We start from the raw sequence: 72089 nt of genomic DNA, 5'->3' as shown, positions 1-72089 counted from the left end.
AAGGACTTCTTATAAAGAAGTGAACTTTTTCCACCGGGGGTGGACCCTCCGGTTTCCAGAGGCAACCATCATTCTGGTTGAAGAGTCCCTGGCCTTTAAGGATCCAGCTGACCGGAAGGCGTAGGCTGTGGCCCGCAATATGTATATGTAGGAAGGTTTCCAGGCCTATGGCCTGATGTGGGTCTGCCATTAGTACCGGAATCCTCTCCAGCCCATGTGAGCTGTGATCCTGGGTGTGACAACTGAAGCAGCGACAACTCCGGCATCTTTGTTTGTGGTTTTATTGGAATAAAGGGGATGGGAGAAGGGAATGAGTGGCATACTTCTTGAGGCTTAAACTAGTTACAATTGGGACTTTTCTCCTAAAATGCCCGTTGGCGCTTACTTGATGCCAGCCGGCGCCGGCCAACACTCACTGACTCTGAGAACACTCTGTTTAACAGAAGTGTTGAATCCCCGACATATAGTCCAATAGATCCAAGACCTGAGAACTGTAGAGCTCCTGACACAGTTGTACTGTGAGTCACTGAATACTTTCCCCCGCCTGGCACAGCTTCAGGTAGTATTTTGTAGAACTCTATAACTGTCACTGTATACTGGCATGCTCTGTACAATTCAGGGCCCGAACTGCAGGTGTCCCCTTTGACCTTGAACTCTTCAGGGTCCACTGACTATGACCTTTGCAACTTCAGGGTCCTCAACCTAGGTACCCCCTTTTACAGCTAGCTGATACTGAATGCCAGAACCTCTCCCAGGAGTGGTCCCCTCTTACTCTAGGCAGCCCCCCAGGGGCAATCCGCAGTACTCATGACCTGTGTAGGCTTTCCTGGGACTTGACCCCTCTTTCTCTCCGGAGGCTCTTGGCACACCGGATCCCCTCAGCTCAACTCAGCACTTTCTGGACTCGGACGACACCCTCAGACATCCGCCTTCCTCAGACAGGAGGAGAGACAGCCGCACTCTCCTTTCTGGGACTCTGCTCCCGCCAAAGACACCGTGCCACGCACCCCCCCAAACTTATACCCACTCCTAGAATCCTTTGCAGCCTAATATGCCTTCTAGGGTAGTTACAAGCTGGGATGTGTCCCCTGATTGGGCTTCCCACACTGCCCTTATGAGAAGCCTCTCACAGGAGCCAGTGGGGATACTTCTCCCTTCAGCAGGCACATCTGGAAGCCCTGACACCCTATCTAAACAAATTGCAGCCCTGCTGTTAGGCGGACAAGGCCCACTATACATTTACCTAGCACCTACCTGTAGGGTGCTACACCCACCCCACACCAAAATTAGTCAAATCCCTCTGACTCTTGAGGCAGCCGTCTCCTATCAAAAATTCAGGAGTATCCCACAAACCTGGAAAGGGGGAACAGGAAAAAACGAATTTACAGAATGAATTGTCGTGAAAAAATATCTTTACAATCTGCTGTACTTGTATATACACATTTTAAGGTGCATGGAAACTGATGCACCCCCCCACCAAATAAACTTACCTGGTGGAGAACAACAAGGAAAAATACAATACAAACATCCTGACTGTCTAACTCGAAGGTGGTCCCACCTGTATAGAGAAAGGAAGCAAGTTAGTCAATCGAATTACATAGCAATCACAACACTAACTTACTGAACAGTTGAGTGGAAAGACCCTCCTCCAAAATTTCAAGGGTGACCTTTCCACTCTCTCCCCGACTACCTCTGCCAACCAGTGTCTTGACACGCTGGGGTCCTCCTTTAACTTGAAGGAGCTTGTCCCCTAACACTAGCTGTCAAGACAGTCCTCTTTGTTTAAGGTGAAACACAGCGCCCTCTGCTGTCCCTTTGAGCACTTCAGTGAGGAAACAGGGCAGGTCAGTCTATCATGACCCACACTCCTGCTGAGTCGGAAACATCACAGGGGTCCAGCAGGGCACCCTCACACCAAAGTTATTTACCGCACACCAACTTTGCAGCAATTTCTTCTTCTGTACAGATTGGATGAAGTCCCACACAGCCATTTGTAATCCACAGCAGATCCCGGCCCAAAGGATCTAGCACACAAGAATTAACTCTCCAAAGACATGGACCCGATGGCCCAAAAAGGTCTAGCAATGCAACATTTGACTTTCTTTTCCGAAGACCCTGGCCCGATGACCCAAAAGGGTCGATTTCACTTCAACAGATGCAATTCAAAGTCGGCATTATATTTTTCAACCAAAATCTCCTTGGTCAGTTGTGGTAGCCGGCCGGCCACACAAATTTTCTTTGTTTTAGTTTGTTCCTGAACTCTTCCTGCTTTCGGTGAGACACTAAAGAGTCTTATTCTCAAATGTAGTACTCTGGATGAGGTACTTGAACATATTCTCCATTTTCATTTTTGACCCGGATGGACCAAGCATGTCTTGAGCCATCCGGATGGCGGACCTCCACCCTATCAATATAGATGGGACTGCCCGTAAAACCACTGAGCTTTTTCTTTACTAAACTTTTTTTCTTCAATCCCTCCGCTGGGGAGTCCTGATATGGCTTGGGATCCAAACGAACCTGGTTTGGCAAGCCTAGAGTGGGCTTTTCCAGACCTGCGGACAAGGCTCCTTTCAGCATGAATGTGCCCCCTCACCCGTATTGGGTGCCGCTACAAGATCGAGTTTCGCTCTGGTCCCCCGACATGGTTTTTCCTTTCCAACTTGCGCCTATCCACAGACCGTTTACAGGGTCTGTTTGGAGCCTATTCAAGGGGTGATTGTCCAGATTCTAACTTCAGAATGTTTTCAGGTTTTTTACCCAAACCTCTTTACAGTCCCCAGGAAGGAAGGCATGGCGTGTCAAATCCTGGACCTCAAGGCGCTGAACTGCTTTGTGCGGGTTCAGAATGGAGTCCATTCGCATGGTGGTGGTATCCCTGCATCTGGGATTTTCTTCTATCGACATAAAGGATTCTCGCCTTCATATTGCATTATGTATCAATCACCAGCGCTTACTCCGCTTTGCCGTGGGAGAGGAGCATTATCAGTTTGTGGCGTTACCCTTTGGTCTCGCCTCTGCTCATCGGGTCTTCACAAAAGTGTTGGCCCCAGTGCTAGCTTTGTTACGCCAATGGGGGATCGCGGTACTGGCCTACTTGGACGACCTCCTTCTGTGAGCGGAGTCTGCTCTGGTGGAAAACCTGGAAATCACCATATGAACTCTGAGGGAGTTTGGATGGATTTAGAATTTTCAAAAGTCTGCTCTGGTTCTTTCCACAAAGCTGGACTATCTGGGTCTGACTCTGGACTCTGCCTTAGCCAGAGTGCTCCTTCCTCTGGAAAAACTTCAGAATTTGCAGGCTGCAATTTGTCTCCTGCTGTCCAGCAGATGGTCACCCCTCTGGACTTGCATGTGGGTGCTTGGCCTGATGGGGTCTACCTTCGAGGCGGTTCAGTGTTAACAGACCCATACAAGGTTCCCGCAAGGGAGATTCTGGCCAAATGGGACAAGAATTCGCCGTGTCTGGACAGTCCGATCCGGCTGGGGAATGAAAGTCCCTGATATGGTGGCTTTGTTCTCCGGCAAATCCTTTCTCCTTTTGTATTGGGACAGTGGTCACCACGGATGCCAGCCTGTCTGACTTGGGAGGCGTCCTCGGCAAAAGTTCTGCTCAGGGGATCTGGATACTGGAAGAGTCTAGACTACTAAATATTGTTTTGGAACTCAGCACGATCAGACTGTGCCTGGAACATTGGACAGATCATCAGGGTTGTCCAGTGCACATTAAATCTGAAAATGCCACGGTCATGGCTTATTTTAATCACCAGGGCGGCACGAGAAGTGTCGTGGCTCTGGAGGTAGCCGGCATGCTAAGGTGGGCAGAACGTTTCATTCCAGCTGTCTCCGCCGTACACATTCCAGAGGTGGAAAACTGGCAGGCGGATTCTCAGTTGGCAGGCTTTGGACCGGGGGGGGGGGGGAGTGGTCCCTTCACCTGGAGGTGTTTAATCGGTCATCTCTGCTGGGGTATCACCGATGTGGATCTGTTGGGAGTCTCGGCTCAACTGAAAGGTGCAGAGGTTTGTGACTTGGTCACGGGATCTTCTGGCGATCTTCCATCCTCTTTAGTCGCTGGCTTTGACGGCTTGGCTGTTGAATGCCAGGTGCTGATGAATAGAGGTTTTGTCTGAGTCGGTGATTCCAATGCTGATAAAAGCTAGGAAATCTACTTCTAGGAAATTCTACCATTGTACATGGAAGACTTTGTATTGCGTGGTGTGAGTCTCTTGGGGTTCATCCTTGCTCTTTTTCAGTGGCTCGGATCTTGACCTTCCTTCAATAGGGGGTTGAGCAGAAACTGGCCTGGAGGTGCTATCAAGGGTCAGGTGTCGGCCCATGGTCGTCTTTCAATGACCCTTAGCCACATACTCCCTGGTACATACTTTTGTTCAGGAAGTTAGGCACTTGACCCCTCCAGTGCGGTCTGTTACCGCCTTGGGACCTCAATCTGGTGCCATCAGTCTTCCAGAAGCCTCCTTTTGAGAATCTTTGGGAGATTCCCCTGCTTACGCTGTCGCTGTCCCAGAAGATGGCCTTTTTGGTGGCAATCAACTCTGCGCACTGGGTGTCGGAACTGGTGGCATTATACTGTCATTCACCTTATCTGATTCACAGGAATAAGGTGATTCTTCACCCTCGTCTATCGTTCCTTCTTAAGGTTGTCTCTGATTTTCTTTTGAATGAAGACATTGTGTTGCCTTCCCTGTGTCCCAGGCCTAAACAATAAAAATTGCCTTGGATGTGGTTCGGGCAATTGGGGTGTACCTGGCAGCTATGTAATCTTTTAGGAAGTCACTCACTATTTGTGCTCATGGATGGGCCTCGGAAAGGTTGTCCACTTCCTCTGTGACCATTTCAAGATGATTTGGACAGTTCAGGTCTATTCCATCAAGAGTCAGGTTCCTCCTTTTCTTGTCAAGGCACATTCTACTTGGGCATTCAGTGCCTCCTGGGCCCTCCATCAGGCGTCAGTGATGCAGGTTTGCAAGATGGCCACCTGGTCGGTGCACACTTTCACAACGTTCTATAAAGTGGATGTGTTGGCATCTGCAGATGCTTCCTTTGGCTGCAAGGTTTTGCAGGCTGATGTTTAGAGGACCTAGTCCTCTTTAAGGGTGTATTGTTTGTGGGGGTTTTTTCTCTTCAGATGAGCTCCTGTTTACTCCTTCCTAAAGTCTTCTCTGGTTTCTATTTAAATGAAGACATTGTGTTGCCTTCCTTGTGGCCTAAGCATCCTTAACCACTTGCCGACCGCCGCACGACTATCTACGTCGGCGGTCAGCCCCTCACAGGCAAACTAACGTAGGGCTACGTTGCTTGCTTGTGAGGGTCTAGGGAGCGAGCGCCCCCCGGGGCGCGCTCCCGCGTGGTCACGGACCCCCCCCCGCGCGTGTGACCAGCGGACCCGATGTCCGCCGGTCACTCGGCGATCGGCGGGGGAGAGGGAGAATGTCAGGCAGCTTGTGTAAACAAACTGCCTGTCATTCTCCTCGCTGCAAAGACACTGATAAAACGGATCTGGTATGTAGATCCGTTGATCAGTGTCCTTACAGCTAGAGCCACAGCCAATCACAGTAGAAACCACGCCCCTAGGGACACACACAGCCCCTCCCTTCCAAATAAAGTTAACCCCTTCACTACCAGTGTATTTTTACAGTAACAGTGCATATGTATAGCACTGATTACTGTAGAAATGTCACTGGTAACCCCAAAAGTGTCAAAAATGTCAGTCAAGGGTCCGATCTGTCCGCCGCAATGTCGCAGTACCGCAAAAAAAATCGCAGATCGCCGCCATTACGCGTTAAAAAAAAAAACAACAAAAATGACAAAAATCTTTCCCTTTGTTAGTAAACGCGATAACTTTTGCGCAAACCAATCAAAATACGCTTTTTGCGGTTTTTTTTTTACCAAACATAGGTAGCATAAAATAAATTGGCCGAAAATTTTTAAAAATTTTGATTTTTACATTTTTTTTGGGGGAATTTCATATAAAAAAATGTGAAAAATATTGCTATTTTTGCAAAATTGACGCTCTTTTTTTGTTTATAGCGCGTGATCAAAAAATCGCACAGGTGATCAAATACCACCAAAAGAAAGCTCTGTTTGTGGGAAAAAAAGGACGTCAAATTCGTTTAGGTACAGCGTCGCACGGCCGCGCAATTGTGCGTTAAATTCACGCAGTGCCGAATCGCAAAATACCCCCTGGTCGGAATGGGGGTAAAATCTTCCGGGGCTTAAGTGGTTAAGAGATTGCCCGAACCACATCCAAAGAATGTAAGGCAATCAGGGTGTACCTGGCGGCGACTGAGTCGTTCAGAAAAAATCTGATTCTTTTTGTCCTTACGGATGCACCCCGTAAGGGGCTAGCCATGTCTGCTGCAACCATTTCTAGATTGATCAGAGGGACTGTGGTGCAGGCCTATTCTATTAGGGATCAGGATCCTCCTTTCCCTGTTAAGGAGTATTCTATGAGGGTGCTTAGTGCTTCTTGGGCCTTCCATCAGGCGTCGGTAGTGCAGGTTTGCAAGGCGGCAACCTGATCGTTCGTGCACACTAAATTTTATAAGATGAATGTGATGGCACCTGCGGATGCTTCTTTTATCCGCAAGGTTTTGCAGGCTGCTGTTGGAGAGGACTAATCCTCTTTGAGGGTGTGTGTGTGGTTCTTTTTTGGGTCAGGTGAGCTCCAGTTTCTGGTTGAGCTCTTGTTTTACCTGTTTGGCTAGGTTTAGCCTTTGGGAAGTGTGTTCTTCCCACCCCTCATGTTGACCCTGCTTTGGGACGTCCCAAGGGTCAAGATCTGGAGCTGTCCGTCAAACGAAAAAACTGGATTTTTGTCTTGCTGTAAAATCCTTTTCTCTGATCATTGACCGACATCGCACCTGCCCCTCGAGTTGGGGTTTATGTTCTTCTGACACTGCTTGTTACAAAACTGAAGACCTATAGCAGGAAGTGGAGTTATACCCCTGGGACTGCCCTATAGGTGTAGTAAAACTTTTTTTCTGCCTAGTGTCTTACTCCTGTAGAGGGCAGCATAAACCCAAGGGTCAAGAAGATCTGGAGCTGTGTCCGTCAATGAACATCAGAGAAAATGATTTTACAGTAATGCCCCGTACACGCGTGCAGATTATCTGAAGACTTTTGTCTGCAGACTTACCAAAACCATATAATATGAGGTCAAACCTAAACACTTTCAATTTGTATGCAATCCGGCAGGCCCTTGCACTACATAGAAAAGGTAAGTCTGCAGACAAGTCCTCAGATAATCTGCACGTGTGTATGGGGCATAAGACAAAAATCCAGTTTTTCTTCTATGGACACACATCCTAGAGCCACACTTGCCCTGTGTAGATGAGAAACTTAACCTAGGTGATACAACTACTCTTCCACTCAACCCTGCTGGCCACTCTCACCTAGTTGGGGTTTCCTCGCATGGCAAGCTGCATTTGAACTGCTTTTTCTCACTGACACAGTGCTATACTGTTTCAATACATTTTAAAGGAAGGATTTACTAATTTGAACCCTGTTCTTCCTTAGACTGTTAATATTTGATGAAATGGCTATGTCTGAAAATGTGGCCAGATTTTGAGGAAGCTTGGCGTAGCATTTTTTTCAGAGGCTTTTATTTTATTCCTCTGTCTTTATCCACCCACCTCCTTCTTTTTTTTTTTTTTTTTTTATAAACCGTTCCTGACCGACCGCCGCCTATTTACTGTGGCAATGTGTCTCTGCTGTGCAAATCGACGTAGGTCTAAGTCGGTCGTGAGCAGGGGGCGAGCGTGTGCAGCCCCCACTCGGCAGCAACAAAGCCAATGCACGGAAATTGCCGCCTGACACCCGCGATCGTTCCCATCTGAGAAAGAACGGTTAGCTGTTGTAAACACAGCTAACCGTTCTCCCTGGAATGTTTAGAGCCCCTGTCCTCCTCCTATATAGGAACACGGGTCTCATTTCAGAAGTCACTCCCCTAGGCTCACATTTAACCCCTTGATCACCCACAATGTTAACCCCTTCCCTGCCAGTTTCATTAGTGCCAGTGTCATTATTACAGTAACAGTGCATATTTTTAGCACTGATTACTGTAGTAATGTCACTGGTCCCCCCCCCCCCCCAAAAATGTCAGGGGTCTGATCTGTCTGCCGCAATGTCGCAGTCCGCTAAAAATTGCAGATCTCCATCATTACGAGTAAAAAAAACAATAAAAATTACATCTTTCCCATAGTAGACGTGATAACTTTTGCGCAAACCAATCAAAATATGCTTATTGTGATTTTTGTTTAACAAATATGTAGCGGAATACAATTTGGCCTAAAATGTTAAATTTTGATTTAAATTTTTTTTTTTTTTTTTTGGGAATGTAAAAGCAGAATGTGAAAAATATTCGTTTTTTTTTTTTTCTGAAATTTTCGCTTTTTTTTTTTTTTTTTTTTTTTTTTTTTTTTTTTTTTTTTTTTTTTTTATAGCCCAAAAAATAAAATCGCACAGGTTATCAAATACCACCAAAAGAAAGATCTATTTGTTGGAAAAATAGGACATCAATTTTATTTACAGCGTGGCACGACCGCGCAATTGTGCGTTAAAGTAACGCGGTGCAGAATCGCAAAATATGGCCTGGTCGTTAAGGGGGAAAATGTTCCGGTCCAGAAGTGGTTCCTTACATATATTCAGTGAAATGAATGGTTTTATCTCAGTGTACCACCTGAGGTCAATCATCCTACAAAGGTTGTACCTGTTTATCTCCAGTCTTGTCTTCTCTGCAGCTATTCAAAGTCCAGAAATTCTTAAAAAAAAAAAGGGCGGAGAGCTGAACTTGCACTCTGCAGAGCTCAATGAGAGCTGATTGGAGGTTAGGGACACACCCTTTACAAAGGAACAGAGCTGAGTCTGTCAGCAGGAGCTTCCTCCCTTCACCATTTTTCTCTTCCTGTCAAAACTTGTCAGAAGTGGCTTAGTCTGATAGAAGAATGAAGTAGCAGACCGCAATTACACCTAATGCAATACTCTGGATTGAGACAAGTACACACTGTAGAAGGATATGCTTGGTTCATACTTCATGTCTGAGGATTTCAACCACTTTAATACAGTGCTGTACTGTGCTGGGAGGCTTGACAACCTTTGCTTGCTGATGCTTCCACATAGTCTCCTAAGGAGTCATGTGGAATACCTAGTACTACTTGGCTGTGGGGGGAGTATGCGCCGCTCAAGCTGTGGCAAGTAGGAATATGTAAGCTAACCTGTTAGAATTTCCCCCTTTTTTTTTTTTCAATAGGCCCGTAATAAGTTCTATTGTGCGCTTTTAGTTCTGTTCTTCGTAATTGCTTTGCTGCTGAATTCAATAAAAAGATCATTCTGGATTGTTTTGAAAAGTGTTGTAGGTAAAAGCATTGTGTAAAAACGGTCTGCATTTGTAGTTGCACTAATGCTGGTCATTGTTTTTTAGTTTGTAAAGCAAAGCAATCACTTCATTTAACCTCGTTTTCCCCCTCTTTTGAGGGTGGTTATGGTTAATTTAATTTTTGTAAATGTTTTCACTTTTATAAAAAAAAGTACTTTTTCACGTGGCTCTGTATCGTCGTCCTAAAGTATATTTATATGGCCAAAAGTTTTTTTCTAATCCTATTTTAATGATGCAACACTTGCAGCTATCAGACCATGTATGATCACTTTTAAAACAGTAGGTATGATTGTAGTTGAAAGGGGTATTAAACCCAAAAGCAAATATTTTGATATTGCAGATTACCAGTTCTTGGATGGGGTGGCTGCAGTTTTTTTTTATTTTTTTCCTTTAAATATATTTGGTGATTTAGCAAGTAATGATGGCCATACACTTTTTTATATAGATTTTTATTTGAAAATTTATCATTTAAAGAACATTCGTCTGATTTTCGATTGGGGTCAAATAGACGTATGTTTCTGACCACAGTGACGGGAAAATTCAAATAAGTGGAATGGAAAACTTTTTTTTTTTTTTTTTTTTCTTGATTCAATGGATTTTGACAGTGTATGTAGAAAGTACATTAATTTAAAATTGAATGTTAAAAGCAAGTGACATTTTTGAATGACATTCGTCCAAATGTACAAAGCATTTTAATACGAATAGTCTTGTCCAATCTATATGGACAGTATTCTGTTTTTCAACAGAACACGCTGTTTTGTAGATGTACCAATTAGGCTTCATGTACACTACTTGGCTGTAATGTGGTGCGATTTTATTTTCTTTTTTTTTTTTTTTTTTTTTTTTTTTTTTTCCCCCGCCCCTTGTTTTGGGTCGTCTTGTGGCCAGTGGTCAAAACATTCCTGTCCTGGACGCGATTCTTCCATGTTTAGGAGAGGGAGGTTGAACCTCAACCACAGCAGCTCCTAAACTCTGCTAAAAACCTATGTGTACATTGACACAGAAGCTTTTACAGTAAGTTTAGGTTTGGCAAAAGCTCCTAAACGCAAGTTTAGGAGCAGCTTAATGTATGTGTATGTAGCCTTTGTGCACATATGTCAAATACAAGGACTGCGTGCCTAATCCGGCCCTCCGGGCCATTTCATGTGGCCCTTACACCTCTCCTGCAGCTGCTGCACCTCCCTCCTCTCTGCCCCCACCTTGTCCCAGCAGACGGCAGCAGAGAGGATAGAACTCCTCTGCCAGATCCTGTGCTTCCCCCATGCAGCCGCAGAGGCTACTCTCTAACTAGAGGAACAGCAGACAGCAACATTGTCGGGGGGGGGGGGGTGTTGTACTTGCACTACCCAACTCTATAATCAGTTACAGCGTACACGTTTTTCCATTTGGGATAAGGTAAATAAAAATCTTTTTAACCACTTCGGACTGCCTGCTGCATATATACTGCGGCAGGGCAGCCCCGCTGTGCAAAATCCTATAAATGTATGTGATTTTTGTGTACCAAATTTTGGGGCTACGTGCGCCGCTCCCGCTGTGAATGTGACCGCCGGGACCTGCCGATCATTTGGCGGGATGATAGAACGAAGGTCTGCCTATGTAAACAAAGCAGTCCCCTGTTCTTTCAGGGAGGAAATTATATCTTTCAGGTTTCTTCCTTTAATGCATCCACTGCCCCCACAGTTAAAAAGCACTCCCTAGGAACACACCACACGGAACTGCTTACAAAACCATGCCTTGTTCGCCTTTATGCTCCATTCACACTTGTGTGACTTTGGACATCAGTCACATGACACAGGTCTCATTCTAATTTTTGCAATGTCACCCCTTCAAATCAGTGCAACTTAATACCGCAGCGACTTTAAAAAGGTGCCTGCACCACTTTAGTGCATTTGTTGATGCAAATTTGGTCCACAAAGTCGTATCAGTCACTGGAAATTGTATGCCTTTGGAGACGCGCTAATGTGAAGGGAGCCTTAGTGGCTTTGCTCAGACAGCACTGTGCACAGGACATATGTGACAAAGTAAAGTTTACAGTGTGTGCTCCCTAACCAAAGATACACAGCAAGGTGCTTTTGTAACCTCAAATTGTGAGTAAAATAAGGATGGATCTATCTAAGTTTAAGTTTTTAAGTTCTCGGACTTCCTGTTTCCTTCCTTTGCCAGTCCTCACTACATGTCCCATGATCCTATAAAGCAGGGGGGTCCAAACTACGGCCCTCCCAACTGTTCATGAACTACAATTCCCATGAGGCATTGTAAATCTGACATTCAGACATAACTAGGCATGATGGGAAATGTAGTTCTGAACAGCTGGAGTGCCTTAGTTTGGATACTACTGCTATAAAGCCTCTAGTTTCAGGGTGGGCAATGGGAGTCACTTGTACCAGCTGTGGGAGTTGATGTGGGTGGGTGCTAGGGTTACTGTGGGTGTTTCTGGGCCTTCATGTTGGGTGGTGAAAGGTGTAAATGTCATACCACCTCCTGTATCATTCCTGTCTTGCAGCATGCCCAAGAATAATTTGCTTAGTGCAAGACTTCAGAGGAAGGACTATGGAAGGTTATTATGAAGGTATTTCTTATGTGAATGAATCGGAGAGCAGGGCTCTGAGGGTTTGGGACTTGCCCTATTTAAACTAGTCAGGATTGATTTCTAATTATCTATTCAATCCGGCCCAGCAGCAGCACAGCTAGCTTTCACAGCAAACGGTGCATGGAGGTGGTTCTTTCTTGAAAAAATGCTGTGATCAGTGAGGTGGGACTTTAGAAGTTTGGATTCTTTCTGTAGGTGTGACTTAGTGGGGTTTAATGCTAATTTGGATTTATTCAGTACCACCCACCATCAGAGCTGTGCAGGAAATTGCATAATTTACAGAGTCTGAATTACCACAGAGAGGTCTACTTTAGGCTCTAGCTCCTGCAGGAAGTGGCTGTGGAAATCGGCAGGACACACAGCAGGGTTTCTCAATGTTCCCTTGAATCCTAGGGTTCCTCCTGAGGTTGCTAGGGGTTCCTTGAGCAATGGGCAATTTCTGCCTCATACAAGTCTCCCATGACACTGTTGTTCGTTTTAGCTATATGTAAAGGGGGTAATTCTTCCCAATGATGACAAGAGTAAGGAGCATTCTTCCCACTGACTGTCACACTGTCATGAGTTGTAGATTTTTAATTTTTAGCAGGGGTTCCCTGAGACCAGAAATGTATGTCAAGGGTTCCTCTGTGTTGAAAAGATTGAGAAAGGCTGATATACAGTGTCAACATTATACAAAGCCACAACTAAACCCAGAATATCAGGGGATCTGCAGACAATGGAGCAACATAGTACTGAAGTATGATTTATGCTGGGATTGATCATTCCATTCAGTTCTAGTAAAAAGGTTTGAATTCAGCGTTCACGATCAAGCTTAAGCTTGGTAACATGCCCTTTACAGGAAACCTTCTTTTTGGTCTAGAGCTGGAGAACACTCTTGAGTGCATTGAAGTAAAGGTGGCCTTTCCCGAAAAGGAGAAACATTTTAAACAAGTTTGTGTTTTTTTTTTTTTTTTTTTTTGTTTTTGTTTTTTTCCAGTCTCGGAGCAACAAGGGTGTCAAACCCAAGGAAAAGCTCACAGGTTCCTAAGTAGAGCCATAACGGTAGGGGCAGAGGTGCTGCACTTCCAATTCACATCACCCTTTGACCTGTCCTCAGACCTATGGATATTCTCCAAGGTATTGGGAGAAACTCTGATCACCCTTTTTGTCTTTCATCAGTCATAGCCTGGACCATTTGCTTCTAGTCGCTCTTTCTCAGCAACGGATGGGGGAACAGCTCCCCATCCGTCTGGTTTTTATTGGATCGGAGGTTGGTGGGTTCAAATGGACACTGCTTCATAAAGAATGGAGGATCTGATAGGGTCCTCCTGAGAAACTAGGAAACTACAACAAAAAAGAAAAGGGGCGTATTGCCACTAAAAATTTATTAAAAATAAGTATAAGGGAGCTCCCATTTAATCCCTGACCTTTCCAGAGTGTGGTTCAGCAGCAACTCTTTTTGGCTCTGAGGAAGGGAGTTTGCCCCTGAATCGCGTCAGCCTAGACACAGCAGCCTCATGCGGCACACTGCATACCATTCAGCACAGTGCAGTTCCTTGGCTACCTTGGAGACTTTGTGTATTATGTTGTGTGTTTATTCACACCTGCTTTGTGAGTATAATGTATACTTTTTAATTTTTAGTGGTAATGCACTAGGTCGGTGCACCCCTTTTTTTCTTTTTTGTTGTTTCCTAGTTGGTTTCAGATACCCTTGATCCTGAAGGGACAGCAAGACCACAAGCTTTGTCCACTCAAGTCTCAAGTATTCCTCTTCCTTCCAGCCTATGTTTTACTCGAGCGCAGGAGAATTGTTCTACCTCCTGAGAAACTGACAGGTGGACCTGGTCAGTCTGCTCGTGTGAAAGGGGCGTTCAACATTAATTGGCACTTGTTCACACTAGTGTGACTTGCATGACAATGGGAAAACGCACTATATTCAATGGTGTTAATTCTCATCAACTTAACTCAGCACAGTGGAAATTTGAGAAAGGTTCCTTTGCTACTTTACTGCGACATACAATGTGATTTAGTCGACAGAATCTGCAATCTCTCACTACACGCACTGAAAATTACATTAAAATCGTATTGCAACAGTGTAAACTGAGCCTGAGTCGATCATTAGAACACCTTTATATCAGTGTGTATTTCAGTTCCTTACTGTACGCCGCTGTTATATGCAGTTGCATAGAACATACTTGTGTGGCTAAAATAAGATCATTTTAGCCTGAGAGCATAGGTCACTGCTACTAAAATATCCGGGCCTTATGTGCCAAAATTCCTATGGACACTTAGTACACACTGAGGAAGTAAGACTAAGCCTTTCACACTGCTCAGTTACTGTATTGTAGACTTTGAGAAGTAAAAATTCCATCTGGTTAGGCAGTCTCAAACAGGATCATAATGTTACTTTTGTATATTTGAACGTGTAAGGATTAAAGAATAGCAAATTAGTTTATTCTATGGTTACATCCTACTTTGTTTTAAACCACTTAAAAATAATTTTTTTTTTTTTTTTTTACATGGTTGAAGTTTTGTATTCAGCCAAATTTACAGTTTGGGAAAATACATGTAGTTTCTATTTGTAAAATTGTATTTCTTTTGTTCATTGACGGACACAGCTCCTGATCTTCATAACCATTGGGTTATGCTGCCCCCTACAGGAATAGCACACTAGGCAAAAAATAATCTGCTATAGATGTTTTTTTTTTTCTGCCTAGTCAGGAGTAATGAGCTAGTACCTTGCTGGGATCTCTGGTCCTGGCAATTTTTTTTAAATAGAAATTTCTCTTACGTCCTCCGACAGTCGCCGCCTCCTCTAAGTCATCACTGTTGGGTATTGACTTCCCATCCGCAGGAGTAGCTAGGCATATAGACTTAGTCCAAAGACAAAAGGCATTAGCATATACACACCCATGGGGGCTGTCCCATCTGGTCAATACCCCCCCTGCATCACCACTCCCAACTCAGTTTTAATCTGCCTAGCGTCAGGAGTAGTCAGGCTTCCCTGTGCTGGGGCTTCAGTCTCAGCCTTCCTAATCTTTGATTTTCTTTGAAAATGTCAGTTTTTTTTTCTTACTTTACTAGCTGTTTATTTTGCCAGCGTCTAGTGTTAGGCTTCTCTTCGGATGAAGATGGATCATGCGGTGCTGGGATTCGGACTGGCCGCCCTGGTTCTCCAGGGCAAAAGGGTCAGATGGACCCCCAGCCCGCCATCGAGCGTTCAGCTATGGTTCGCCCTGGCATTACGAACGACCCATCCCTGTTCGCTGCAGGGATGCAGCCGTAAGGTGGCTACCTCACAGGACACATCTGCAGTGCTGCAGTGTCATGTCCCTGGCTCACGGCACTCCCTGTCAGATGAGGACAGTGGTTTTCCGTGCATAGAGGCTTCCCACGCCATCTGGTACAGGTAAGTACTTCTGTGTGGGGCCTCTGTCTGGGGTGGCAGTCTGTGTTGCTGTGTGTTCCCCATGTCTGTGCCTGTGTGACTCCCTGTGCGATCCCTGCGGGGATTGCTTGTGCAGATACTGTGTTGTCTGGGGGTCCCTTTCCCTGTGTCACTTCGGTGCATTGTTGGGGGTGTAGACGTTTGGTTGTGTGGCGACCGCAGCGGTGTATATTCGCGCGGTCTGCCATCTTGGCTATGGGCAGGCATGTGTAGCTTCTCTGGGGCGATGCATGCTATTTTGGCGCCATCCGCCGCCATTTTGTGTGAGGTGGAACGATCGGTCCGACCGCATGTTCGGCGGCCATTTTGGCGTAGCCTCCAATGCATTCCTATGGGGCAGCCATTTTCCCCGAGTCTGGCAGTCTATAGTCCAGCCTACTTCAGCAGCACTTCCTTTCCATCGGTAGCAACACTCTGTGGGCTCTGCAGGTTATAGCTCTCAATTTTCTTCTGTATTATTGCTTCCAGCTCAGTTTCTCTTCTCTTTTTGGGGTCTTTTGTCACTGTAGCGGTGTGCTGCGCATACCGCAGCGATTTTAAAAGGGACAGTACATTTTGTATTGCACTGTTTGTTTCTGATAACTTGAGCAATGGATTCTCAGGAAAGCAAGTTTCCCCCAGCTTTAGTGGGGGTCCCCAGTTCTCCTGTGGCCCCACTGCGACCCGATTTGGCTGCTGTGGTGGCGACCTTGGTGTCTAATATGGAAATGCTGATGTCTGAACGTGCTGCAAAAAAGAGGGCCCAGATTGTCTCTCTTCTGATTCAGATGGGGATATGGCTGCTGCGAGCGTGCCCTTTTCAGGGTCCCGCTCATCCTTGGACCCCCCGGGGTCTGAGGGGGAGGCTGAGATAGAGGGGGTTAATACCTCCTCCCCAGGGTCACCTGAAGAACGGGCGACCATGGATGAGTTAATTAAGGAAACCTTACATTTAGAGGATGAGCCCTGTCCTCCGGGCGTTGTCCTCATTTGGGACGCACAGGACCCGCAAGTCTGCGCAGGTTTTCCCCTGCCCAGCTGAGTTTCATTACACTGTTAATGAAATGTGGCGCACGTTAAAATGTCCATTCCTGGTACCTAGTCGGTTCAAATTGCTTTATCCTTTTGTGCCGGCTACGGAATCATGATGGAGTGTGCCTCCACAGGTAGATCACACTGTGGCTGTGTTAAACAAGGCTACCTTGGTTCCTACTGAGGATACCCCGGTTTTCCGGGATCCCACGCACCGGCGGTTGGAGTCTCTATAGAAAAAATTGGTGCAAACCAAAAAGGAACTGCGCAAAAGAGTGATATTTGACAAAATGGCACTATTGAGTGCCAAACCAACAAAATTTGTGAATGTACAATTGTGGGAATCTCTTCCACACTGCGAGCAGCAATAAAAATGTGTATACGTGATATCTATGAACAAAAGGGTGGATATTGCGCTCAACAATAAACTCCCAATAAGGTGCTAATGTGCATAATATAAAGCCGATAATGCAACCATAAATGGCAACAACTGCAATATTAGGTAAACACAAATCGGCTTGTATATAAGTGATTAAATAAATAAAATACATATGTATACATGAATAAAAATATATATTGTCCTTCTTGGGGTGAATATCGTGAATAAATGAAGTCCTTAAAGTGCTCAATTCAAAGTGATGTATCAGCAATGTGAATTAGCTTGGACTTGATTGAAAAGCTTTCACCACTATACCTCCACCCAGTGCTCTGATTAGATACTTCTTACCAGAGAGATATGACCCCTTAATTACAGGGGGTCATAATCAGCATTGATCTCCAAAGAGGCTCCAAGCCATCCTTAACGCTGTCTCCTCATCAGCAAGATATCAAGACCAACTGCTATAGGAAACTGATCTCTGATCCCCAGAGGAGAGGCGGCCTGTGTCCGGCGAGGTGTACGATCTGTGTGCCGGTGTCCGGGTCCGTTCTGATCACCAGAACCGGTACACAGATCGTACACCTCGCCGGACACAGGCCGCCTCCTCCGGGGATCAGAGATCAGTTTCCTATAGCAGTTGGTCTTGATATCTTGCTGATGAGGAGACAGCGTTAAGGATGGCTTGGAGCCTCTTTGGAGATCAATGCTGATTATGACCCCCTGTAATTAAGGGGTCATATCTCTCTGGTAAGAAGTTTCTAATCAGAGCACTGGGTGGAGGTATAGTGGTGAAGGCTTTTCCATCAAGTCCAAGCTAATTCACATTGCTGATACATCACTTTGAATTGAGCACTTTAAGGACTTCATTTATTTATTCACGATATTCACCCCAAGAAGGACAATATATATTTTTATTCATGTATACATATGTATTTATTTAATCACTTGTATATAAGCTGATTTGTGTGTTTTACCTAATATTGCAGTTGTTGCTATTTATGGTTGCATTATTGGCTTTATATTATGCACATAAGCACCTTATTGTGAGTTTATTGTTGAGCGCAATATCCACCCTTTTGTTTATAGGTTAGAGTCTCTAGCTCGCCATTCCTATACGGTGGCGGGTTCGTTGCTCAAACCCGTTTTCGCGTCCGTTCTGGTGGCTCATGCGGTGGCTGATTGGACTAAGATGCTTAGGAGCAATCTCGTGTCTGATGGTGTTCCGCCTGCCCGGCTGGAAATGGTGGATCAGATCCACCAAGGAGTCATGTATTTGTGTGATGCAGCCTTGAATGAGGCCCCCTTAGTGGCTCGCCTCTCTAGTGTCGCGATGCTTAACCGGCGACTGATATGGCTGAAGAGCTGGTCGGCTGACCAGTCCTCACGGAAAACAGTTGCTTATTTTCCCTATGCTGGCTCTCGCCTTTTTGGCGAGGCGTTGGACACCCTGGTGAAAGGCGTCACGGGGGGCAAGAGCACTATGCTGCCCCAGAACCCGAAGAACAAGTCTTTTCGAGGCAAGCGGGGTTCTGCGCCTAGATCCAATCGGGGGTCCTTTCGTGCCTTTCGGAACTAATCCAAGGGCAAGCCCTTCAAGGCCCAGGGCAGTCAGAAGAAGCCCTGGACGGGTAAGCAGAAGTCCGGCAATGCCGGCTCGGCGGGTCAGTCCGCCTCTGCCTGAAGGGGCGCCCTCACCCACTTTAGGGGTGGGGGGACGTTTGCGCAGTTTGCTCCAACCTTGGTTGCTCCGGATATCGGACAGGTGGGTTCTGGAAATAGTTCGATCGGGTTACAAGATCGAATTCCTTTCCCGGCCGGCGGACAGATTCTTTCCCTCCAATCTTCATCTGCTTCCGGGGCGTCTGCAGGACCTGCTTGCTCAGGGAGTGATTGTCCCGGTGCCTCATCGGGACAGGTTTCGGGGGTTTTATTCGAATCTGTTTACTGTGCCCAGAAAGGAGGGCAAAGTGCGTCCTATTCTGGACCTAAAAGCGCTGAACCGCTTTGTGCGTGTTCGGAAGTTCCGTATGGAGTCTCTCCGTTCGGTGGTGGCCTCCTTGAGTCCGGGGGAATTCCTGGCCTCGCTATATCTGAAGGATGCGTACCTGCACATCCCCATTTTCGATGGTCATCGGCGGTACCTTCGGTTTGCTATCGCAGAGGACCAGTACCAGTTTGTGGCGTTACCTTTCGGTCTCGCTTCGGCACCAAGGGTGTTTACCAAGGTATTGGCGCCGGTTCTGGGCCTGCTGAGGGCTCGGGGCATTGCGGTCTTGGGTTACCTGGACGATCTACTTCTGAGAACACGTGCCAGCCAGGACCTAGTGCGCGATCTGTCCACCACGGTGCAGACGCTCCAGGAGTTCGGATGGACCATCAACGTTCAAAAATCGATGTCTCCATCGCTTCGTCTTCCCTACCTGGGAATGATTCTGGACTCTGCTCAGGCAAAGGTGTTCTTGCCAGAGGACAAGTTCTGGACTTTGCAGGAAGAGCTCAGGTCCCTCAGGGACAACCCGTCCTCGTCACTCAGGACCTGTATGCGGGCCCTGGGGTTGATGGTATCAGCCTTCAAGGCGATACCCTTTGCTCAGTTCCACACGCGGGCTCTCCAAGCGGAGATCCTGGCCAGGTGGGACAGACTGCCTCAGTCCCTGGATCTGTGTGTCTCCTTGAGGAGTCAGACCAGATTGGCTCTTCTGTGGTGGCTCCAGTCCCCGTCAGTGGTGGAAGGCAAGTCCTTCCATCCGTTGGTGTGGATGGTGATTACCACGGATGCCAGCCTGCCGGGCTGGGGTGGGGTCCTGGGCAACCTGTCTGCCCAGGGCACTTGGTCGGAGAAAGAGTCCTCCCTCCCGATGTACTGGAATTGCGAGCGATTAAAACTGTCTCTTCCAGTGGTCGGGCCGTCTTCAGGGCCGTCCTGTCCGGGTACAGACGGACAATGCTACCGCGGTGGCTTACATCAACCACCAAGGGGGCACCAGGAGTGCTCGGGCAGCCCGGGAGGTGACTGACATTGTCTTGGGCCGAGGCTCATGTCCCGGCAATCTTGGCAGTTCACATTCCGGGTGTGGAGAATTGGCAGGCCGACTATCTGAGCCGCCAGACCCTGGACCAGGGGGAATGGTCCCTACACCCGGAGGTCTTTCAAATGCTGTGCGCGAGGTGGGGATCCCCGGACGTGGATTTGTTCGCATCCCGGCTAAATCAAAAGGTGGAAAGGTTCGTGGCAAGAACGCGCGATCCGTTGGCGGATGCCTCGGATGCGTTAGTAGCCCCTTGGCATCAGTATCATCTGATGTATGCCTTTCCTCCGATTCAGTTACTATCCCGGTTCCTCCGCAGATTGGTCTCGGAACCGCACCTGGTGGTTCTGGACTGGCCACGCCGGTCCTGGTACGCCGACGTTGTTCACCTGGCAGTGGCGCCTCCGTGGCGTCTGCCTCTGCGGGAAGATCTCCTGTCTCAGGGTCCGATCATCCATCCTGCTTTACGGTCGCTGGCTTTAACGGCCTGGCTGTTGAGACCCAGGTCCTGAGGGACGGGGTCTCTCCTCTGAGGTCATTCCCACCCTTGTCAAGGCTAGGAAAACCTCTTCTGGTAAAATCTATTACCGTACCTGGAAGGCTTATTTCGCCTGGTGTGAGTCCAGGGGGTTCTCCCCTCGCTCGTACTCGGTGTCGAGAGTGTTGGCCTTCCTCCAGTCTGGGGTGGACCAGCGCCTGGCGCTGGCCACGATCAAGGGCCAGGTGTCTGCACTGGCTATTCTTTTCCAACGCCCTGTGGCGTCTCACTCTCTGGTTCGCACCTTCATTCAAGGTGTGCGACATTTGGCTCCTCCCAGGAAGGAGCCCTTACCTCCATGGGACTTGAACTTGGTTCTGTCCGTCTTACAGCGTGCTCCCTTTGAAAACATTCAGGAAATATCGTTTCCTCTGCTGTCTAAGAAGGTTGCCTTTTTGGTGGCGATCACTTCGGCTCGCAGGTTGTCGGAATTGGCAGAGTTATCTTGCCGTTCTCCGTACTTGTTGATTCACCGGGATAAGGTGGTTTTGCGTCCGCATCCCTCCTTTCTTCCTAAGGTGGTCTCTGAGCTCCACATTAATGAGGACATTGTCCTGCCTTCGCTTTGTACGAAACCTAAGCGTCCAAAGGAGGTTGCTCTGCACTCTTTGGATGTTGTCAGGGCGATCAGGGTTTACCTGTTGTCTACAGAATCCTTTCGGAAGACGGATTCCCTCTTTGTCCTTCCTGAGGGACCTCGGAAGGGCATGGCTGCGTCTGCAGCGACTATTGCCAAATGGATCAGACAGACCATTGAACAGGCTTATGCTTTGAAGGAACGGGTTCCACCCTTCCCTGTTAAGGCGCACTCTACCAGATCTGTGAGTGCGTCCTGGGCCTATTGGCATCGGGCCTCGGTTGCCCAGGTGTGCAAGGCTGCGACTTGGTCATCGGTGCACACTTTTTCAAATTTCTACAAAGTAGATGTTCTGGCATCAGCTGATGCTTCCTTTGGCCGCAAGGTTCTCAGTGCGGCAGTGCCATGATGGACCCTTGTGTTTTTTCTGGGTCCCTGGCTGTTGGCATTTGCTTTCCTGGGCGGTTGCTCCTTTTGAGCATTGTTTTTTTCTGTTGCCCAGTTGGTTCTTACAGTGCACGTAAGATGCCTTTCTCTGATGTGGGTACTGCGTTGCCTTTTTCTGCAGTTGCGTCTCCCACCCCTCATGTCTATACTGCTTTCGGACATCCCAACAGTGATGACTTAGAGGAGGCGGCGACTGTCGGACGTAAGAAAACTGAATTTTTGTAAAATCTTACCTGTAAAATTCCTTTCTCTGAGTCCTCCGACAGTCGCCGCCCCCACCCCTCTTTTGAGGTTCTTATTACCTACTGCTATGCTACCAAACTGAGTTGGGAGTGGTGATGCGGGGGGGGGGGGGGTATTGAACAGATGGGACAGCCCCCATGGGTGTGTATATGCTAATGCCTTTGGTCTTTGGACTAAGTCTATATGCCTAGCTACTCCTGTGGATGGGAAGTCAATACCCAACAGTGATGACTTAGAGGAGGTGGCGACTGTCGGAGGACTCAGTTTTTTCTCCTGTTTTTTTCCTGTAAGATCTGCAATCAACTGCCGGACTGGGTGTCTGACTGGATAATTTAGATCCAGTGGTCACCCCAGTCTGGCCAGCGAGCATGCGCAGACCTCAGATCCTTCCTGGGTCCCTGGGAGCTTTGTGGTACTGCCATTTTGCTGTAGTCTGTTTCTATGCACAGTGTCCATGTTTGTCTAGTCTGGCAGCTATTTTGCGATGGTTTGCCATTGAAAATAGCGGCGGCCATGAAAGTGGTGCCCTGTGGGCGGCGATTTCGGCGGTGGAAGCCACTCATTCCCTGGTCCTGATTCCTGGATCTTTTCACTTCCAGATCGCTGTACGTGGAGTGCAGGTGCCTGTTTTGCTGGTTGGTGAGTCTGGTGGGGTTCTCTCCCTCTCTGCTGAGGATCGCTTGGTGCTTTGTGCCTGGTGACCGGGTGGTACTGCCAACGTGGTGGGGGTTGTCCCTTTGCAGTGTTACACTTTTTGTGGGGCCCCCCTGGTGACTCATGGAGTCTTTGGAGCACATCTTCCCTACTTAATCCCCTCTGAGGCTGCGGGGCCCTCCGGGTCCCAACATAGTTACATAGTGAGGCTGAAAAAAGACACAAGTCCATCCAGTTCAACCTATGTGTGTGTGTTTGCTTTTAACTATCTATCAATGCACTGAAGGTGGTCCTAAAGTCTTTTGTGTCCCAGGCGGAGGTGGCTTTCGGGCGACAGGCTAGCAAGAAATGCCCCCCACCTCATCTGTCATCAGATCCTGAATCTGATTTGGCAGCCGCTGGACGTAGGTCACCCTGCTGGGTCTGCATTCCTCCACATCTGCAACAGCACACAAAAAGGCGCTGGTGGAAGCACTGATTGTATCTGTGCGTGAGACCTTGAAGATGGAGGACGCAGCTGCGGCGGAGGTGCAGGTTCCCTTTTGGCACTCACAAGCCATCTAGAGCGGCAAAGGTGTTTCCTTTCCCTGCTTATTTCGACAGATTTGCCGCTAAAGAGTGGGGATGACCAAAGCGCCTCTTGGGGGGGGTCCTTAACCACTTAAGCCCCGGAAGATTTTACCCCCTTCCTGACCAGGGCCTTTTTTGCGATTCGGCACTGCGTGACTTTAACGGACAATTGCGGTACTGCGACATTGCGGCGGACAGATCGGAACCTTGACTGACACGGTCCTTCGGCGTGTTTTGGCTCATGCTGGTCTGCGGACCAGACTTCTAAAAAAGGCCTTGACCTCCCTTTTCAAGGGGATCGCCTGTTTGGGGCTACCCTGGATGACGTCATTAAAGGTCTCTCAGGGGGCAAGAGTACTTTTCTTCCACAGGCTACTAAGGGCAAGGAACCTCGCCGTAGACGTGGACCCTCCTTCTCTGCTCCCAGAAGTTTTTTTTTTTTTTTTTTGTCCCTTATGGTTGACTGACAAGGGCTTGAAGCCTCTCAGGGCCTCCCCTGGAGGATCCAAATGAACCTGGTCTGGCAAGCCTAGAGCGGGCTTCTCCAGACTCGCGGACAAAGTTCCTTCATTCTGTCTGGCTACAAGATCGAGTTTCTCTCTTGTCCCCGGCAAGGTTCTTTGTTTAACTTGCGCCGGTCCCCGGACAGTTTACAGGATCTGTTTGGGGCGGTACAAGACCTGTTGCTTCAAGGGGTGATTGTCCCGGTTCTGACTTTGTAACGTTTTCAGGGTTTTTAATCAAACCTGTTCAGTTCCCTGGAAGTAAAGCAAGATGGGTCCAATCCTGGACCTTAAGGTGCTAAACTGCTTTGTGCGGGTGCAGAGGTTCAGGATGGAGTCCATTCGCACCATGGTGGCATCCCTGCATCAGGGGTATTTTCTTGCCTCTATAAACATCAGAATGCTTGCCTTCACATTCCACTATGTGCCGGTCACTAGCGCTTCCTCCGCTTTGCCGTGGGTGAGGCGCATTATCAGTTTTTTGTTGCCCTTTGGTCTCGCATTTGCTCCTCGGCTCTTCACAAAAGTGTTAGCCCCAGGTGCTTGCTTTGCTATGCCAACGGGGGATCACGGTACTGAGCTACTTGGACGATCTCCTTCTGCGAGCGGATTCTCCCTCTGCTCTGGTGGGTAACCTGGAGATCACAATACGAACTCTGTGGGAGTTTGGCTGGATTCTGAATTTTCAGAAGTCTACTATGGTTCCGTCCACAAAGCTGGACTGTCTGGGCCTGACTCTGGACTCGGCCTTAGCCAGAGTGCTCCTTCCTCTGGACAAACTCCAGAAATTGCAGGCTGCAATTCCCCTCCTGCTGTCCAACAAATGGTCATCCCTCCGGACTTGCATGCGGATGCTCGGCATGATGGTGTCTACCTTCGAGGCAGTTCTGTTTGCACAGTTCCATACGAGGTACCTGCTAAGGAAAATTCTGACCAAATGGGACAAGAGTCTGCAGTATCTAGACAATCTGATCCGGCTGAGTCAGGGCACGGAGTCCCTGATATGGGGGCTTCGTTCTCCGACGCTTCGGCTGGTAAAATCCTTCCTCCCCTTGTATTAGACAGTGGTCACCATGGATGCCAGCCTGTCCGGCTGGCAAAGCATCCTCTGCAAGCATTCTGCTCAGTGGATCTGGACGCTGGAAGAGTCCAGACTCCAGATCAATATCTTGGAACTCAGAGCGATCAGACTGTCTGGATAGTCTTCAGGGTTGTCCAGTGTACATTCAATCGGACAATGCCACGGCCGTGGCTTATGTCACCAAGGGGGCACAAGAAGTGTCCTGGCGACTCTGGAAGTGGCCGGCATTCTAAGGCTGGCAGAACAAAGCATTCCAGCCCTCTCCGCCATACACATTCCCGGGTGGAAAATTGGCAGGCTGATTACCTTAGACCACAGCTAGTGGTCCCTTCATTCGGAGGGGTCTCTGGTGGGGCACCCCCAAGGTGGATATGTTGGTTTTTCGGCTCAATAGGTGCAGAGGTTTGAGGCTCGGTCAAGGGATCCTCTGGTGGATGCTACAGATGCGTTGGTGGCCCTGTGGGGTCAGTATCTTCTGATTTACGCCTTCCCTCCTCTCAAGCTTCTGCCCAGACTTCTACGCAGGATTGAGACAGAAGGTATTCTGGACATCTTAGTGGCTCCAACTGGCCTCACCAGGCTTGGTACGCTGATCTGGGGCAGCTTGTTGCCAACGTTCCTTGGCAGCTTTCTCTCAGGGAGGATCTTCTGTCCCAAGGACCAATCTTCCATCCTGCTTTAGTTTCTGGCTTTGACTGCTTGGCTGTTGAACGCCAGGTGCTGAAGGATAGGGGTTTATCCGAGTCGGTGATTCCTACACTGTTGAAAGCTAGGAACTAGGCAGATCTGCCATCAGATGTGGTATGAGTCTCTTGGGGTTCATCCTCGCTTCTTCTCTGTGGCTTTGATCTTAACCTTCCTTCAACGGGGGGTTCAACAGAAATTGACCTTGAGTACCTTCAAGGACCAGGTGTCTGCTTTGGCGGTTGTCTTCCAACGACCTTTGGCCACACACTCCCTGGTGCGTACCTTTTTCTTCAGGGTGTCTGACATTTTGGTTCCTCCAGTGTGGGCTCCGTTGCTGCCTTGGTATCTTTGGTGCTTTCAGCTCTGCAGAAGCCTCCTCTTTAAAATATACGGGAGATTCCCCTGCTTACGCTGTCCCAGAAGGTGGCTTTTTTAGTGGACCTATGCACGCAGGGTGTTGGAACTGGTGGCGTTATCCTGTCCACCTTATCTGGTGATTCACAGGTATAAGGGGGTTCTTCGGCCTAGTCTGTCCTTTCCAAAGGTTGTCTCTGATTTTCATTTGCATGAAGACCTTGTTTCCTTCACTGTGTCCCAGGCCTAAACATTCAAAAGAAATTGCCTTGCATGCCTTGGATGTGGTCTGGGCAATTACGGTGTACCTAGCAACTATGGAGTCTTTCAGGCAGTCCCTCTTTGTGTTGATGGATGGACCTCAAAGGGTTGTCTGCTTCCTCTTTTCCAGGTGGATTAGACAGATGGTGATTCAGGGGTCAAGTTCCTCCTTTCTCGGTCAAGGCGCACTCTTACTAGAGCGCTTAGTGCTTCCTGGGCTTTGCGTCATCAGGTGTCGGTGACACAGGCTTGCAAGGCGGCCACCTGGTCATCTGTGCACATTTCGCAAAGTTTTAAAGTGGATGTGTTGGCATCTGCGGATGCTTTTTTGGCCGCAAGGTTTTGCAGGCTGCTGTTTAAGAGGACTTGATCCATTCCTCAGTGTGTGGGGTTTTTTTTTTTTTTTTTTTTTTTTTCATCCAGATGGGCTCCAGTTTTTTGGGATGAGCTCCTGTTGCCTGGTTGGCTAATGTTTAGGCTTGGGAATTATTTTGTAAGATCCATTTCTCTGATCATTGACGGACCCAGCACCCACCCCTCTGGTGTTCTAATTCTCCTGACGCTGCTTGCAACAAAACTGACTATAGCAGAGAGAGGGAGTATACCCAATGGTTATGAATATCAGAAGCTGTCTGTCAATGAGCATCCGAGAAATGGATTTTACGGTAAGTCAAAAATCCCATTTTTTTTTTTTTTTTTGTCACTTTTATTCCATTACAAGGAATGTAAACATCCCTTGTAATAGAAATAAGCAGGACAGGTCCTCTTTGTGAGATATGGGGTCAGACCTTGGATCTCACATCTACACTTAAAAGAAGAAAGTCAATTTTATTCATTTTTTTCATCAAGAGCAAAAAAATGGGCCCTTTTTAAGGCAGTTGGGCGGAAGTGACATATGACGTCGCTCCGGTCTTCCAAGGCCATTGAGTTTGCCCCTGCCTGGGACACAGAAGGACCAGATCGTTTTCCCCGCTACCAACGGCTCAGGTAAGCAGGGAAAACTACCAGGAAGCAGTGTGAGCATGATGCTCCCGCCGCCCATAAGTGATCCCGCGGAGATTCTATCTCTGGGACCACTTTTATATGAAAGAGGTCCGTCGGCCGTGTAGCAAAAATACCAGGGTTATGGCACAGGTATTTAAAGTCAATTTAGCAAAGTAAATACGCAGCAGGCGGTCCGGAAGTGGTTAAGATAAACAGCTTCTACACACAGGCCTCCCCAGCACTTCCTAATACTTTCCTGAGCACCATCTCTGTTCAGCGTTGTCCACGAGTCCCTCAGCTGTCCGGGACTCTCCCTCCTGAATGGCTAAGACAAAGCAGCGGTCCCATTGGCTCCCGTGGCTGTCAGTCAGTTATCCAATGAGGAGAGAGGGGGCGGGCCGAACTGCTTTTGAATGGAGCTGCAGCTTGGCTTGGGTACCCCCATAGCAAGCTGCTTGCTTTGGGGGCACTCGACAGGAGAAGGGGCAAGGAGCAGCGAAGAGGGACCCGAGAGGAGAAGCATTCGGGCTGCTCTGTGCAAAATCCTACTGCACTGGGCTGGTAAGTATATGATGTATTTTTTTTTTTAAGAGACTTTACAATCGCTTTAAAATTGCACCCAAGCACACAGTCCCTGCACATATACGCACGTACAAATGTGAAAGTACCTGTCGGGGGCGCGTATGCATGAAAACGCAGATTGCGACACACGTTGCAGATCTCCACGATAAGGAAAAATTTCTAGCACTAGACCTCATCTGTAACACTAAACTGGTGACCTGACCTGTAGGGGGGCTTTTAAAGTGTCGCCTATGAAAAATATAGGGTACTGAAGTTTGATGCCATTTCACAGGTGCACGAAAATTAAGTTTGCCATATTGGGTGTCTATTAACTTGGTGAAATCTCATCTTTTATATTTTACCAAAAAATTGGGTAAATTGTCTGTGCCCTAAAGTTAACTTTACTGTATATACCACTTTTATTCTCTAGCGTGCTTAATTTCAGAAAATATACTATGTTTGGGCGTTCATGTAATCTTTAGGCCTAAAATACCAATCCTTTTTAAGTAGGTGTGCACCGATCTGACTTTTTCAGTCCCGATACCTGGGCTTTGTGTATCTGTCAATACCCGATACCGATCCGGTACCATTGTTGAATTAATAAACTGTGTACCTTCCACCTTATACCTTCCTTGAAGAGAGGATATTTGAATTCTTATAAATTTGTTATAACAATTGTGCATTCAAATCTAAAATATGTAATCAAACTCTTAAATTAAAATGAATAAAATGTAGTCACAAAACACAAGTGTATTGCTTGAACATATAATAGTAATCAAACCGTAAACATGTAAAAAGTGCAAAATCCTGCAAACAGGAATTTAAAATGCAACATAGCAGCTGAGCCTGAGAATAAACTAATAAAAAGTTGGTCAAACCACTTGATCACACATACAAATAGCATTGTAAACATGTAGTCCAGTTTCACACCACCATCACAAACATGACCTGTGAATGCTCACTTAATCAGCAATGGCAAAGTCTTTCTCCTGAAGACAAGCATTTCTGCTCTGAAATATCTCCACACAGCCGACTCTTTGGCTCGCTCCATGTTGATTCTAGCATTCGACACGCACGTGCAGCTGACGAATGACGTAGGTTCTGCTGCGACAAAAAAAAAAAAACCTGGATCGGCCCATGGATCTGTTAATTTTTCCGATCCCAGATCCAGCTATTTTGTCAGTATCGTGGCCGATATCCGATCCCAATATTGGATCGGTGCACCCCTATTTTAAAGCATGTGTGCAAAAAAAGAAATACAGAAACTGCTTTGGCAGTAAAAGGGTTAAAGTGTATTCCAACCCAAACTTTAACTTTTAGAAAAGAGTTGGCACTCCCGGGAAAGCCAGCAATACGTGGATTGAAATTTGGCCAGTTCAGCAGGGTGGTTGTAAAGAAGTCAATCTACGATTTGACTTGTGTACAACCGGCCTGTTGGAGAATTTCCACTTGATCAGCACCCCACCAGCTATAGTTGGCAGTGCTGATCAGTATATTCTGGTGGCAGTAAGTCTCCCCACTGTCAAATTAGCTCAACGGTGAGGATTCCCCCATTTGCCGTGGATAGGGGAATCAAAAAGCTTTTTTTTTTTTTCTCTGTTCAACCAGCCAGTAATGTCGGTTTTACCAGATGGGAAGTGAGGGAAAATTTGCAGCAGTAACACAACTGCGCAAACATGCTTCCAATTTTTCCTTTGTGTGTTGCTGTTGACTATTTCTCATGTTTGGTCTGATGAGACCCTTTTTAAAAGGACAAGAAGTGAGGGTATATCTTTCTAACAAAACTGTAATCAGGTGTTCTAACTAAGGCTCCTTTCACACTTGTGCAACTTGTCCTGTGACCTTGGACTGCAAAGTCTCTCATGACAAGTTGTTCCCTAATGATTTCCAATGAGTACCATTCATATCTGTAACTTCAAAGTAGTCCCCGCACTACTTTGATCCGACTTTGATGCGACTTGAGGTCCATAGACCTCAAGATTACACAGGCATTGCTTCAAGTGGTGCCAGTCGCGTGATTTTCAGGTCGTACAAGTGTGAATGGGGCCTAACACTTACCTTCTCATCTGAAGTTAATAAAATTTTTGTTTGACTTTGTCTTTAAAGCAGACCTTACAGTAAAATGATTGGTCTGCTCTGCATGCACTGTCTGGGTCCCCTACCCTTAACTAATCTATAAGTAGGCATAAAATATACCTGTGAAGAAAAAAAAAAATATGCTTGCCTCACTCATCGTTTGGCCTAACTGGGTGAGGCATTGCCATTTTTAGACTATTCTTGGGGGAACACAGAGCAACATTGTCTGCTCTCAAGGTTTTTGATGCTTTTTTTTCTGTGTCAAGCCGCAATGAGTGTGATGTCATGTTCCTAGACTCATGAGTGGAAGAGGTGAGCCAAGTATAAACCTTAACTTTTTTTTTTCTCAGGTACATTTTATACCTGCTTCTAGTAGGTTATTTGTAAAGGTGGAGAGGGCCAAGCTGGTGTTGGAGAACCTTACATTTTACTGCAAGGTTTGCTTTAGTTGTGCCAGGCAGTGCTAACTGGAAGGCATGAAAGGTGCCAATGTTAAAAAGATGGGTTGGCCATAAAACTAGCGCTGCTTCCAGGAGTAGTGGAGTGTCGGCTTCCATCACAGGTTTACTTTAAAGAGCTGAAATGACCAGAGTGCTCACATAGCCCAGAGTTCTTGATGCATTAAAACTTTGAACAGTCGCCCTAATGTGAAGTTTTCTGGTCAGGTTGCACCTTTTTTTAGAAGTAGTTTTAATAGAGACTAATAGTTTACCATGTACTCTTTTTAAACCATGCTTATAATGCATCTACAACATTCTTAAAGGGAAACTTTTAAGTGGCTTGGGGGTCGGTTTTGTTTTTTCATTGTTTTTGAAATTTGGCGTTTGTGCATGTCTTCCCTATCTGGCTCAATGCTTTTATCACTCAGCCCTCTAGCAGATCTGCATCCATACTAAACACAGCAAGTCCCGTAGAACACCAGTTTTCCAAGTTTGCCATCTCTTCCAACAGCTCTGAAACCCTCACCACCAAATTGCCACCGAAGGCAGATCAAAATAATTCATTTGTCTTGTATCATTGCAGGAAACTGTCAATAATCAAGAAGAAGAAGAAAAAACTGAGACTTGTCAGGAGATTGTAAACCCTGAGCACTACATTAAGCATCCACTACAGAATAGGTAGGAATTACTTTTGCACAGCTCATTGTTTGTTTGTTTTTTTTGTTTTTTTTTGCAGATGGTAGTATACCTTCAAAGTGTCTTCCTGTGTCTGAGTGGGCTCTAAGGAAAGGATTTTATAGGGAGTACACAAACCCTATTTTATAGTTCATTGCTACTGAAAACTGATTCAATTTAAAGTCATGAGTAGAGGGATTGCATCACCTGGCAGATTAAAGCTGGATGTGTTTTTTCTGATCTTCTACAAGGCATCTTATAAATGTATTGGAGGGTTACTCCACTTGCTTGTTCTACATTCGGAGAGGGAAAAATAAGCCCACAGGTTTTGGTGCTTCCCAGCAACCTTATAAATGAATTTAGTTTACGATTTGAATTTGTCAGACATCCAGAATATTAATATTGAAGAAAATGAATACCCTGTTCTTGCTCCCTTTTTGCCAGATTAAAGTGTAGTGTTTTGTTATAAATTAGACCATAAATGAACTTGGCATGGTCAATTTTTGTTGCAGATGGGCCTTGTGGTTCTTCAAAAATGATAAAAGCAAAACCTGGCAAGCCAACCTTCGATTAATTTCAAAGTTTGATACTGTTGAAGATTTTTGGGCGTAAGTATGTCTTTTCAAATCTATATGTATATTGGGGTTGTTGAAAATAATACAGGAATTGATGAATCGTGATGGAGCCTTAAAAGATTCTGCATCGTTGCAGAAAACTGCTGCATCATGATTCAACAAATGTCATCCCAGCACGTCCTGCCTCTCCTGGGGCTTCCCAGCCAACGTACTTTTTTAAAAAAAAAATCACTGCCAGTCCCTCTGTTTCATGGATCCCTCTACTCGAAGTCATTGTCAACTGATAACTCTAAATACCTTATCTCTGTTCTTTTATGGCCTGGCTGCTCTCTGTAGCTTTAGATTGAAGGAGAGCAGTCACGCTGGCAATGAAAGAACAGAGAAGGTTTTTTAGAGGCATCGGTTTACATTGACACTTACACAACAGAAAGGATCCATGAAAGAGGGATTGGCAGTGTTTTTTTTTTTTTTTATATATTTTTTTTAATTTTAACTTGAGTATGCTGGCAAGGCTGTCCCAAAGACTGGTGGTCTCCTGGGAGTGCAGGGGGTCTGTGGAATGTCAAGGGGGATGTGCCATTTTATTTACGGTTCTAAATAAATACTGTTGTCTGCTGTGTTCAGACTTTGCTGGAGGGAGTGGTGTGTGGGGTTTTTTTGAGCTGAAGAAACTTAAAAAATGGAGTTCCTCTGGCTGATTGAATTTTTTGATTAAAACCATGGGCAGTAATCGTGATGCATCGTGGAATTGAATCGTGGGACCAGTGAAGAGGTGCACTTCTAAATAAAAAAAAATAATTTTATATATATATATATATATATATATATATATATATATATATATATATATATAATAGCGCGCAAATGCAAAAGAAATTACTACCAAATCTGAAGAGAGTCCATAAATAAAAATGGGGGTTTGGTCCCACCATATGGCCATATCGTGCTCAAGCCCACTACTGCGTCAAAGTACCCCATTATCAGTGGGTCCTACACTATCCATGAAAAAGAGATGAATCCAGCCCTTCTAACCCTTGGAGATAACACTCCTTGCTGGGGAAGATGTGCAAATGCACTACAGGGGACTCCTCCTATATCCACTTGATGGTGGACACTGATTACAGGTGTGTGTGGGGGGGTGGGGAGGGCTGCTCAACCTCGATAGTCTGGTCAGACCGAATACATAATAAACAGGCAAAAAATTTGGGGGAGCATACCCATGTATTTCCAAAGCTGCTGCAGCTATGAACCAAAAGACATGTATATTAAAAAAGAATAGCGCGCAAATGCAAAAGAAATTACTACCAAATCTGAAGAGAGTCCATAAATAAAAATGGGGGTTTGGTCCCACCATATGGCCATATCGTGCTCAAGCCCACTACTGCGTCAAAGTACCCCATTATCATATAGATAGAATATTCAGACACTAGCTGCATTTGAATGTTATTTATACATGGTTTGTATAGTGCCAACAGTTTGTGCATCATTTTGCAAAACAAAAGGAGACCATACAAATATATCCATTCAGTAGGGCTTTAGGCTGCTTTTCACCAGTTTTCTTTTTATCACCTCTTTTGAAAAGCCATTTGTTTAGCGTTCTGTAGCTGAAGCTGAGGATGCAATATACACACAGGTGAATGAATCAGAGGGGTCAAGGTTCTAGCCAAAGGGATCCAAGCTGCCAGTGTGATGTTTTCTTAGATAACATGGTTCTTTTGGGAATGATTTGTTGTCTTTTATTTTTTTTAAGATTTCATTCACACTAGCGCGACTTGTCAGGCGACAGTCGCCTGACAAGTCGTGGTCGGTCGCTCGCCATTCAGTAGTACAGGGCCCGTTCTAATAGGAGCGACACAAGTTGCTCCGACTTAGAAAAAGGGTCCTGTACTACTTTGGGGCGACCTGGAGGCGACTTGCATTGACTTCAATTATTGACTTCACAGGTCGCCCCCCCCCAAAGTCAGATCGCGCCAGTCTGAATGGGCTCTTAAACTAACGATTTTTGTTGAAAATTTAAAAATATATACAAATCATTCCTGCCTTAAGAAAATGACTGATCAATTGCTGTAATAACTCTGTTATCTCAAAGAAAATGTTTAAAGAAATTATTCTTCAAGGCTTTTGTAGAATGCATCAATTTAAACTTTGTATGTTCTTACAATGCATCATTCTAATACTATTTTGAGCAGTAGTATAGAAAAAGTGAACACTTGCCAGTGCAGTGTTTTTTTTTTTTTTTTTTTTAATGTTGCTTTTAAAGTAAAGCTGATCATTTATAAATATGGGAGCAGCCACTGCCAACTTGCTATTTCAAAATGTGATTTCTATGGCTGCAAACCCTGGCTTCACTATTCAGTGAGTCATTTAGAAGGATCAAGCATGGAGTATGGGAGTTCAGACATAACTGGCTGCTGTTTTTTTTTAGGTCAGGGACTTAAGCATTGCTACCAGGGACAGGGTAGTTGTCTCTGAAGCTTGCGCCTAAAAGTCAAAAATATTACCTCCCTCACGTGTGTATTTTTTTTTTTTACCCACTTCCAGACTGCCCATCGTGTATATATGTTGGTACTTTGAGGTTAAATACCGGGGTTATGGCAGGACCTGAGCGACGTTGGATGTCCCTTCCGCTTAACTGCCCTTTTTTTGTGTGTGTAAAATGTGAGATCTTTTTGACCCATATCTCAAAATAAAGAGGACCTGCCATGCTTGCTTCTGTTACAAGGGATGTTTACGTTCCTTGTAATAAAAAAAAAAGTGATCAAATAAAAAATTTAAAGGGACAGTGTACAAAAATAAGGGGAAAATTGGGGAAATGTTGTTTTTTTTTTTTTTTTTTTTTTAAAGCGCTCTGTTCCTCTGATCTCACTCACAGAAGCAAACCCATGCGCAAGTCGTGCCCACGTATGTTACATAGTTCATAGTTACATAGTAGGTGAGGTTGAATAAAGACAATAGTCCATCCAGTTCAACCTGTGTAGGTGTGTGTGGCTGTAATCATCTCACATAGCTCTTAATGTCCTGATCCTTGAGATGTACGTCTAAGAGTCTTTTGAAAGCCACCATACTTCCCGCAGAAACCGCCTCTTGTGGTAGAGAATACCACAATCTTGTAGCCCTAACAGTAAAGAACCCCCCACGTTGCCTGAGGTTAAAACGCTTCTCCTCTAATCTCATTGTATGCCCTTTGTCCTCATGCAATCCCTTTGACTGAACAGCTGAGATCCCCATTGAGATATTTATAAATTGCTATCATGTCCCCCCCTCTGGCGTCTTTTCTCCAGGGAGAATAAATTGAGCGATTGCAGACGCTCTTCATAATTAAGGTCCTCCAATCCCCTAATCAGTTTAGTTGCCCTTCTCTGTACTCTCTCCAGCTCCAACACATCCCTCCTGAGGACTGGCTACCAGAACTGGACAGAATACTCCAGATGCGGTCGGACCAGAGTTTTACAAAGTGTAAGGATTATAGTCTTATCTCTGGAATACATCCCTTTCTTTATGCATGCGAATATTCTGCTGCCTTCGGCAGCTGCCGCTTGACATTGCATGCTGTTCCCTAATCTATCATCAACCAAGACTCCCAGATCCTTCGTTTTTGATTCCCCCAAGGGTTCCCCTCCTAACGTGTATTGTGTTTTTGTTTTTAGTCCCCAAGTGCAAAACCTTACACTTCTCCACATTAAACCTCATTTGCCATGTCGTTGCCCACTCCGTTATTTTGTCCAGGTCATTCTGTAGGATATCTGCTTCATGCTGTGCAGTTATTGCCCTGGCCAATTTTTGTGTCATCTGCAAAAACTGATAACGAACTACTGATCCCGACCTCAGTGCTGTTTATGAATAAATTGAACAAGGTCCCAGGACTGAGCCCTGGGGCACCCTGCTTACTACCTCAGACCAGTCTGAGTATGCGCGGTTTATTACCACCCTTTGGACACGCCCTTTTAACCAGTTCCGTATCCAAGAGCAAACCCTGCTGTCGATAACTGCAGACCTTATTTTATAAATTAAGCGCTTGTGGGGAACTGTATCAAACGCCTTAGCGAAATCCAAGTACACCACATCCACTGGTCTGCCCCTATCTAGCTCACAGCTCACCTCCTCGTAGAATGTTAGGAGATTGGTTTGACAAGAACGCCCATTTGTAAACCCTTGCTGATTACTGCTGATGATGTTGTTGTCTTTAGCAAACTCTACGATCTAGTCCCTTATCATCCCCTCCAGAAGTTTACATACTATTGATGTCAAACTGACAGGCCTATAATTTCCCGCGATATGCCTCTGCCCCTTTTTGAATATCGGAATCACGTTAGCTTTCCTCCAATCCCCTGGTACATTTCCTGTCCTAATACTGTCAGCAAAGATCAGGAACAGTGGTCTGGATATAACCTTACTGAGTTCCTTGAGTACTCTCGGATGTACGCCATCCGGGCCTGGTGATATGTTTGTGTTTATCCAGCCTTTCCCTGATTTCACCCTCTGTTAGCCATAGTGGCAAGTCCTGTGTATTACTACTAACCATACAGTCATGGTCAGTGTACCCTTCCTTTTCCTGTGTAAAGACTGACGAGAAAAAAGCATTCAGCGCGGTTTCTTTTTCAGTGTCCTCTGTAACCATCCTCCCATCATCGTTAATTATGTGCGCAATATTCTCAGCCCTATGTTTTTTTGCTGTTGATATATTTAAAAAATTTCTTTGGGTTTTTTTTTTTTTTTACTATCCTCCGCTATTTGTCTCTCAAAGTTGATTTTTAGCCATCTTGATTTCGTGTTTACTTTTCTTATTTGCCTCGTATTGCTCGAAAGCCGATACTGTGCCCTCTGATTTATATATTTCTTGAAGGCCAATTTTTTTTCCCCTAATAAGTTTAACGCTACGGTTTAGCCAGCCAGGTTTGGCTTTGTCTCTTCTAAATTTATTTCCCATAGGAATGCACTGCAAGATGCATTTGCTTAATATGTTCCTAAAGCATTCCCATTTTTCCTCTGTGGTCAGTGATCCCAAGGTTTGGTCCCAGTTTACCCTTTCCATCAATGAGTACAATTTTGGAAAGTTTGCCCTTCTGAAGTTTAGGGTTCTTATGTTCCCCACTTGCCTTGTTATATTATTTACACTAAATGTGATTATCCTGTGATCGCTAGAGCCCAGGTAGTCCTGGACTTCTACCTCCAAGATTATGTCTGGGTCATTAGTGATCAATAGATCCAGGACTGCGTTTTCTCTAGTCAGACTGTGACATGTAATTATCCTGTAAGGTTTCCGTGAATAGACGGGCCTTCTGTGAGTGTGTAGTCCCCTGTTCCCAGTCAATGTCGGGATAATTGAAGTCCCCCAGTATGATGACTGATCCCAGTTTTACCACTTTACCCAGTAGTGCTAAAAATTCCAGCTCTACCTCCTCCCCTTGTTTAGGTGGCCTATAGCAAACCCCCACAATTACTTTTCCCTTTTCTCCTTCCCTATGGAGTTCTACCCACACAGATTCTAAATCCATGCTCATCCCTTCCGTAATGTCACTCCTCTCTATCACCTTTTTACATTGTTCTTGACATAGAGACATACTTCTCCCCCCTCTTTTTCCTACCCTGTCCTTCCGGTACACCGAATACCCTTGGATATTGGCCAGCTAATCATGTGAGGGGTCGAACCAAGTCTCCCTTATTCCCACAAGGTCTATGTCATCCCCATGTACTAACATTTCCAACTCCTCCATTTTATTAGCTAGGCTCCTGGCATTAGCTTATACCCCTCTTAGTTTTACGGAAGTTAAACGTGATTGGTGGTTATGTTCCTGTTTGGTCTGAGGTTTTCCCGCACAGACCTGCCAATTGCCGTTATGGACCTACTGTCGCTGCTGACCCTAACACTGCCTTCAGTCCTTTTCTCCCTCCTGACTGACTCTACTTCTGAGCCCTCCCCCCCCCATTTCCTAGTTTAAAAGCCCCTCCAACTTGGTGGCCATCTTTCTCCCCAAAAGAGCTGTACCGTCCCCATTAAGGTGCAGCCCATCCTTACTAAAGAGTCGGTAGCCGACTGAGAAGTCAGCCCAGTTCTCCAGAAACCCAAACCCCTCCTTCCTACACCAATTCCTCAGCCACTTGTTAAGTTCCCTAATCTCCTTCTGCCTCTCTTGTGTGGCTCGAGGCACAGGCAGTATTTCAGAGAAAACCACCTTGGAGGTCCTATTCCTCAATCTATTGCCTAAGTCCCTGAAATCGTTCTTTAGGATCATCCACCTTCCTTTTACTTTTGTCATTAGTGCCCACATGCACCATGACCGCTGGGTCATCCCCAGCCCCGCACAATAATCGGTCTGCCAGATCCGCGATGTGCCGAACTCGGGCGCCCGGTAAACAACATACTGTTCGGCTACCGAGGTCTTTTTGACAGATTGCCCTCTCTGTCCTCTTGATAATTGAGTCCCCAACTACCACAACCTGTCTAACCTTTCCTGGGTCATGGCCCCCCCTTCTTCCTGGAGCCGCCACTCCCCTGGCAGCTGGTGGAGGACGCCTACTCCAGCTCTGCCACCCCTGAGCTGATATCCCCCTCAACCTGCAACGTGGCAAATTTGTTAGGGTGTACCAACTCGGGACTGGCCTCCCTGACACTCATCCCTCTACCCTTCCTAAAGGTCACCCAGCTGCGTATCACTGATGCCTGCGTCTTCTCTTCTCCTCCCTCTATGCTGGCCCCTGCCAGCGCCTGATGGGTAATGTCCAAGCTCCTTTCCAGGTTGTTGATGCTACGCAGTGTTGCCACTGTGTTTTCTAGATCCCGAATCTGGTCTTCAGAGCAACAAGTCGCTCACATCTTGCACAGCAGTATTCGCCCTCGATTGGTTCATCAAGGAACTCCTACATGGCGCAAGAAGTGCACTGAGTGGCATCCGCAATCCTGTCGGACATTACCCACTACTCTATGGGGATAATAACGACCTGCTATTCCTTACCTACACTACCCTTTATCTCCCCTGGTACTAAACCTGGGGTACTCGCCAGTCCACACATGTAAGATATCCCCGCAATCGCTAACGCGAGAGCAATAATTCTAACACAAAAACTCCTCTGACTCTATAAACAGGTGACCTGTAAAAATTTTAAAATGATGCCTATGAAGATTAAGTACCAATGTTTGTCGCCATTCCACGCGCATGTGCAATTTTAAAGCATGACATGTTGGGTATCATTTTACTCAGCATAACATCCTCTTTCACGTTATAGAAAAAACTTGGGCTAACGTTACTGTTTTTCTTTTTAATTTAAAGTATTTTTCTCTTATCGTTCATTGAGACCACATGCCCAGAATCCTGATAGGGAGGATGATTCCTCCACGTCTGCAACCGTGCACGAAAAGGCACTGGTGGAAGCACTGATTGTATCCTTGCGTGAGACTTTAAAACTGGAGGATGCAGCTCCGACGGAGGCACAGGTTCCCTTTGGCATTCACAAGCCATCCAGAGCAGCAAAGGTGTTTCCTTTCACCACCTATTTTAAAAATTGTCACTAAATAGTGGGGAAGACCAAAGCGTCCCCCGTGGGGTCCCCTAAGCGCTTTACTAGGCTTTACCCCCTATGAGAAGTTCTTTCTTAAGTGGACTATTAACCAAGTGAGTTAAGCTTTTACGCTGTGACCTGGAGAGGGAACGGTTCCCCCTGCCTTTGCTCAGCTGGCGGACAAGCTGGTCCAGGGGCTGTAGTTTATCTGCCATGCCTCTTTCCATGTGGCTCCCCTCGGCTCTGTTTTGCCAGTGGCCCTTCGGCATGTTTTTTGGCACAAATGCTGGTCTGCGGACCAGACTTCTAAAAAGGCCTTGACTGATCTTCCCTTTCAAGGAGATCGCCGGTTTGGAGTGACCATGGATGGCATCATAAAAGGTCTCGCATGGGTGGAGTACCTTTCTTCCGCAGGCTACTAAGGGCAAGGAATCTCGTCGTAGACGTGGGCCTTCCTTTTTAGCTCATACTTTTTTTTTTTTTTTTCATCCCGCAGGGTTGACTGACAGGGGCTCGATGCCTTTAAGCGCCTCCTCTGGAGGATCCCAGCGAACCAGGTCTGGCAAGTCGAGAGCAGGCTTCTCCAGACCTGTGTACAAGGTGCGCTCTCACCCGTATCGGGGGTGCATCATCACTGGTTTCCGGACCCGTGTACTTCCCTGGTACAAGACAAGTGGGTCCACAAAGTCATTGGTCCAGCTACCAGATTTGAGTCTCGCTCTTGTACCCCCGGCAAGGTTCTTCCCTTCCAACTTGCGCCTGTTCCTGGACCGCTTACAGGGTCTGTTTGGGACGGTTCAAGTCCTGTTACATCAAGGGGTGATTGTCCCGGGTCCGACTTTGGAACGTTTTCAGGGTTTTTTACTCAAACTTGTTTACAGTTTGAAGGAAGGCAAAACCCGTCCGATCTTGAACCTCAAGGCACTGACCTGCTTTGTGTGGGTGCAGAAGTTCAGAATGGAGTCCATTCGCACGGTGGCATCCCTGCGTCATGGCAATTTCCTCACCTCTGTCGACATAAGGAATGCTTGCTTTCACATTCCGATATGTGCCAGTCACCAGTGCTTCCTCCGCTTGGTCATGTGAGAGGAGGATTATCAGTTTATGGTGTTACCTTTTTGGTCTCGCCTCTGCTCCTCGGGTCTTCATAAGTGTTAGCCCCGGTGCTAGCTTTGATATGCCAACGGATTGTGGTACTGGGCTGCTTGGACGATACCCTTCTTTGAGCGGAGTCGTCTTCTGCTCTGGTGGAAAACCTGGAGATCACAATATGAACTCTGGGTGAGTTCGGCAGGATTCTGAATTTACAGAAGTATGCCCTGGTTCTGTCTACAAAGCTGGACTATCTGGGCCTGACTCCGGACTTGGCCTTAGCCAGAGTGCTCCTTCCTCTGGACAAACTCTGGAAATTGCAGGCTGCAATTCATCTCCTGCTGTCCAACAGATAGTGGTGATCGAAAGTTTGGGCACCCCAGTTAAAATTTGTATTAATGTGCATAAAGAAGCCAAGCAAAGATGGAAAAATCTCCAAGGCATCAAATTACAGATTAGACATTCTTATAATATGTCAACAAAAGTTAGAATTTATTTCCATCATTGACTTCTTCAAAATAACAAACAAAAAAATGGCGCCTGCAAAAGTTTGGGCACCCTACAGAGTTAATATCTTGTACTGCCCCCTTTGGCAAGTATCACAGCTTGTAAACACTTTTTGTAGCCAGCCAAGAGTCTCAATTCTTTGAGGCATCTTTGCCCATTTTTCCTTGCAAAAGTCTTCCAGTTCTTTGAGATTTCTGGTCTGTCTGTCACGCACTGCTCTTTTAAGGTCTATCCATAGATTTTCAATTATGTTGAGGTCAGGAGATTGTGAAGGCCATGGCAAAACCTTCAGTTTACGCCTCTTGATGTAATCCCCCCCCCATGGATTTCAAAGTGTGCATGGGATCATTATCCATTTGTAGAAGCCATCCTCTAACTTCAGCTTTTTCACAGATTGCATCAAGTTACCATCCAAAATTTGCTGAACTTTTATTGAATCCATTTTTCCTTCAACTTGTGAGATGTTCCCTGTGCCACTGACTGCAATATAACCCCAAAGCATGATTGATCCACCCCAGTGCTATACAGTTGGACAGAGGTTCTTTTCATTAAATTCTGTGCCCCTTCTTCTCCAAATGTACCCTTGCTCATTCCGGCCAAAAAGTTCAATTTTAACCTCATCGGTCCACAGAACTTGTTTCCAAAATGCATCAGGCTTGTCTATATGTTAATTTGCAAAGTTCAGACGTTGATTTTTGTGGTGAGGACGTAGAAGAGGTTTTATTCTGATGACTTTTCCATGAAGACCATATTTGTACAAGTATCTCTTTATAGTGGAATAGTGTACCACAACTCCAGTGTCTGCCAGATCTTTCTGGAGGGATCGTGCAATCAAACGTGGGTTTTGAATTGTTTTTCTCACAATCCTGCGAGCTGTTCTGTCTATTTTTCTTGGTCTTCCAGATCTTGCTTTAACTTCCACTGTTCCTGACATTTCTTACATTCCGAACAGAGGATATTGACATCTGAAAACGCTTTGCTATCTTCTTATAGCCTTCATCTTTGCGAGCGTCTTTCAGTTTCAGTTTTCTAGGCAACTGCTTAGAAGATCCCATGGTGCTGATTGTTGGGGCAAGGTCAGATGAGTCTGGGCATTTAAAACCTTTGAGATTGACATCACCTGGTCTTCCCAGACGATGATTGAGAACAATCCATGACACTGGCAGGTCTCAGCCTTGCAAAGGGGGCAGTGCATGCTATAAATTCTGCAGGGTGCCCAAACTTTTGCAGACACCATTTTTTTTTGTTTTCTGTAATTTTGAAAGTGTCAGTGATGGAAATAAAATCTAACTTTTGTTGACCTAATTTTATAAGAATGTCTAATCTGTATTTGATGCCTTTTGGAGATTTTTCCTACTTTCCTTGGCTTCTTTATGCACATCAATACAAATTTTTTACCTGAGGTGCCCAAACTTGATCACCACTGTAATCATCCCTCAGGACTTGCATGCAGGTGCTGGGCCTGATGGTGTCTACGTTTTTTATATATATATATATATATATATATATATATATATATATATATATATATATATATATATATATATATATATATATATATATATATATATATATATATATATTGCATACGCACACACACGCATGCATGCATACGCGGTTCTGTTTACACGGTTCCATATGAGGTCTCTGCAAAGGGTGATTCTGACCAAAATGGGACAAGACTCCGTAGTCTCTGGACAATCCGATCCGGCTAAGTTGGTGCATGAAAGAGTCCCTGATATGGTGGCTTTGTTCTCCGGCGCTTCGGCTAGGCAAATCCTCCCTATTGTATTGGGTAGTGATCACCACAGATGCCAGCCTGTCCGGCTTGGGAGGTGTCCTCTGCAAGCATTCTACTTGGGATCTGGACCCTGGAAGAGTCCAGACTACCTATCCATGTCTTGGCACTCCGAGCGATCAGACTGTCTGGACCATTGGACGGCTTGTCTTCAGGGTTGTCCAGTGCGCATTCAATCGGACAATGCCATGGCTGTGTCTTATGTCAGTCACCAAGGGGGCACAACTAGTGTCCTGGTGGCACTGGAGGTAGGCAGAACGGTCCGTACACTTTCCCGGGGTGGAAAACTGGCAGGCAGATTACCTCAGTCGGCAGGGGTTGGACTAAAAGGAGTGGTCCCTTTCTGGAGGTCTTCCATCAGTTGTGTCTCCGGAGGGGCACCCCAAGGTGGATCTGTTGGCGACAACAGAAAGGTGCAAAGGTTTGTGGCTCTGTCAAGGGATCCTGTGGCGGATGCCACAGATGTGTGCTGGTGGCCCTGTGGGGATCAGTACCATCTGATTTTTGAGCCTTCCCACCTCTCAAGCTTCTGCCAAGACTTCTACAGAGGATCGAGGCAGAGGGGATTCCGGTCACCTTAGTGGCCCCGTTGGCCCTGGACTGGCCTCGCCAGCCTTAGTACGCCAATATGGTGCAGTGGGTCGCCGACCTTTCTTAGACGCTTCCTCTCAGGGAGGATCTTCTGTCCCAAGGACCAATCTTCCATCCTGCTTTAGTCGCTGGCTTTTACGGCTTGGCTGTTAAAAAGCCAGGTGCTGAATGATAGAGGTTTTTCTGAGTCTGTGATTCCTACACTGTTAAAAGCCAGGAAATCTACTTCTAGAAAGATCTACCATCCTACGTGGAAGACTTACATTGTGTGGTGGAAGTCTCTTGGGTTTCATCCTCGCTCCTTCTCAGGAGCTCAGATCTGGACCTTCAACGGAGGGTTGAACAGAAATTGGACTTGAGTACCATCAAGGGCCAGGTGTCAGCTTTGGCGGTCTTCTTCCAATGTCCTTTGGCCACACATTCCCTGGTGTGTACCTTTCTTGAGGGTGTCAGACATTTGGTTTCTCCAGTGCAGTGTCAATTGCCGCCGTGGGACCTCAATTTGGTGATTTTGGCCCTCTAGAAGCCTCCTTTTTCCCAATCTTCTGGAGATTCCCATGCTTACGCTGTCCCAGAAGGTGCCCTTTTTGGTGGTCATCACCTCTGTGCGCTGGGTGTTGGAACTGGCGGCGTTCTCCTGTCGTTCACCTTACCTGGTGATTCAGAGATGAGGTGGTTCTTCGCTCCTATCTTCGTTTCTTCCAAAGGTTATCTCTGATTTTCATTTGAATTAAGACATTGTTGCCTTCCCTGTGTCCCAGGCCTAAACTTCTGAAGAAAATTGCCTTGGATGAGGTTTGGGCAATTAGGGTGTACCTAGCAGCTACGGAGTCTTACAGGAACCCAGACTCTCTATTTGTGGACACTGTTTGATCTCAAAGGGTTGTCCACTTCCTCTGACCATTTCCAGATGGATCATACAGTGATTCAGGCTTATTCCATCAAGGGTCTGGTTCCTCCTTTCCCTGTTAATGACAACTTTACTAGGACGCTTAGTGCCTCCTGGGCCTTTTGTCATCAGGCGTCAGTGACGCAGGTTCAAGGCGGCCACCTGGTCGTCGGTACACACTTTCAGAACGTTTTATAAAGTGGATGTGTTGGCTTCTGCGGATGCTTCTTTTGGCCACAAGGTATTGCAGGCTGATGTTGGGGAGGACCTGATCCTCTTTGAGGGTGTATTGTTTTTTTTTTTTTTCCTTTCAGGTGGGCTCCAGTGGTTTTGGTTGAGCTCCTGTAGGCTGGTTGGCTACGGTTTAGCCTTGTGAATTATTTTTTTTTTTTGCGGTTCCCACCCCTCATGTTTAACACTGCTTTGGGACGTCCCAACGGTTAAGATCTGAAGCTATGTCAGTCAGTGAACTAAAGAGCAAATGGGATTTTTGACTTACTGTAAAAACCATTTCTCTGATGTTCATTGACTGACCCCGCACCTCTGGAGTTGTAATTCTTCTGACACTTCTTGTAACTAAACTGAGTGCCTATAGCAGAGAGAGGGAGTATACACCCTGGGAGTGCCCATGGGCATAGCCAAACCTTCTTTTTTTTCTGCCTAGTGTCCTACTCCTGTAGGGGGCAGTATAACCTTAACCTAACAGTTATGAAGTTCTAAAGCTCTGTCCGTCAACGTCAGAGAAATGGATTTTATGGTAAGTCAAAAATCCCATTTTTTTTTTTTTCTTTCTAGTAACCTACCAAGAATAGGTGGCAAAATTACTATAGTGCTGTAAGCAAGGAAGCACTCCGATCTCAGAAAATTTTAACCTCCACTGGGTTAATATGTCTTTTTAGACAAAGCTTTGCCATTTCAGTATATATGCAAGTAGTAGTTTGTAATTTATATAGCGGCAACATTTTACGCAGCGATTTACAACTTGAGGGTAGACAGTACAAATACAATAAACTTTAATACAATAGGAATCAGATGGCTCTGCTCGTTAGAGCTGTATTGGTGCAGGATGTCTTCAATCTGGAATTGAGGTACTTTTTTGTTGTGTATTTAAACCTTTGTATAAACAATACCATTCACCCGAATGTCGGTCTTAAAAAATTATAGGGAGTAATACTTTAGGAGGTAAAATTATATTTGCCTTGGCATTCCCTTTTTATAGACCTAGTTCTGTATGGTATGATTTCTCCATGGTGCCCCTCATTGTGCTTGAGGATTTTCTGATTTTAAGAGATAACACATGACCATTCTGATAGCAACAGCAAGGTATAGAACAGGGATCCTCAAACTACGGCTCTCCAGCTGTTGCAGAACTACACATCCCATGAGGAATTGTAAAACTCTGACATTCAGAGACATGACTAGGCATGATGGGAATTGTAGTTCCTGAACAACTGGAGGGCCATAGTTTTGAAGACCCCTGGAATATCTTGCAGAGAACTTAAGGATTTGAATATTCTGGTATGAGACACTTCTGAGGGTACCTAAAGTGTGTGTTTTTTCCATTCTAGGCTTTACAATCATATCCAGTTGTCTAGTAACCTAATGTCAGGTTGCGACTACTCCCTTTTTAAGGTAAGTGCTTTATCTCTGTCCTAACAATTGTAAAATATTTCTTTAGTTCATTGATGGACACAGCGCCTATATTCTTGACTATGTGGGTTATACTGCCTCCTACAGGAGTATGACAATAGAAAAGAACTTGACTATGGGGCAGTCCCAGGGGGTATACTCCTACTCTCTGCTATAGGTAATCATTTCTTTTTTCCTGGAGTAAGGATCTAGTTCCTTGCTGGGGTCTCTGGTCCTGGAAATTTTTATTTTTTTTTCATGGGACTTTTTTTCTTAAGTTGTTCCTGTTGAGAATCTACAATCAATTGCCGGACTGGGCGACTGGATAATATAGATTTGGAGGTTCTCCCCGGTATGGCCAGTGAGCGCATGCAAACATCTTGCGAGATTGCATACGACCTGGCTTTGGCCTAAGTCGCGGTGTTCCTCCTGGCCGACCGCACCCATATTACGATGGAGTGGTGTTCTGTCCAGAGCGGCGCCCACCCTGTTCCTGGTGTGGTAAGTAGCTGTCCGTCTAACCCCCACCCCTCCCCTGGAGGGCTTTGGGGTGGACTTGGGCCCCTCCCTGGGATGGTCTGACTCCCAGGCCCCCCTCCTTCCCAGGCAGCCCCCCCCAATGTGGTGGACATACTTTTTGGGTCCGTCTGGGGTGTTGAGCTGGCTATGGGGGTGGGTGAGGAGCGGCGACTGGACGATCGAACTTCGGGAGGGGGCTGGTCCTGGTGGGAGCTCCTGCCAGGACCCCTCCTTCCTGTTGGGATAGTTTTTGAGCCGTGCATGTAGCTGCTTATGCTACAGATCGGCGGGCATGTTCTTGTGGTGGTTTCCCATTGAAAATAGCGGCAACCATGTTTTTAAAGCCGGATGGGTGGTGATTGGCGGTGGGAGCCCCTCAGACCCTTAGTGCTAATCCCTGGATATTTCTCTTCCGGATTGCCGTGTGGTGCGCAGTTCAGTGCTGTAAGCCTGATTGCTGGTGTGTTTTTTTTTTTTTTTGGTTCTCCATTAATGGAGTCCCTGGAGCTTATTTCACCACCTGATCCCCTCTCGGAGGCTGCCGGGCCTTCTGGGTCCCGACAACTGATTGCACTGACGGCGGTCCTGGAGTCCTTGGCGTCCAAGGTAGATTTGGTGCTGGAAAAATGGGTTAGCAAATTGAGTCCCCTGCCTTCACCTGCTTCCTCGGTCTCATCAGATCCTGAATCTGATTGGGCTGCCGCGGATGCGAGTTACTCTTCTGGGGTCTGTGTCCACGCACCCTGCGCCCTCGGATAGTAAGGATGGTTCCTCTGCTTCTCTAGCCACGCAGGAAAAGGCGCTAGTGGATGTGCTGATTGGATCAGTCCGGCTTTCTTTGACAATATTGTCAAACAGTGGGGGTGCCCAATACGCACTTTTGCAATCCCTAAGCGTTTTTCAACATGGTACCCTTAGGAGGATTCCCTCCTTACAAAAATGGTTGGTCCCTCCTGTAGTGGACTCCCTGGTTTCCAGGTTGAATAAAGCCACTGTAATTCCGGTTGAAGAGTGCCTGGTATTTACATATATGGCTGATAGGTCGGAGGCCTTGACCCGCCATATCTTCACTGCGGCTGGTTGGACACTTAGGCCGGTATTTACTATTGCCCTGGTGTCAGACAAGTTTGTCTGCGATGCCTCTTTGGATGCAGCTCCCTTGATTTCTAGACGGTTTGTCTCAGCAGTGGTCCTGGGGTGTATTATCTGGCTGAAATGCTGGTCTGCAGACCAGGCTTCTAAGAAGGCCTTATCCAATCTTCCATTTTTGGGGATGGCCTTTTTGGAGCTTCCTTGGATGACATCATCAAAGGCCTCACAGGGATAAAGAGTACTCTTCCACAGGCTTCCAAGGGTAAGTAGCCCCATCTAGCAAGACACGAGCGCGCTCTGTCAGATCTGCTGACAAGTTTTCTCTGCATTAAGGGGCGCCGTCAACCGTGTCTGGGGTGAGGGGATGTCTTCACTGGTTTCCGGATCCATGGACAATAAGGACAAGTGGGTCCACAAAGTCATTCGCTCCAGCTACAAGATCGAGTTTCGATCTTATCCTCTGGAAAGATTCTTCCCTTCCAACCTGCGCTTGTCCCCAGATAGTTTAGGGGATCTCTTTAGAGCAAGTAAGACTTGTTACTTCAAGGGGTGATTGTTCCTGTTCTAACATCGGAATGTTTTCAGGGGTTTTAGACAAACCCATTTAGTTCCCAGGAAGGAAGGCAAGGTACGTCCAATTCTGGAGCTCAAGGCGCTAAACTGCTTTGTGTGGGTACAGAAGTCCCGAATGGGAGTCCATCCGCACGATTGCCTCGCTTCCATTGACATCAAGGACGACTACCTTCACATCCCAATATGTGTTGGCCACTAGCACTTCCTCTGCTTTGCCTTGGGCGAGGAGCATGATCAGTTTGTGGCGTTACCCTTTGGTCTCGCCTCCGCTTTTCGGGTCTTCACAAAAGTATTGGCCCCGGTGCTAGCATTGTTGCGTCAGCGGTGGATCGCAGTACTGTGGTACCTGGGTGATCTGCTTTTGCGAGCGCAGTCTCCGACTGCTCTTCTCGACAACTTGGGACATAACTCTGCTGGTGGATTCTAAATCTTCAGAAGTCTGCTCTAGTTCCGTCCACCCGTCTGGAATATCTGGGCCTAACTCTAGACTCAGCCAGTATGTTTTTTCCTCTGGAAAAACTCCAGAAATTGCAGGAGGCAATCTCAAGCCAGACAGTCATCTCTTCGGACTTGCATGTGGGTGCTGGTCCTGATGGTGTCTACCTTTAGAGGCGTTTCCGTATGCTTGGTTCCACACAAGGTGTCTGAAAAAAAGATTCTGGTAAAATGGAACAAGAATCCTCAGTCTCTAGACAATCTGATCCTGTTGAGCCGGAGTGCGAGAGGGTTCCTGGTTTGGTGGCTTCGTTCTCCGTCACTTTGTCAGGGAAAAATCTTTTCTTCCCCTGCACTGGACGGTTGTCACCATGGATTCCATCCTGTCCGGGTGGGGGGGGCGTCCTCGGCACAGATTGTGCTCAGGTGGTTTGGACTCCTAGCCCAGGGTTTACCAATCAATGTACTGGAACTCTGAGCGATCAGACTTTGTCTGGATCATTGGACGATTCGTCTTCAGGGATGATCGAGGTTTGTCTGAATCTGATTCCTACGCTTTTAAAGGCTAGGAAATCTACCTCTAGGAAGATTTGCCATCGCACTTGGAAGACGTAGATTGCGTAGTGAGTCTCTTGGGGTTCACCCTCTTCGGTGGATTGGATCTTGGCTTTCCTCCAACAGGGGCTTGAGCAGCGCCTGACCTTGAGTACCATGAAGGGCCAAGTTTCAGTCTTGGCGATTCTTTCAACGTCCATTGGCCATACATTCCTTGGTGCATACCTTTTTTTTTTATTTAGCGTGATCGACACTTGGCTCCTCCAGTGCTGTCTTCTTTGCTGGCCTGGGATCTCCATTTGGTGTTAGTTCACCAGAAGCCTCCTTTTAAAAATGTAGGAGGTTCCCCTGCTTACGTGGTCCCAGAAGGTGGCCTTTTTGGTGGCTATTACTTCTGCCCGCAGGGTGCCAGAGCTGGCGAGCTGTCTTGTCGTTCACCTTACCTGGTGGTTCTTCGTCCACGTCCGTCGTTCCTTCCGAAGGTCATCTCTGATTTTCATTTTAATGAAGATATTGTGCTGCCTTCCCTGTGTCCCTGGCCTCAGCATGCTAAGGAAATTGCCTTGCATTCCCTGGATGTGGTTCGGGCAGTCGGAGTACTATGGAGTCTTTTTAGGACGTCAGACTCACTATTTGTCCTCAACGAATGGACCTCGGAAAGGGATGATTGCTTCTGCTGCGACATTTCCAGATGGATCGGACAGTGATTCGGGTCAGGTTCCTCCTTTACATGTTCAGGCACACTCTACTCAGGCGCTAAGTGCCTCCTGGGCCTTCCGTCAGGCGTCAGTGATACAGGTTTACAAGGCGACCACCTGGTCGTCTGTGCACACGTAGGTGGATGTGCTGGCATCTGCGGATGCTTCCATTGGCTGCAAAGTTTTGCAGGCTGCTGTTTAGAGGACTTGGTCCCCTGAGGGTGTTTATTTTTTTCAGGTGAGCTCCAGTTTTATAGTTGAGCTCCACATTACCTGGTTGGCTAGGTTTAGCCTTGGGAAGTATTTATTTTTTCTTGCTGTCCATTTCTGATGTTCATTGATGGGACACAGCACCCACCCCCTCTATGGTGTTGGTTTTTTCTTCCTTTGACACTGCTTGTAACAAAACTGAGTACATATAGCAGAGAGGAGTATACCCCCTGGAACTGCGTCATAGGCGTAGTCAAGTTATTTTCTGCCTAGCGTCCTACTCCTGTAGGGGACAGTGTAACACACTTAGCCAAGAAGATAGGAGCTGTGTCCGTAAATGAACAGAGAAATGGATTTTACGGTAAGTCAAAAATCCCATAACTTTTTTTTTTTTTTTTCTACAGGATGGGATTGAGCCCATGTGGGAAGATGAGAAAAATAAGCGTGGGGGAAGATGGCTAATTACACTTAATAAGCAGCAAAGGAGAAATGACCTTGACCGCTTTTGGTTAGAAACGGTGGGTTTTCTTGGCTTTTGTTTACTGGCATGGGGTTTTCCTGAATGATGGTAATCTACAGTTGTATTTTCTAGAATTTTGTAACTTTTTCATATTGGGCAACTTGCCAAACTATTCCCAAACTACAGCATCTGTCCTGTCCTCAGTCAATCTGATTCAAATCTTAATTCTGAATCTGTGATCACTGAGGTAAAAAAGAATGTACTTGCTCTGTAAATCTGGGGCGCAAGGCTATGCATACAACAACTTCAGTTCCTGAAGCTGAGCTGTGCCAGACTCCATCCTACATTTTACTGGATTGGTAACATTTCTTGTCACTTTTTTAGCCCAGAAGTGAGGTGCCATTTTATGTATTTGCATAAATGTGCCCCCCTAGGTTTTGGTGGTTAGGAATTTTCTGGTTTCATGTCAGTTGGTTTATCTGCAAACTGTGTGAATGATGAAACGGTAACCTTCATGAGTGTAATTTTTAGTATTGAATCTGTTTTATATGCCGGATGTCTACTCTTTCTTGAAAACGCACTCACTGAATGGAGGACTAAGAAAGTAAATCCAGAGAAGTTATTTGGATTTTACTGATACTATCCTCCTAAAGCAAATGATAGAAGAACAGGTCTGACTACAAGGTGTGTGAAGGACCTACTTAATCTATCAACACTGTCAATATATGCAAATAGTTAAGCCTGTAGAGTATACCCATTTATACCAAAAAGGCTAGGATGCCTGGATGTAGTCAACACCATTTTTCTAATGACTCCATATTTGTATGTAGAAATGGTGGGGAGACCTGCGACTCCAACATTGTTAGAAATTGGCAATTTACAGTGTGATTTTTGCATTATAGAGAGCTAGATATATTATGTGCTCTTTATAGGAGTATAGGGTTAAAGCGGTAGTATCCCACTTTTTGACACTTTTACCTACAGTTAAGCCTATAATAAGGCTTACCTGTAGGTACAAATAATATCTCCTAAACTGGCACGGTTTAGGAGATATTTACAGTGCATGCAGTCGCTCGCGCTCTGAAGGTCCGGGGGGACCTTCAATTAAGTTGCCGGGAGCTTGCCGGAAAAATCACTCCCGCGCGCATGCGCGGGAGTGAAGTCATCGTGGCTCCGGCCAATCATCGCGCCGGAGCCATCTCTTCCGGCCAATCAGCGCGCCGGAGCCGCCGAACCTGGAAGAGACGACGAGGGATCATGGCAGCGCCCGCAGCGATGTCCGGGGGTCCGTGTCGGGGCTTCGTTTTAAGGTAAGTTACACATAATGGGCTAGTATTGCAATGCATACTAGCTCATTATGCCTTTGTCTTGCAGGTTTTTTTTTATAGGGTTTACAACCGCTTTAACATGTGAGACTAAAGGGTTCATCCGTCCAAAACAAATTTTTCAGCTTTTGGTAGGTATTGAACAGTTAAAGTGGTTCTAAAGCCTTAAGGTTTTTTACCTTTCTGCATTCTATGCCATAAGGTAAAAACCCTTCTGTTGCAGAGGATCCCCCAGCCCCCCTACCTGAGCCCGATCTCAATCAAGCGATGTGCAGAAGAGAAGTGGCTCTCTGCCGCCTCACAGTGCAGATTAATGCTCCCACTCCCCACCTGTCAATAGATGCAGACAGGATGGTTCGGGAATGAGCCTGCACGAGTGCCCCCAGATAAAACTGTTTTCTATGGGGGTCACTCAGGTCTGCTGTGTGCAGAACCATTGCATAGAGAAAGGAAGATATGTTGTTTTTAATAGACAAAACAATCTTTTCAATCCTTTTAAATCAGCTGACAGTTTACTAGATCTCTAGGGGACTAGAAAATAAAGGTGGAAGTAAACTCCCATGTGGGCAGGAACCTTCTATAACAGCCGTCCTTAAATGGCGGCCCGAGAACTGACCGCACTATGCATCTGCCCGAACCGTCAGGCCGCCACTATAAGCAGTCATTGGTTTACTGGGACCGCGGGTGTCCCATCAACCAGTGACGTCCCGTGCGTGCGCCCCGCCCCCCCTGCTTCTTGCTACGGCTCCCGGCTCACTCCCAGCCAGGCAGCGAGTTTGGGTGTGATGTCACGTGCATGCCCTGCTCCTAACTGCGGCTCCCGACTCTCACTCAGCCGGGCTGCGAGTAGGGGGCGTGACATCACGTGCACGCCCCGCACCCTGTGCTGTTCTCGGTTCCTGACTCTCACCCCTTGCGAGGTATATCTCACATTTTCCGCTACCAAAGGTATGTGGGGCACATTTTTGAGGGGGTTGCTTATTTTGTAAAAAGCAGTCTGATGGGCAGATTTTATGTTAAGGGACACGCTGATGGGCAGATTTTATGTTAAGGGGCACTCTAATGGGCAGATTTTGTTAAGAGCAACGCTGATGGACACGTTTTTGTTTTGCTCATCTGCGTACCCCCTAACATAAAATGTGCCCATCAGAGTGCCCCCTAACACGATGTGCCCATTAGAGTGCTATGTGCCCATCAGGGTGCCCCCTATTTATGCTAAGGGTCACCCTGATGGGCATATTTTATGCTAAGGGTCATGCTGATGGGCATATTATGCCAAGAACAACGCTGTTGGACACGTTTTTGTCTTGCCCATCTTTGAGTCATAGCACAGACTTGAGATTCAGACCTCGGCCCAAAGAAAAATGTAGCGACCAGACCTCCTTGAATTGTAATTCCTTACCCCTGTTCTATAACTTCAATATAAAAGATCTAGCATGAAGTTTAATTTTCTAATTTTTATGATGTTGGGGATATGTAGTATGTGTATCTTTACAGAACATTTTGAAGTTCAGCTGTGCTGAAAATGGAGAGTGACAAAACCGAACAATGTTGGAAACAGCCAAGCTTTTGTATGCTAAAGCTCTTAAGTGGAATCCCCTCTTAACCAGCTGTGCAAGTAGCAATTTAAAGTTACTTTTACATTTTTTTATTTGCAATGTGGGATCAGGGTAGGGAGTATGCCTTCTGCTACCGGATTATAGGGAAACTTTTGTAGCGCTGCTCTGGACAGTGCTGGTCTAGTCTGTAGGAAGAGGTGTTTGCTGAAAGCTTGTGTTTTGGCTACTTTTGTGATTTTTTTTTTTTTTTTTTTTTGTCCATGAGTTTTTTCTTTTATAAGATACAATGTGGATCAGAGAGGAACTGAATACAATATAGTCAATTCTTGATTTTCCTTTTTAGCTCATGTGCCTTATTGGAGAGTCATTTGATGAACACAGTGATGATGTATGTGGAGCTGTTGTAAATGTTAGAGCAAAAGGAGACAAAATAGCAATCTGGACTACTGAATGTGATAACAGGGACGCAATCACACATATAGGGTAAGTTGTGTTACCATTTTACTGAAAAATGCATGGAAAGCACCAACAGTTGATCTATTGTAAACACTTTGCACTTTATTCATAAATTGTATTGCTAGAATGACATGAAAATGTTTGCTACAAGAGTAGAGTATCTTTCAGTTACTGTATTTTAGATGTGTTTCACACTTTAATTTTCATAGGCGTCTGATTTCAGTATGCTTGTAAAATCTGCAATTTTTTGCCTTATTAATAGTAATTAAATGTTGGGTTTAACTACTTAAAGAGCAAATCTTTTCTGTCATATTTTTTTTGTTTAAAAGTTTAAATCTGTATTTCTTTCGTTCATTGAGACACAGCTCCTGATCTTCATAACCAATGGGATATTGTGCCCCCTACAGGAGGACACTAGGCAGAAAAAATCTGGCTACACCTATGGGCTGGCCCAGGGGAAAATACTCCCTCTGCTATAGGTTTTTTCTGCCTAGTCAGGATTAAAGACCTAGTTCCTTGCTGGAATCTCTGGTTCTGGCAAAATGTTTGTTCTTTTTAGATATAGACCTTTATCCTGTTTTTTCTGAGATCTACAATCAACTGCAGAACTGGGTGACGGGTTGGATAATCTAGATCCAGTGGTCACCCCAGTCTGGCCAGCGCGTGCGCAGTCCTTGGCTCCGCGCTAGGTCGGCCGCGACATAGTCTCACTGGGCAAGGGCTGGCCTGCGAGTTAAACGCCGCGGGAGATTGCATACGCCCGGGTCTCGGCCCGCGTTCCTCCTGGCTGACAGCCCCCCCCCATTTCGATGGAGAGGGGTTCTGTTTGGAGCGGTGCCCGCCTGGTTCCTGGTATGGTGAGTTGCTGCACCCCCCTCTCCCCCTGGAGGGTTTTTGGGTGGACGTGGGCCTCCGGATTCCCCTCCTACCGTCAGGCACCCCCTTTCATCTGTCCCCCATCCACCACCTGGGGTGGGGGCAGGGAGCTATGGGGGCAAGGGAGGTGCGCCACCAGGGATCAGACTATCAGCGCTTTGGGGTGGGTTGTACCCGGTGGGACTTTTCCTGCCAGGGCCCACTGTCCTGCCTGGGGTCCTGTCTTTGATGCCTTGGGATCCCTTGTGGGGCCACCATTTTGCTGTTGCCTGTGTGTTTCTAAGCACAGTGGCCATATTTGTTCCAGTGGCCATTTTGCGACGGCAGCCATTACGGTGGTGGGAGCCCCTGCTCATACCCCTGGTGCTGACTCCTGGATCCTTTCACTTCCTGATTGCTGCACGTGAAGTGCAAACTATCCTGGTGGCTGCAGGTGCCTGTTTCTGCTGGGTGGTGAATCTGGTGGGGTTCTTTCCCCTTCTGCTGCTGATCGCTTTGTGCCTGGCGACCGGGTTGTGCTGCCACTGCAGTGGGAGTTGTCCCTTTGCTGTGTTTTTACACTTAGGGGTGTCCCCCTGGTGACTCATGGAGTCTTTGGAGCACATCTCGCTACCTGATCCCCTCTGAGGCTGTGGGGCCCTCCGCGTCCCAACCATCCATCGACTGCCGTCCTGGAGTCTTTTTTGTGTCCTGGGTGGAGGTGGCTTTTCGGGTGACGGGCTAGCAAAAGGCACCCCCGCCTTCCCCTGCCTTTTTTTTCTCATCAGGTCCAGATTCGGATTTGGCGGACGTGGGTCACTCTGCTGGGTCTGCAACCACGTGCCCAGAATCCCCTAATAAGTGAGGCTAATTCCACCACATTTGCTACCGTGCACGAAAAAGGCACTGGTGGAAGCACTGATTGTATCTGTGCGCGAGACCTTGAAGATGGACACAGCTGCGACGGAGGCGCAGGTTCCCTTTGACACTTGCAAGCCATTCAGGGCAGCAAAAGTGTTTCCTTTCCCTGCCTATTTTGACAGAATTTTCGCTAAAGAGTGGGGACAACCAAAGCAGCCCCTTCGGGTCCCTAAGTGATTTTCCAGGCATTACTCTTATGAGGAGTCCCTTAAGAATTGGATTGTTGCACTAGTGGTGGACCCTCCGGTTTCCAGATTGAACAAAGCAACCATGATTCTGGTGAAAGATTCCCCGGCCTTTAAGGATCCAGCTGACAGGAAGGTGAAGGCTGTGGCCTGCAATATGTTCACTCTGGCTGGTTCGGCACTGAGGCCGGTATTCATCATTGCCCTGGTGTCACAAACTGACCAAGTGGGCTAAGCTTATACATCATGACCTGGAGGGAGACCAGCTCTCCCCTGCCTTTGCTGAGCTGGCGGACCAGTTGGTCCAGGGGCTGCCGTTTATCTGCGATGCCTCTTCAGATGCGGCTCGGCTCTGTTTCGGCAGTGGTCCTTCTGCATGTTTTTTTGGCTCAAATGCTGGTCTGAAGACCAGACTTCTAAAAAGACCTTGACCTCCCCTTTCAAGGAGATCACCTTTTTGGGGCTACCCTGGATGACATCAAGGGTCTCCCAGGGGGAAAGTGCTTTTCTTCCGCAGGCTACTAAGGCCAAGGAACCCCGTTGTAGATGTGGGCTCTCCTCGTTGGCTCGTAAGTGATTTTTTTTTTATCCCTCAGGGTCGACTGCTTAAGGATAGATGTTTTATCGGTAATTCCTACGCCGTTAAAAGCTAGGAAATCAACTTCTATGGAGATCTACCATCGTATGTGGAAGACTTGTATCGTGTGGCGTTAGTCTCCTTGAGGTTCACCCTTGCGCCTTGGTGACTCGGATCTTGACCTTCAAGGGGGGGTTGAGCAGAAATTGGCCTAGAGTACCATCAAGGGCCAGGTGTCTGCTTTTGGCAGGTCTTCTTCCAACAACCCTTGGCCTCTCACTCCCTGGTGCGTACCTTTCTTCAGGATGTATGACATTTGGTTCTTCCAGTACAGTCTCCGTTGCCACCTTGGGACCTCAATTTGGTGCTTTCATTCCTCCAGAAGCTTCCCTTTGAGAATCTTCAGGAGATTCCCTTACTTGTTCTGTCTCAAAAGGTGGCTTTTTTGGTGGCTATTACCTCTGCGTGCAGGGTGTTGGAGCTGGCGGCGTTATTCTGTCGTTCACCTTGGTGATTCAGAGATGAGGTGGTTCTCTGCCCCTGTACGTCGTTCCTTCCTAAGGTTGTCTCATTTTCATTTAAGACCTTGTGTTGCCTTCCCTGTGTCCCAGGCCTAAACATCTGAAGGAAATTGCCTTGTATGCCTTGGATGTGGTCTGGGCAATTAGAGTTTACCTGATGGCTTGCGAGTTTTTTTTTTTTTTTTTTTTTTCTTTTGAAAGTCTGACTCCCTATTTGCTCACGAATGGGCTTTGGAAAGGCTGGTCTGCTTCCTCTGCGACCATTTCCAGATGGATCAGACAGAGGGTTATTCAGACCTTTGCCATCAGGGATCCAGGTTCCTCCCTTCCCTGTCAAGGAGGACTCTACTCGGGCGCTTGGTGCCTCCTTGGCCTTCCATCAGGTGTCAGCGACGCAGGTTTGCAAGGCAGCCACTTGAACGTCGGTGCACATTTCACAAGTTTTTTATAAAGTGAATGTCTTTGCATCTGCGGATGCTTCTTTTGGCCGCAAGGTTTTGCAGGCTGCTGTTTAGAAGACCTGATCCTCTGAGGGTGGGTGTATGTGTGTGTGTGTATATATATGTATATATATATATATATATATATAAAGTCCTTTTGCCTGGTTGGCTACTATTTTAGCTTTGATTTTTTTTTTTTTTTTTTTTTTTTCTGTCCCCACCCCTCATGTTTAACACTGCTTTGGGACATCCCAATGGTTTAACATCAGAAGCGGTGTCCGTGAATGAACGAAAGAGAAAATTGGATGTTTGATTTAACGTAAAATCCATTTCTCCAATCATTGACAGACAGCACCGTGGAGTTGTAATTCTTCTGACACTGCTTGTAACCAAACTGAGTTCTTATAGCAGAGAGAGGGGGAGTATACCCCCTGGGACTGCCCACAGGCATAGCCAGACCCCCCCCCCCCTTTCAGGAGTAGTGTCCTACTCCTGTAGGAGGGAAGTATAACCCAATGGTTATTAAGATCAGGCTCTGAATCAGTCAGTGAACATCAGAGAAATGGCTTTTACGGTAAGACAAAAATCCCCCCCCCTTTTTTTTTATTTTTTTTTGGCTAGGAAATTACTTTTAACCCCGAAACATCTATCTCTATCTATCCATCTCTATCTATATTTCGACAAACCCCAGGTCGCATTGGCGACTAGAATTAGCAGCCTGGGGTGCACTGCAGGGGGTGTCCTGTCCCTTTTGCGCCCCCCACCCACTCCCCGAGTTCACGGACTACCGCTCCATCCGATAATTGAGGCCGTGGCTTTTTGGCCTTCTGCAGTGAGAGAACGGGGAACTGGCGCCCTCTTGTGGTGGCCGGGAGTTTGACAAGCAGTCACTAATGGCTGTTTCCCCTGCCTGTTCTCCATGCCTGTCCCATCTCCTCCCCAAGAGGAGATGAGGGAAGTTTTTGCAGGCTTCATACATATGTATGCATGTGTGTATGTATGTATGTGTGTATGTATGTGTGTATGTATGTATGTATGTATGTGTGTGTGTGTGTGTGTGTGTATATATATATATTTTTTTTTTTTTTTTTCCCTCATCGCCATGCCACACAGCCAAAGGCCCCTTTCACACAGGCTGTCTGGTCAGGTCCGCCTGTCAGTTTTTCAGGCAGACCTGATCGGACCCTTCAGTCTCCTATGGAGCGGTAATCTGCCGCCATCTGATCCTGTCTGCCAAAAACAGACAGATGGTGGTTCTATTTTCTATCCATCCTGTGGATCGGATCAGATGGCATCGGATGGAAACAGTCTGTTTCCATCCGATTGCGCTATAGAGGAGAGGGGTTCTAGTCGTCATTGTGTAAGTTTAGTATGTGATTTTTTTGGAAATAAAGCTTGGTGGTTTAAAAAAACAAAAAAAAAACAAACTAGCTCCTAGATTTCAGGCAAAATTGCCAAGCCCTGTATATATGTATGTATGTGTATGTGTATGTGTGTATAATATATATATATATATATATATATATATATATATATATATATATATATATATATATATATATATAATATCTCTATATAATCTGTCTCTGTCTCTATCTCTAGTCTCGATGGATATAGATGTCTATCTCTAGTCTCGATGGATATAGATGTCTATCTCTAGTCTCGATGGATATAGATGTCTATCTCTAGTCTCGATGGATATAGATGTCTATCTCTAGTCTCGATGGATATAGATGTCTATCTCTAGTCTCGATGGATATATCGATGTGTGTGTGTGTATATAATATATGGGCTGCTGAATATAATCGCCGAATCGATTCGGGGTGGTTGAATAATCGATTACCTAATGACGTCACTTCCGGGGGCGGGGACAGAAGTGACATGGCGGCGCTGGCCGGGCTTGTGGGATTTGGAGCTCCTCCTCGCGGCGCGGGAGAGTAGAGCGGAGCTATCAGTGCTCTCTCTGGCCCCGGGATACACACGGCACGCCCACTTAGCACGCTGCTGCCCAACCGCCCGAAGTCGCGGCCTTCCCAGCTCTGTACACTTCTGGTAGCGGTGCGGTTCTCGGCAGACAGCCTAAGTTGACCGCAGGGGAGCGAGGAGGCCCTGCTTTTTCCGCCTGTACCATGCACTGCACTAGTCCAAGCTCCAAATTCCCGACATGAGGCTCATCACCCAGGACCTGTCCGAGCCCTACTCCATACACCTACCGCGACTGCATCCACAACTGGCTGCAGCTCTGCTTCCTGGTAAGTCGGGGCACTACAGGGCCTGCTATAATTCTACTAGGGGCACTACAGAGCCCATCATTCCTCCTTACCAGGGCCTGTTATACTACAACTAGGGGGACTACTACAGACTCTGTAGTCCCCGTAGTTGTTGTATAACAGACCCTGGTAAGGAGGAATGCTGGGCTCTGTAGTTCCCCCTAGTTGTAGTACAGTAGGCCCTGGTAAGGAGGAATGCTGGGCTCTGTAGTCCCCCTAGTTGTAGTAGAACGGGCCTTGGTAAGGAGGAATGCTGGGCTCTGTACAGAGCCCAGCATTCCTCCTTACCAGAGCCTGCTATACTACAACTAGGGGGACTACAGAGCTCAGCATTCCTCCTTACCAGGGCCTACGTTACTACAACTAGCATCAGGTAACTCTTCTAACCTGATGTGGCCTGCTCTAAAGGGGGATCTATGGGGGGACCTGCTCTACTAAAGGGGGATCTATGGGGGGATCCCCCTTTAGAGAAGGGTCCCCATAGATCCGCCTTTAGAGCATGGTCACCACAGATCCCCCTTTAGAAAAGGGTCCCCATAGTAATCGTGATGCATCGCGGAAACTTAACGAATCGTGACCCTAATAATCGCATCGAATTGTGAGGTAAGTGAAGATGCGCAGCCCTAATATATATATATATATATATATATATATATATATATATATATATATATATATAGTAAAACCTTGGTTTGAGAGTAACTTGGTTTAAGAGCGCTTTGCAAGACAAGCAACATTTTCAAATAAATTTTTACTTGGTTTACAAGCGATGTCTTGATATACAAGTAGCCTCAAGTCACAGCTGAGTATAAAAGAGAAGAGAGGCGCCTCTAAGTGTAGCAATATGGTTAAATTTAATGAAGGTACAACATTTAGCAACTCACATGGTTGAGGATTGGAACAGGCACATCTAAGTATGCAGGCATCCAGGCTAAAGCTGTCCACATAGACCATCCTCCACACCGCCATCTACGTCATCCCTTCCATGCTGCCCCTCGCTTTCAGATCCCTTTACTGCAGGGTGGTCTTCCTGGTCAGGATTACAGACTGGCAGCCGGCGGTGCAGAAGATGGTCCCTGTGGACAGCTTTACCCCAGATGCCTGCATACTTAGATGTGCCTGTTTTATTCATCAACCATGTGAGTTGCTAAATGTTGTACCTTCATTAAATGGAACCATATTGCTACACTTAGAGGCGCCTTTCTTCTCTTTGATACTCTGTAGCTCCTACTGGATTTTGCTTCTAATCCCCTTGTGGAAGCGGCTATTTGTGGATGGACATTTTATGGTTATATAACCTATCGCAATGCTATAATCTTTTTATATGGACTATAAACTGAAGGATTTATGAATAAATGGTTGTGGAACGAATCATCTGAGTTTCCATTATTTCTTATGGGGAAATTCGCTTTGATATAAGAGTGCTTTGGATTACAAGCATGCTTCCGGAACGTATTATGCTCGCAATCCAAGGTTTTACTGTGTGTATATATATATATATATATATATATATATATATATAATATATACACACAGCGATACCTCATGTGTGGTGTTAGGGAAACTTTAACGACTTGTTTCCTGGGCATTTACACTCTTCCTGCCCAGGCAAATTTTCAGCTTTCAGGGCTGTCGCACTATGAATGACAATTGTGTGGTCATGCAACACTACCCAAACTAAACTTTTCACACAAATGGAGCTTTCTTTTGGTGGTATTTATACACTACTGGGTTTGTTTTTTTTTTTTTTTTTTTGTTTTGCTAAATTTTTGAAAACAAAAAAAAACAAACTTTTCATAGTTCTTTTAAGAATTTTGCAAACCGGTAATGTTTCTCCACTGATAAGCGCTAATGAGGCGCCACTGATGGGAGGTACTGATAGGGGCACAGATTGGGACCGATGTCCCTGTAACAGAAGCTGGTTACCAGTTTTTGTTTTTTCTCACGCTGATCGTGAGGATGATAAAAAGCCAATAACCAGCTTCTGTTTACTGCTGTGATCAGCTGTCTTTGGCTGACAGCTGATCAGATGGTAAATGGCTGCTGCGATTGGCCCTTTACCCTGCTCTGTGATCGGCAAAGTCTGAAGGACTCGATCAGAGTGCACCAGCAGCGTGATCACAGGAGGACGTCTATAGATGCCCTCCTGGCACTGAGCCTGCACTGTAGCCATTTTTCGGCTATAGCGTAAGTGGTTGAATTTGCTTTTTAAAATTAAATTCCACCCTGGGCTGGAAGTGACGTAAGGATGTTGCTCGGGTCCTCCAAAGCCATAGAGGCGATCAAAGGTGATCTAGTCTAGTCCAACCGCCCGCACCATTGGATTGTTTCTCAGGCACGCCGGTCAAAACGAGTAAGCCCGAGAAACGCCGTTGCTTCTGAAGGCTTTCATAAAAAAAGCCAGCTGCTGGCTGGAGGACGATACATCGGGATCATGGCTGATAGCTTCAGCCATAACCCCAGTAAACTACTTGCCGCCAGCAATATGTATTCATACACACACTGTGGTTTGCAAGTGGTTAAATTCCAGTATATATCCCATAGTGTAGACACTCGCGTAAACCATTCAATATACACTTAATTGGGTGGGGGGTTACGAAAAACATGTAGCAGAATACAGATTAGCCTAAATTTTTGAGGTTGCTTTTGTTCATTTTTTTTATTTGTGTGTGTGTATATATGTGTATAATATATATATTTTTTTTTTTGCGCAAAAAAATAAACTGGTGATCAAATACAACACAAAAGCTCTATTTGTGTGGAAAAAATTACATCTTATTGGGGTACAACTTTGCATGACAGCGCAATTATCAGTTAACATAACGCAGAGCTGTATCCCGAAAAAATGGCCTGGTCATTAAGGGGGTTAAATCTTCTGGCAAACGCACTGCCCCAAAGCCTAGGGCAGGCAAGCCATGCTGTCCTGCTCCTCCCTCCTCCAGGCTTATTGACATCCGCTCATTACTCTGCTAACCCTTGTAACTGGCCCCATGTGAAGTACTCAGTATGCATTTTTTCCTGACAGGAAGTTTGGGAAAGTGGCACCGAAAGAGCATGGCAAAGTGGCACCGAAAGAGCATGGCACAGTTCCGTAAATTATTTGGAGATGTTAATTTGGTTCATCAGAATGTATCGACCTCAATCTGACTAGAGTAAAAATTATAAATGTTTCATTGTTTTTCTGTAGACTTCAAATCTGTAAATGAGAATGATGGTATTGGAGCTTGAACTTTCAAAGCAGTGGTCATACCAATATTTCTCACAATTTTATTTTTTAAAGCAGACTTGTAACTTTAGTTTTGTAATTACTAAATTGTTATGAAAGATAGCTGCTGATGTTCAGTGTTGGCAAGGTATGCTGCAAGGATTGTAGCTCATAACTGTTTAAATTTTTTTTTTCCCATGTAGGTGCACTGTGTTACAGAAACACAACTGTTTTTCTCTTAAAAAAAAATTGTAGGTTGTCTGTTGAAAGAAAATATGGACTCTTTAAATTTAATGACATGTATTTTTTTTTTTCTTTTTAAATATAGGAGGGTTTACAAGGAAAGATTAGGACTTCCTGCAAAAGTAGTGATTGGATTTCAGTCCCATGCAGATACGGCTACTAAGAGCGGCTCCACCACCAAGAATAGATTTGTTGTTTAAGAAGACGCCTTCTGAGTATTTTTTTTTTCATAGGAGACTGCGTCAAGCAATCGCGACTTGGGAGCTGTACCAAAGCCTCTACAAAAGCAGAGTGGACTGCATTCAGATTTGATTTCCACCTCAATATTGCTAAGAATTGTGAAAAGTCATTCGCCTTTTTGTCTTGTGCTAATGTTCAAATTCCCTCACATATTTTTTTTTTTTTTGGTAAGATTAAGTTATCCAATCATAACATTTCAACGCCCTTCCTCCCAGTGTCCGCAGTGGTTGCCCAGGTTATCTCTGTAATAGCTTTTTTTTTTTTTTTTTTTTCTTCTTTTGGGTTAACTATTACAGAAATATTTATCCAAAATGTGCGCTCTCATAACCCACCTTGAAATCTCTACATTTTGCATTGTATGCAGTTACAATAGTTTGCTGATCTTGCAAGGCGGAGGATTAAAATGCATTCAAACTTCTCTAGCGATTCATGGTTTGTTTTTATTTTTATTTTTTCCCTTTTTTTTAACAGCATTGTTCTGGCTGTATTTTGTGCTGATGTTGGCTGCTAGGTTTAATTTATTTGTTTCCCTCCTTGATAACGTTAGTAGTAATCTGCTTTAATTTTTTTTTTTTTTTTGTTTTGGCTCATGTAACATTGGTAATGGATCCGGGAAAAGAAAAAAAAAATGGGTTGAATAAAAGTATTGTGTGTTTAGAAACATTCTTCATTTTTTTTTTCTTATTTTTATTTTTTATGCCATTATGAAGCTTTGCTGCAAGTTTATGCATTTCAGTAGAATCCGTGAAATGTTTGTGATTTCTTAAGCATAATTGTGTTGTTTTTTATGTACACCATAATGACATTCCTTACTAGAAATAGTATGTCTGCTTTTTTTTTTTTTTTATTATATATCCTATGGCGCATTTTAACACTTTGTATTAGATTATATTTTGCTTTGGTTATAAAAAAAAACAAAATGGCTCAAGTAGCAAAGCAGTCACCATTCATAAGACAGTGTACAAAACTGTAAATAAACGTGTACAGTGAATTGTCTTTTAGACAACTAGATTTGTCTTTTTTTTTTTTTTTTTCAATCGCCTAACCCAGTGGGAAAATGTTTATGCTCCCTTCAGTCTGGCAACAGTGTGCATCTATTGGGACCTACTGCCCTACTCATGAAAGACTTCAGATTGGCAGGACTTTTTTTTTTCCTCCTTTTTTTTTTTTTTCCTCCTTTTTTATTACTTGTGATTACACTAATTGCTATTTTTGTATTTTTTATCCCATAGTTGGATACCTTTTACATGGCATGCAAAATTTCAGCTTGTGTTTTGTGTATATGGCTATGCCTTAAAATGCAGTTATTTTGGCCATCATGCGTAAAAGTTGCAGATCTTGAAACTAGTTTTCAGGCTACAGTGCTGTTCTGCTCCCACAAATAAAACCAATGCATTAAACTTCATTTCTCACAGTATTCAAATGCATAGTATTGTTGCTCTTCTACCACAGGTAAGGTTTTCTTTAACTCTTAGGTTACATTCCAAGATCACAGTATTGATGCTCAAAGGGAAATGTTAAGCATCTGCTGGTCTCCCTTAAACAAGGCCAGCATAGCATGCCTGCCATAGTCTTACAGTTGCTGTGGGTATGTTCTGTTTTTGAAATATGTTGTACAAACTATGACTCTGTTTCTGCTAAAACGTTTATAGTGCTGGATTATGCATTTACCCCATTGTTGCTTTGCTTCGTAGTATTAAGAATATAATTTCCTCTTACTGATTGGTTCAAGAAATCTTGTTCATAAAGCAGTTCGTGCTGTTAATCAGAGCGTTGTAAGCCACTTCTTGGTACCTGCTTGCCATGTATATTTTTTTTCAGTTTTGTAACCTTTAATGAAACTGCTGAATTATACATTTTAATTACACATGTCAACACTGAAGGCTCTCTAATCCATGTTTCCACTGTTTAGCCATATAAACTGTTTTCCTGATTAGTGTAGACTTGCTGTGCTTTCCTTCAGGAAATATATGATGGCAGCATGTGTTGCCAACAATTCTGTCAAATATGAAGCCACATGTTGGTGTGCTAGTATAAAATATCACTTGCTCGTTAGCCAGCTGATGTAATACTCCAGAAAGATTAGAGTTGGACTAGAATGCTTTTGTAAGATTTACTTTGAGTCCACTCTTGATTTCTTTACCATTTTAGGACTCCTTTATGTTCCCCTTATGTTTTCTTGGTCATACAGGACACTGGATCTTTAGTGTCTTAAGCATGAGTTATATATAGCTACCCTGATTGGGCACTGGTGAAAAGTATCCAAGCACATCTCCTATATAACCCCCTCCCACTCCCAGCAAGCTTCTGTTTTTTGCTAGTGTCCTGGTGATGGATGTAGTCTTTCCACTGAGAAATGCTTGCCTCTTCTATGTGGAGTATTCTCAAAATTCCTGGCTGCTCCAATACCTACTTAAGGCTTATTTCTGCAGCTTCCCCATTGGTTTACCTCCGTGCAATGTTTGGGGGCTGTATCCAGACCCCACCTTGAAGATGCGGAGTAGGCCTGTAATGTTTCAAGCACTGGATCCTGTGTGGGTGCTATTCTTGGCACTTGGTGCATCTTGTTGAATGGGCCTGCATGGTGTTACACAGATCAAGGGCCCTGGTCTGCAGGCAGCAAAGCTCTGTCCCTGAAGACCCTTTGGACTTATGCCTATTGTGGAGGAGGAAGCCAGAATGGGGGTGGGCGCTAACATCCTGCTCTGAGTTTGATGAAATCTGCCACATTTGGTTTTAGGGTTTCTTCCTTCTCTGTTCCGGGGTGCTGGTACCCCAATGTCTTTGGCTGCAGCAGAGTTCATGTCGGTCATTTTATGTGCTGCAACCATGGAGCAGGGTTGCTGGCCATTTGTTTTGGTCCCTTTTCCACCAGCCTTTGGCCTCAGATTTGTCACAAGACCTTAGTTTCAGTGGCTAACAATGTGTGTGTGTGCGCCATTTTCTTCTTGGCACACTCTAAACTGGTGCCAGTAGTACAGGGATCCTTGGATGCCTTCCTGCGCTCATCAGCTTCTAGTGCCTGGCACAAAAGGCTTCACTCTTCCTTTCCCCAGCTTCAATGGTTGAGACCTCCCCTTAGGGACATTTTTTCACTATGTGGCAGATCACAGGTGCAGAGTGTAAAGGGTTGTATGGCCTTGTTCTGGCCTAGCTGCTGATAGTCTCGCTCAGCTGGGCCCTGCTGTCCCCAGTCTGATTCCCTGCTTTCCTCTGATCACATATTCTTCATATCTTGGGATGAGTGTTCTGCAACCATGTCTGATTTTATTGGCAGGATCTTGGTCTTTTTGAGGCCATAGGTAATCGGTCACAAATTAGCCTATTCAGTCTCCCCTCCTGTGTCATTTTGTCTTGTTCTTGCAGCTGATATGCCGTGTCCCCCCAGCATTTCTCCAATGACATGGCTGGTTCTCATGACTGATATGCCAGCCTCTCTGGCTGGGGAGGAATCCTGGAATGCCTTCCTGGTACAGGGGACCTGGTTATTGGAGGAAGCTTGATTCTTTCTCCAATAGACCTCTCAGCTGTGAGGTAGCCGAACAAGAATCCAGTCATACAATGCTATGACCATGGCCTAGATCAGCAAGAGGGCACCAGACATTACAACACTCAGAGAAATTTTAGGACTTGCGTGGGTGGAATGGCATCTTAATATTCTGTCAGCAACTTACGTTCAAGGTGTGGAAAACTGGCAGGTGGACTTTCTCAGCCATCTGTCAGGATTCAGGAAAATGGGCTCTCCACCCAGATGTATTTGAACCCCTTTCCCACAGGTTTGGGGGGGGGGGAGAATTCAGCATGTGCATTTTATGGCATCCAGTTTTAACCAGCTGGACAGGACTGCTTCTAGGTCCAGGGAATTATGGACATTTTTTTATAGGATCAGGTCCACCTGATTTTTATCCCTTTCTCACTCTACAGCTTCTCCCTTGGCTGCACTGTAGGATTGAGATGGAGAGCATTGTTTGTGTTTTTTTTTTTGTTTTTTTTTTTTTTTTTATTGCATTGAACTGACCCAGTACGATGTGGTACTTGGACACAATCAGGTTTTTGGCAGAGACTGGGCCTTTCTGAATCCCCTTGATTCTGTCCCAAAGGCCAGTCCACAATACAGCTTTGTGGTCATCGGCATGACTGTTGAAGCCAAGGGGCATTGACCTATTGGATTCAGTCTTCCCTACCTAATACTAGGAAGTTACCTTCTCAGTCAACCCTCACACCTAGAAGCCTATTGTGTAGTGTCAGACCGAGAGTGCGATGCATCCTGTCCTTTATGCGGTCTGGTCTTGACCAACATTTAGCCTTGGGTACCTTCAAGTGAAAAATCTTGGTCGTTGCCATTCTCTTTCAAAGACTGTTGACCTCTCATTCCTTAGTTAAGCTTTTTGTGTGCAGGGTGTCCCATTTCTGTACCTGTCCATTCTCCTTGACTTCTGTGGAACCTTTAAACTAGTGCTTTCACCCCTTCATGTCTATAAGGGATATTTCCCTGTCTGGCCTTCACTTTCATTGGTGGCCTTTCTCATAGCCTTTCTGTTTCTCAGCAACCTTTTATCTTAAGAGATAGATAGAGATATAGAGATATAGATATATATATATATATATATATATATATATATATATATAATATATATATATTCTATATCTATCTTTTTTTTTTTTTTTTTTTTATACAGGGACAAGGTTGTCCCAATAACTATAGCCTTTCCCCAAGGTAGTTTCATCCTACCACTTCAACAAAGCCCACCTCCTCCCCTTCTGTCCTGCTCCAAAAACATTCCAAGGAACTCTCCACCATCTTGACATGGTATATGCTGTGAGAGGATACAGTCTCTCTATTCAGCAACTGGATTGCTGCTTCGAGGTTCCTGAAGAGGACTCCCTACTTCTCACTCCACCATTGCTAAGTAGATTGAAGCAACCTGAAGTCGAACCTGAAGTCTAAAGGATAATGCACTTCCCTGTTAAAGGGCACTTTACTAAAACCGTCTGTCTCATGGACTTTTCATCATGCTCTGAATTGTCAAGGTTGTCTTAAAACATTTGTTTGGGCCAGCTAGAAATTTTCTGTGTCTAGGGTTTGACTGCTTTTTCAGTCTCGTGGTTAAAGATCCTCTGTCCTGTACTGCTAAAAAGTGTTTTTTCTTTCGTTCATTGACTGACACAGCTCCTGATCATCTTAACCATTTGGTCATACTGCCCCCTACTGGAGTAGGACACTAGGCAGAAAAAAGTCTGGCTACGCCTATGGGCTGTGCTTGGGGGGTGGTGGGTATACTCCCTCTCTGCTATAGGTACTCAGTTTTATTTTTCTACCTAGGCAGCAGTAAGGACCTAGTTCCTTGCTGGGCTCTCTGGTCCTAGCAATGTTTTTCGTTTTAGGTAAAAATCCCCCCCCCAGTGAGATCTACAATCAACTGCCGGACTGGGTGACGGGCTGGATATTCTAGATCCAGTGGTCATGCTAGCCTGGCCAGGGAGTGGGCTGGCAGGCCTCAGCTCGGCCGTGCCCTAGCCCCACTAAACTCCTCGCGAGGTTGAATATGATTGGGTCTTGGTCAGAGTTGTAGCGTTCCTCCTGACTGACGCCCCCCCCCCCCATTTTGATGGAGAGGAGGTTCTGTCTGAAACGGTGCCCCCCTGGTTCCTGGTATGCTGAGGATCTGTCCCCTCTTCCCTGGAGGGTTTTGGGGTGGACGTGGGCCCCTCCTTGGGATGGTCAGTTCCCCTCCTCCTCTTCAGGCACCCCACCCTCCACTTATGCTGGGGCTGTGTGGGTGGTCTGGTCTACCTCCTGGGGTAGGGGGGTGAGCCGCTGGGGACTGGATAATCGGCTGTGCGTGGGGGTTGTTGCTGGTAGGTCTGTCCTTGACGCCTAGGGATCCTTCCTGGTGCTGCCATTTTTTTTATATCGCCTGGTGTGCTCAATGCATGGTGGCTGTTTGTGTTAGTTGGCGGCCATTTTGCAGAGGGTTTGCCATTGAAAAAGCTGCAGCCATGACAGTTGAGCCCTGTGGGCAGCAATTTTGGTGGTGGGAGCCCCCCCTCATCCCCTGGTGCTGGCATCTGGATCTTTACTTCCTAATTGCCGCTCGTGGAGTGCAGATTGTCCTGGTGACTGCAGGTGCCGGTTTCTGGTGGGATCCTCTCCCTCTCTGCTGAGGATCGCTTGGTGCTTTGTGCCCGGCAACTTGGTAGTGCTGCCAGCACAGCGGGGGTTGTCCCTTTGCAGTGTTTTACACTTTGTTGGGCCCCCCTCATGGAGTCGTTGAAGCACATCTTCCCACCTAATCCCCTCTGAGGCTACGGGATCCTCTGGGTCCCAACCATCAATGCACTGACTGCGGTCCTGGGGTCCTTTATGTCCCGGTTGGAGGTGGCTTTTGGGCGATGGGCTAACAAAAAATGCCCCCTGCCTTTCCCATCTCTCATCACATCCTGAATGTGATTTTAGCGGATGTGGGTCACCCTGTTGGGTCTGCAACTACATGCCCAGAAGCCTCAGATAGTGAGGACGATTCCTCCACATCTGCAACCGCTTCCAAAAAGGTGCCGGTGGAAGCACTGATTTTATCTGTGCGAGACCATTTAAAGGCGTGATTGTCCTATTACTCAAACCTGCTTACAGTCCCCAGGAAGGAAAGCTAGGTGCGTCAAATCCTGGGCGCTGAACTGCTTTGTGCGGGTGCAGAAGTTTAGAATGGAATCCATTTGTACAGTGGTGGCATCCCTGCATCAGGGGGATTTTCTTGCCTCTATAGACATGAATGGTGCTTAGCTTCACATTCCAATATGCACCGGTTACCAGCGCTTCCTCCGCTTGGCCGTGGGAGAGGAGTATTCTCAGTTTATAGTGTTAACCTTTTGGTCTCGCTTCTGCTCCTCACAAGTGTTAGCATTATTACGCCAACCCAGTAATGATCGTGGTACTGGGGCTTTTTTTGGTGGCGATCACCTCTGTGTGCAGGGTATCGGAATTGGTGGGGTTATCCTGTCATTCACCTTGGTGGTTAACAGAGATAAGGTGGTTCTTTGTCCCTGTCAATCGTTCCTTCCAAAAGTTGTCTCTGATTTTCATTTGAATGAAGAAATTGTTGCCTTCCCTGTGTCCCAGGCCAAAACATCCAAAGGAAATTGCTTTGCATGGCTTGGATGTGTTCCGGGTGCTTAGGGTGTATCTGGCAGGCAGCTATGGAGTCTTTTAGGAAATCGGACTCCCTATTTGTGCTTATGGATGGACCTTGGAAAGGGCTGTCCGCTTCCTCTGTGACCATTTCCAGATGGATCAGACACTGATTCAGGCCTATTCCATCAAGGGTCAGATTCCTCCTTTCCCTGTCAAGGCACACTCTACTTGGGGGCTCAGTGCCTCCTGGGCCTTCCCTCGTCAGGCATCACTAATGCAGGTTTGCAAGGCGGCCATCTACTCATCAGTGCACACTTTCACAAAGTTCTATAAAGTGGATGTTATGGCATCTGCAGATGCTTCCTTTTCGCTGCAAGGTTTTGCAGGTTGCTGTTTAGAGGACCTGGTCCTCTTTTGAGGGTATGGTTTTTTTTTCAGGTGAGCTGTTGACCTGGTTTCCTATAGTTAGCTTGAGGTTTTCTGGCTGTTCCCCCCTCATGTTTAACACTGCTTTGGGACATTCCAATGGTTAAGAATAGTAGGCGCTGTCTGTCAATGAACGATGGAGAAAATGGGATTTATGACTTGCCGTAAAATCCATTTCTCTGATGTTCATTGACAAACATAGCACCCACCCTTCTGTGGAGTTGTCATTTTTCTGACACGGCTTGTGCCAAAACTGAGTGGCTATAGCAGAGGGAGTATACCCCCTGGGACTGCCCATAGGCGTAGGGAGACTTTTTTGCCTAGTGTTCTACTTCTGTAGGGGGTAGTATAACCCAATGGTTAAGATCAGGAGCGGTGTTGGTCAACGAACATAGGAGACATGGATTTTAAGTCAAAAATCCTTTCTTTTTTTGCCCCCCCAAAAGGGCTCTCCTTTTGCACACATAGCACTTGCTAAAATATTCCTTTGGGTCATTGCTGGCTGTAGCTCCACAACCCCCCCCCCCCCCCCAGCCTTAAAATAGGGTTGTTCTTCTTCTGGGGGGAGTTGAGGGCAAGTCCTGAGCATTTCCCCATCCATTCTTCTGGGCTAAGTGACCTAATCTCTCCTGACATAGTCTAGACTTCCAGCCTGCTTAGTCAAAGAAACAGAGTAGAAACTTATCTTGTGAATGTTTGCACCCACAGCACAGTGCTTTCATTCAGAAAAATAGCACTAGCCAGGTATTGCGTGTCTGAGACAGCCTAGTGTAGTACCTGGCTTGTGTTTTTTTTTTTCTTTTTATGAAAGCCCCTTTTCTGTAGTTGCATTCATTTAACACAAGCCGACAGTTTCTATTCTTTTCTACTAAATAGAAGGGTGCAACTCTGGGCTTGTAAACTTGACAAGGAAGCCATGTTCCCTGTGGTACTTTAGAGGGATAGAAGCTAGCTATCCATGTGTATGAAAATAAAATGTGAGATGCAAAAAAAAAAAAGCCCATGTTTTGCTAAGGTTTGAAAGTGCTACTAGAAGCATTTTTGTGAAAATGCATAACTGGTAACTTGTTGCCTTTTCAAAGCAAGAATAAAATTAAGTTTATGAATTAAATAATAATGATAAAAAATGTTATTGGTGTATGTTACCCCTACATTTCTTATTACATATGAGACTGTTTACTTTGCAATCCCTGGTGATTATTGATGGCTGTTAGATTCTGACTATGGTAAGTAAGCATTAAAGCACATCTGTCCTCATGCAAGTCCTTCTTGGAGTTACAAGATATTGTCCACCACCCCCTCCCAAGCCCTGTTGTAGCATACACCATGCTGCACGACCCCCTGTCTGCTTGCCTCTTGCTTTGTAATCAGGCTTGGCTGGCTGTAGGTAGGGACTGTTGGGAAGATCAGACATCCTTTTCTCCTTGACTATAGCTCCAGGACTCCTCTACCTGTCTCTATAGAGCTAAAGATCTGAGATGTATGACATCAGCACAAACTGCAAAGTATCAATTTGAGGATCCAACCAAGCGAGGAAAATGAAACTGGTCATGACGGCTGCTAAAATAAAGCAGAAAAAAAGTACTTGTATTTATAGGAAGAGCATGCTTGATCAGTGTAGATGTTAGTCTCAAATCTCTACTTCAAGTCTGGGTTGCTAAACTTTTGCCATTTCTGTGCAATCTCAATCAGTACCAGCGCATGGGCTGCTAACTCTAATACAATTTCTCTTTCCTTTCATCTTCACAAAAAGCTAGCCCCAGTGGGAAACCTCTGCCCCTCCCCATTCCAAATTCACCATTTCACTGGTTATATAAAGAAGAGCGCACAAAAACTAAATGCAGATTTTTGTAATTGCGTGCTGAAATAGGAACACAGGTGCCATTTTGGAACTAAAATACAAAGACCTTGAGATAAGTCAAATGGCTAGTAAATCTAGAGTCCATTAGAGTTTTCTATCTTCCTGTAAATCAGTTCTACATATGGTCCAATGTATGCAGCAAGGTACTCCGACACCAGAACACTGAATACATATCTGATACAAAGCTTTAGGAGTTCTACCAGGTAATTAACTCCAGAGAAGATTTGTTAAACATCAATGAGTGAAATCTGTTCTGTTATGGAAGTTCCATGGAA

The 72089-nt window shown here is 45.8% G+C and overlaps 1 protein-coding gene across 1 annotated transcript; it reads left to right on the top strand.

Annotated features, from left to right (window-relative positions):
- Positions 1 to 30377: 30377 nt before the first annotated feature.
- On the top strand, positions 30378 to 62816 carry EIF4E (eukaryotic translation initiation factor 4E; the record flags this gene model as incomplete). The annotated part of the gene is made up of 6 exons (XM_082275384.1): positions 30378 to 30484; positions 30994 to 31089; positions 44999 to 45062; positions 49546 to 49659; positions 52829 to 52968; positions 62244 to 62816. Coding segments are annotated over 6 exons (636 nt in total), but the record flags the coding sequence as incomplete, so codon positions are not given.
- Between the last annotated feature and the right edge of the window lie 9273 nt (positions 62817 to 72089).

Source organism: Pelophylax lessonae (genome assembly GCF_965119305.1).
Source record: "Pelophylax lessonae genome assembly, chromosome: 1".
NCBI lineage: Eukaryota > Metazoa > Chordata > Amphibia > Anura > Ranidae > Pelophylax > Pelophylax lessonae.
This window is presented reverse-complemented; position numbering and strand designations above follow the sequence as displayed.